At 42.4% G+C, this 72089-nt stretch overlaps 2 protein-coding genes and 6 non-coding genes across 8 annotated transcripts; all 8 read left to right on the top strand.

Annotated features, from left to right (window-relative positions):
* The first annotated feature begins 30128 nt into the window (after positions 1-30128).
* kcnj16a (potassium inwardly rectifying channel subfamily J member 16a) lies at positions 30129-31259 on the top strand. Its single transcript, XM_063003392.1, has one exon. It carries the CDS (start codon positions 30129-30131, stop codon positions 31257-31259), a length of 1131 nt encoding a protein of 376 aa, XP_062859462.1.
* A 13644-nt stretch (positions 31260-44903) lies between these two features.
* Positions 44904-46373, top strand: kcnj2a (potassium inwardly rectifying channel subfamily J member 2a). The gene has a single exon (XM_063003543.1). It carries the CDS (start codon positions 44904-44906, stop codon positions 46185-46187), a length of 1284 nt encoding a protein of 427 aa, XP_062859613.1. The 3' UTR covers positions 46188-46373.
* A 13621-nt stretch (positions 46374-59994) lies between these two features.
* trnac-gca (transfer RNA cysteine (anticodon GCA)) lies at positions 59995-60066 on the top strand. Its single transcript has one exon. It is a non-coding gene; the product is annotated as a tRNA-Cys (tRNA).
* A 156-nt stretch (positions 60067-60222) lies between these two features.
* trnac-gca (transfer RNA cysteine (anticodon GCA)) lies at positions 60223-60294 on the top strand. The gene has a single exon. It is a non-coding gene; the product is annotated as a tRNA-Cys (tRNA).
* A 142-nt stretch (positions 60295-60436) lies between these two features.
* trnac-gca (transfer RNA cysteine (anticodon GCA)) lies at positions 60437-60508 on the top strand. Its single transcript has one exon. It is a non-coding gene; the product is annotated as a tRNA-Cys (tRNA).
* Positions 60509-60608: 100 nt separating this feature from the next.
* trnac-gca (transfer RNA cysteine (anticodon GCA)) lies at positions 60609-60680 on the top strand. Its single transcript has one exon. It is a non-coding gene; the product is annotated as a tRNA-Cys (tRNA).
* Positions 60681-66298: 5618 nt separating this feature from the next.
* On the top strand, positions 66299-66370 carry trnac-gca (transfer RNA cysteine (anticodon GCA)). Its single transcript has one exon. It is a non-coding gene; the product is annotated as a tRNA-Cys (tRNA).
* Positions 66371-66532: 162 nt separating this feature from the next.
* On the top strand, positions 66533-66604 carry trnac-gca (transfer RNA cysteine (anticodon GCA)). Its single transcript has one exon. It is a non-coding gene; the product is annotated as a tRNA-Cys (tRNA).
* The last annotated feature ends 5485 nt before the right edge of the window (positions 66605-72089 follow it).

Raw genomic sequence — 72089 nt, 5'->3', positions numbered from 1 at the left:
GGAAAGTAAGAACCCTGATTGACCATGTCCAATAAATTTTAATTGCAACAGGTAGACCAGGTAGAGTCAAATTGAGTTCCTGACCTCTCGGTGTGCAATGTGCAATCCTAAGCACTGTTCATAATGTGGTAAAGCACCATCTGACAGATGAATCTGGGCTTGCCAGATATTACATGAATGCAACCTTCCCAAAGGTCAGGGTAAAATTGTGTAGAAAAGAAGCCACGCCTATTGCTAACAGGTGTATAACATTAAACATATAAAATAAATAATGTGCTATCAACTATTACGTTTTTGATTTGAAGTTTGGTGTGGAGAAACTACAGAACCTCACAGAGCTTTGACCTCAACCCTACTGGACATGCTATAATGAATTGAATTGTCCAGGCCCTCATTATGAACATCACTGGCTGACGTTTAAATGCTGCTTTGGCTAAATGGGCACAAATTCACCCAGACATTTACATTTATGGCATTTAGCAGACGCATTTATCCAAAGTGACTTACAGTACAGTTACAGTATACCGTCTGAGCAATTGAGGGTTAAGGGCCTTGCTCAAGGGCCCAACAGTGGCAACCTGGCAGTGGTGGGGCATGAACCGGTGACATTCTGATTACTAGTCCAGTACCTTAATCACTAGGCTACGACTTGCCCAGACAGACACTAAAATTGAGTAGAAAGCCTTCCTAGAAATGTGGGATGGAACTTCATATAATTATCCATGGTTTTGGAATGAACTGTCTAACAAATATATGGTTAGGTGTCCACTTACTTTTGGCCAGGTTTGGTGTTGCTGACCAGTACAAACCCCTGGCCTGATGCCTGCTCTGTTTTCTCTAGGGCCACTGGGGGACGCGGGGTAAAGTATGCTTGCCGGTGGGGCTTCTGTACGAACGTGATTGGCTAATGTCCAAGGATGGATGACTGAAATAGCCTGGCCATTGGTAGGTGCACTTGTCACTGCACTGTAAGTGCTGGTCACAAGCCCGGATAAAAATAGAATGGTTGCATCAGGAACATACCAGATATGCTGATATTTCTGTGTGTTTTGTTATGGTGTGTTTCACTACAAATGCTAATTAATACTTAGTACAACAAGGACTGAGAGATTCTACCATGAAACAATAAGCAGCCCTGACTGGAATGTTTTATTCCAGGACAATCACAGTACTTTAAATGACCATTAAAACATGTCTAGACATGCCCAGACAGTTCATACAGACACATATATCCAACTTACATCCTAAACAGAAAGTCTGTCAGCAGATGCATGTGTTAAACCTGAGACATCTGCTTTTATGTCCTGAATTAAAACCGTTTAGAGCGAGATGTCTTAACTTTATTTGGATTAACAACAAGCCGTTAAAACAGAACAGGTCGAAATGACATGCCAGTCTGCAGGCCTATTAATATGAAAAGAATGATTTTTATGATTAATTTTTTATATGGCTGCTGACTGCAGACGTTAAGCATTCACAGCTCAGCACCGTCTGAGCCAAGACGTTTAAAAAACAGCTAAGAACGGAAAATAGAGAGGAAATAAAATACACGCGTTTAATAACTATAAACTCAGAACGTTTGTTAATCGACTATGCTTTTACTGATGACATAATGACATAATCAATGTTATTACTTTATAACTGTAGAACAATCTAATTGTGGTACCGCAATTACCCACAAACAATGCATCACCTGGATTCTTCACTGGATTCTTCACTGACTTGCTGTAGCTGCTCAAATTTAAATTCAATACAATCATGTCCCAGACCAGTCCTGATCCACCTTAGCTCACCGGTAGGCACTGACTACAGAAACACACAGTGACTTAAAGAACGCACAAACTGAACTAGAAGGACAGTTTATCAATCTATAAGACAATGACCTGAAGCAAACAGAGCTAAAACAGCACAAGTCTCTGAATGGTGCAGTAACTCCCCAGACCCTGTTACTCCAACATCTGTGGAGAGAAATAAGGATGGCAGTTTACAGATGTTTGCCAACCAGTCTAATAGGACTTGAAAGGATTTGCCATGCAAAATGGGATAAACTGCCTGAATCTATAGATAGATAGATAGATAGATAGATAGATAGATAGATAGATAGATAGATAGATAGACAGATAGACAGATAGACAGATAGATAGATAGACTGTGTATATATATATATATATATATATAGATAGATAGATAGATAGATAGATAGATAGATAGATAGATAGATAGATAGATAGATAGATAGATAGATAGATAGATAGATAGATAGATAGATAGATAGACTGTGTATATATATAGACAGATAGACAGATAGATAGATAGATAGATAGATAGATAGATAGATAGATAGATAGATAGATAGATAGATAGATAGATAGATAGATAGATAGATAGATAGATAGATAGACTGTGTATATATATAGATAGATAGATAGATAGATAGATAGATAGATAGATAGATAGATAGATAGATAGATAGATAGATAGATAGATAGATAGATAGACTGTGTATATATATAGACAGATAGACAGATAGATAGATAGATAGATAGATAGATAGATAGATAGATAGATAGATAGATAGATAGATAGATAGATAGATAGATAGATAGATAGATAGATAGATAGATAGACTGTGTATATAGATAGATAGATAGATAGACAGACAGACAGACAGACAGACAGACAGACAGACAGACAGACAGACAGACAGACAGATAGATAGACTGTGTATATAGATAGATAGATAGATAGATAGATAGATAGATAGATAGATAGATAGATAGATAGATAGATAGATAGATAGATAGATAGATAGATAGATAGATAGATAGACAGACTGTAACTGTAGTAGACATCTTTTGGTTTATATACAGTAAATCAAATCTACGTGTCATGAAAGCATGTGTAAAGGCCGGACATTTTTTCCTTTTTTTTTCAATCCCACATGTGGAAACCATGCAAATTAAGGGGTATGGAAGATAAATTGGAGCCTAATCATGCTCATATGGAAGATTTTTTCTTTTCCATGACAGACAGCATTCAAAATCCCATAAGTTGGTCTCAAGTCCAGAGAGATACTAAATTTGAGGAGCTATTTCTGTGAACCGCATACCTAACTTTTATTTTTGGTCCACGATCAGACAAAGTCAAAAAGATAACACACTCGGTGCAAAGAACACGCCCAATCAGATCTCACTCGTGTTTCCGAGGTGTTTTTTGCCCCTGTGTTAATAAACCGTCAGCACACATCAGATCATCGCGTGCCTTAAAGTGGGGAAAAAAAAGCTGCTCGCACACATCACAGAAAGCGTTAACAGCAACAGGGTGTTCTTGTGAGCACATTAAACCTGAATTGGGCTTTATAAAAAAAGACTGATTTATCCGATCAATGCGGGGTTTCAAAATAATTATTGTGCGAGCAAGGACTGACGGACAATTAAATGATATAATATGTGGGAAAGTGTGAGTGTGTGAGTGTGTGCGGGAAAATATCATGGAAAATATTAGCAGGATGGAAAATATTACAGGTAGTTGGATTCTTTGTGATACTGTAATAATATAATGTTTTCTGTCTTTGTAATGACAAAAACGTCCAGAACTAAATATATAGACTTCTTCTGATCCCACCTCCTTGCATGCCACACACACACACACACACACACACACACACACACGGTTTGGTTTAATGAGCTGGTTTGGCTGCTGTTGTGTTGTGAAATGAACAAAGAGGCACTTTTATGACTTAATTTGAACTTACAAACTGAGGAATAAAAAAGCTTTTTGATTCACACAAGTTTAAGGACTGAGAAAATGAATGAGAGACTCTATACACTAGATGGACAAAAGTATTGGGACACACCTCTAAATCGCTTAATTATTGCCACAGGTCTGCTGTTATACACTAATCACCTCCTTGTTTCTACACACACTGTTCATTTTATCAGCTCCACTTACCATATAGGAGCACTTTGTAGTTCTACAATTACTGACTGTAGTCCATCTGTTTCTCTGCATGCTTTGTTAGCCCCCTTTCATGCTGTTCTTCAATGGTCAGGACCCCTGCAGGACCACCACAGAGCAGGTATTATTTAGGTGGTGGATCATTCTCAGCACTGCAGTGACACTGACATGGTGCTGGTGTGTTAGTGTGTGTTGTGCTGGTATGAGTGGATTTTAAATACCGTGTCCACTCACTGTCCGTTCTATTAGACACTCCTACCTAGTTGGTCCACCTTGTAGATGTAAAGTCAGAGACGATCGCTCATCTATTGCTGCTGTTTGAGTTTGGTCATCTTTGAGATCTTTGAGAGCACTGTTGGCTGGATGTTTTAGGTTGGTGGACTATTCTCAGTCCAGCATGGACACGTTACAGAGCGACGCACAGTTGTAATCAATCAATCAAGCAGTTGAGGGTTGAGGACGTTCCTCAAGAGCCAAACAGTTAAAAGCTGGCAGAGTAACCAGTAACCACCAGTGACCATCCAATTACTAGTCAAGTATCTGAATTCCTGACATGTGTCTTTAACGTGTATGTAAACACCTTGATCTTGTGTCTGTTCTGATAGGGTGTTGGAAGACTCATGCGTGTTGGAAGCCCAACACCTGACTAAGATGAGTGTGACAAAGGAAAAGGAAAGCAAGAGTGTGTGGAGGTAATCACCTTCAGCTGCTGGTTTTAGCTGGGGGGTGGATGGGGGATAGATCTCTAACCACATCAGAAATTATCCATAAAATTTACAGCTCAGAAAAGCCATGTGTGTGGCTCTTCACACCCCGCACTGCAACCCTCTCTGCCTCCTTCAGCTAACTCTCTCATCCGGATGGAAAGACCGGCTCCCAGCGTAGCAGGAAAGAATCTTTTATAAGCAGCTTGCTGAACGTATCGTTTCTGTGAAATATAGGCAGCATAAATCATATAAAAATCAGGACGTATGCCTGGACCGTGGACGTATGCTTTTTCAGCCCTGTTCTCCGACTAGTCAATTTTTTTTTTACCCAAAATAGCAAAAAACATCAATCACCGTAATGATGTAGAACGACTTAGGGATGAATTAATAAAGACGGGTGGGATATATATGGATCACATACATCTTGAGTCAATTGATAAAACATACCGGCGAGAGGAAGTATGACGCAGAATTTCCACTCGAGTTTGAGACTGGTGCACATCTGAAACACATAATCGCAGACCGGTCGGTCTGTATGTCGAGTTATAAAAATGTGCTTGTGCGCTACTGTAGGTGATTGGCAGCACTTGGAGGACTCGGTGAACCTGAAGTACTAGTGAGAAGTAGAATGGGGTGTTTCTATTTTTTTGTCCATGTAGTCCATGCCTTTTGAACGGACTCTACTTGACTTAAAGACTTTTAAATACATGTGAAGTGCAGCGGCAAGCAAATGTACCACTTTTATCAAAAAGCTACTTTATTTATTGATTTATTTCCCAGTTTGCATGAAGGAATACGATTCCAGACCCCCCCTAAAGTGGACCATACCATGGGACTGAGGGGTCAGCCTCAGCCCCTCAATCCCACCCATAATTTGAACCATGCAATTAATCATGCAAAATGTATACACTCACTCACTTTCTTAACCGCTTATCCAATCAGGGTCGCGGCGGGGTGCTGGAGCCTATCCCAGCTTTTCAATGGGCGCAAGGCACACAGTAACACCCTGGACGGAGCGCCAATCCATCGCAGGGCAGACACACACACATACACATACATTCATCTATAGGGCAATTCAGTGTCTCCAGTTAACCTGACTGCATGTTTTTGGACTGTATGAGGAAACCGGAGTTCCCGGAGGAAACCCACGCAGACACGGGGAGAACATGCAAACTGCACACAGAACGAACCCGGACCGCCACCTATTTTAGGGATCCAGTCAGATAGTAAGGAGGACCAGTGTGTGTGTGTGTGTGTGTGTGTGTTTTCCTGCTGTCCAGGTTGTAATGGTGCCACCTCCCGTGAAGATCAGCAGTGTGGCTCGGTTACAGAATCATGTCTTCCTGCCTTGCTTGCCTTCGTTGTCACTGCTGGACTGAGAATAGTCCACCAACCAAAAATATCCAGCCAACAGCGCCACGTGGGCAGCGTCCTGTGACCACTGATGAAGATCTAGAAGATGACCAACTCAAACAGCAGCAATAGATGAGCGATCGTCTCTGACTTTACATCTACAGGGTGGACCAACTAGGTAGGAGTGTCTAATAGAGGGGATAGTGAGTGGACACGGTGTTTATAAACTCCAGCAGCGCTGCTGTGTCTGATCCACTCATACTAGCACAACACACACTAACACACCACCACCATGTCAGTGTCACTTCAGTGCTGAGAATGATCCACCACCTAAATAATACCTGCTCTGTGGTGGTCCTGTGGGGGTCCTGACCATTGAAGAACAGCATGGAAGGGGGCTAACAAAGCATGCAGAGAAACAGATGGACTACAGTCAGTAATTGTAGAACTACAAAGTGCTCCTATATGGTAAGTGGACATAAAAACAAGAGTGAATGAAAGAGAGAGAAAACAGAGAGAAGTTTGCCAGACAGCTTGGTGAGTTTTGGCTGAGCTTGACATGCTCGACATGTCTATCACTGTGTGTGTGTGTGTGTGTGTGTGTATTTGAGTCTCCCACTGCCCCAGTTCATCCGAGGACAGATTCTCATGGAATCAGACACCAGGCGAAATCCACATCCAGAACAGTTGAATAAAGCGAACACACACGCGGCCGCGGCCGCGGCCTCCGGAGCCGCCGTACGCAGGCCCGTCATCCCGCCAGCTTTTTATAAGCGAACGGCTTTTAACTTTTGTGGGTCTCCGGGCCGAGCAGATAACATCTGAGGGTCCGTCGCGAGACAAGAACAAACGCGTGGAAAAAAAACAATGGTGGTCGGAAACATTCGCATGGTTTCTTTCGTCTTCTATTCTGGTTTCATCTTAAAAAAAATACTGCAGTAGATTTTCCAAAGCTAAGTTTTAGTGTGTGTGTGTGTGTGTTTGTGCTTCTGATGAAACTTGATGAAAGCTAAAAGATTCAGTGGGTTTATTTTAAGGACCTGAGCCTTCATGAAAACAGCATGAGAAGCGTAAATATACAGTAAATCTAGAAAGTAATCAGACCCCCTGAGTTTTGCATTGTACTGTATCGTGGGATTGATTCTAAATGGATATAAGTCAAATTAAATCAAGTTGAAGTTAATTTGTCATAATTTGTATAACTGGCAGTGGCCTGTCTAGCTTGCAGGAGAAGCTCCTTCTCATCCTTTTTGTCTTGGCCTTCAAGAAAATAGTCCATTATTTCATATGGACTGCAGGTCAGGGAGCTCGGTCCAGATGATGCGCTTAGCTGAATGCACCACCCCAATGCTCGGTGCTGTTTCCAACCAGACTGTGACATTTCAAGTGCCTTATGAAGATGTTCTCGTGTTTGGCTGCAATTAAAACGATAAAGTCTTCATAGCTCGATGCTACAACCACCATGTTTCATTTTCGTCTTTTTCCTGATGTCAGAGATGACTGGTCATCCAACAGGTTTTCTCATCTCTACAGAGAACTTCTGGGTTTTAAACCATTGGGTTCAACACCTAGAGGTTTGAAGGCTAGTTGAAAATGATTGAGACCACCATGGTCCTGTGGTCACTCCATCTTTAGATAATGTTGTTTACCCTTGTCCTGGTCTGTGCCTTGCCTTATTTTAATCATGGTGATCCAGTGACGTGTTCTTGTACATCATGGCTTGTTTTTGTCCTAAAATCCATTATACATTGTTGACCCTTATTTAAACTGAACTCAAACTAAGAAACTAGAACTAGAAGGTCTTTCTAAGATGCTTTTAGTGTCCCTGGAAAGTTTAGGCACCCTTAGAAACCTGGAAATGCCTTCTTCTGCTTCTTTCAATTATTAGCAGTCTCCATGTTCCTCCATAGCTGGTGCTGCCACCACCGTGTTTCCTTTTGGTCCGATCAAACCAGAGAAGCTTCTTTCTCATGCTGCCAACAGGTTGGCTGTCCGACAGGTTTTCCTATCTCTACACATACCTTTTAGAGCTCTTGGTTTAAAGTGCTCTTGGTTTTTAAACAGTTGGGTTCAGCACCTGGAGGTTTGAAGGCTATTTGAAAATGATTGAGACCACCGTGGTCCTATGAACACTCCATCTTTGGATATTGTTGTATATCCTTGTCCTGATCTGTGCCTTCATGGTGATCCAGAAACATGTTTGTGGGCCTCATGGTTTTGTCCTAAAAATGCATTATGCATTGCCGACCCTTATTTAAACTGAAACTGAGAATCTAAGTGTCCCTAGAAAGTTTAGGCACCCTTAGAAACCTGGAAATAAAGCTTCAAACGTTGCCATGGTGATGGTGGACGCTGGCGCATTTGGCTGCCGCTACCGTTACCGTATTTTACCGTATTTTATTGTATTTTTATCGTTTTTCGTTTTCATCTTTTTACACACCTTGTGGATCTATTTCTTTTATGTTACTTTTGATACTTTTATTTGTGCTTTTGATACTTTTTGTTCTTTCTACTGTACATCGCGTCTGCGGCCGGTGGTGAACGGTGGATGAGTTTTCCTGGGATCGGCACGATGTTGAACTATTCCGTTGACCAGCTGAGGAAGTTCAACAACTGCACTACTCCATCGTGTATTTCAGTCATCAAACAGCTTGGACTCCTTCGCCGGCCTCGTTATATTCACAGGGGCTCCCGGAGAAAGCTTGTTTATCTTCGAAACGGTAACGCTATTCCATCCTTCTGGTCAGCCGTGCGCACTGTCGCTCCGCAAACACGTCATCAGAGCGCTGCTGCCTTGCACACCAGTAGCGGTGTAGTCTCCATGACAACGCTGTCCACGGAGTGGGATGGGAAACGCGGAGTGGACTTAGCAAATCTCCGTTCTCTTCCTCGTTCCTCACAGCCAACTACACAACAATACCACTTGAAAATGGCATTGCTTAATGTTCGTTCACTCAACACAAAAAGTACTGTACTTAGTGAATTTATATCTGACAGTGAACTAGACTTTTTCTGTCTCACTGAAACTTGGCATAAACCCTTGGATTATTTTACGTTAAATCAGACCACGCCAATGGGATACTCGTATATTGATGAACCTCGTATGGAAGGGCGAGGTGGTGGTGTTGCTGCAGTCTATAGGGATGATATTAAAATAACCACTTTGTCTTTTCCTGCTGCTCTTTCTTTTGAACACCTGGCTTTCAAGTTGTCAGGGCCTACTCCTCTGGTCACTGCTGTAGTTTATCGTCCGCCAAAGCCAAACGCTTCCTTTCTCTCTGATTTTTCAGATTTTTTAACCCAGCTTAGTGCCCTCTCATCCTCTGTACTGCTTATGGGTGATTTTAACATCCATATTGATGACAACAACTGTAAATTTGCCAGGGAATTTTTGGAATTGTTACAGTGTTTTAATTTCACACAACATATACATTTTCCAACTCATAAAAAAGGTCATACTCTTGACCTTGTCTGCTCTACTGGTGTCCTAGTTCATCAGCCGTCCAGCCATGACCTTACTGTCTCTGATCATTTGACAATCATCATGGACATTGAGGTCACTAGGCCCATCACTAGAGCTAAACGTAAAATATCCTTCAGGAATCTTCAATATATCTCTCCCTCTGCTTTCTCAGATTCTCTTGTTAAAAAGATGTCTGTCTGTCCTGTACTGTCTAGTAATTCATCTGACCTTGTCGATTACTATAATGACATACTCGCCTCATGTCTTGATGAGCTGGCTCCTTTGAGAACCAAATTTGTTTCATTTAGTCATTCCGCACCATGGTACACAATTGAGCTTCACCAAATGAAATCCCGTAAACGCCAGCTTGAAAGACTTTATAAGAAAACCGGTCTAACAGTACATTATCAGATTTATTCTGATTATCTTCAACATTACAAAGACGCTCTTACGGCAGCCCGATCCACTTACTATTCCGAACTCATACATGCTGGATCAACAAATCCTAAGACTCTCTTTTCCACAATAAATAAACTTCTCAAACCAGTTGACAATACTACCAATTCCTTTACAGTTGACAAGTGTAACTCTTACCTCTCATTTTTTCAAACAAAAGTTGAGAATATCCACAATTTTCTGACAGTTTCCCCTGTCATCTCTGTTTCTCCGCCTATCTCATCTCAATTTATTACTCAGCCTCTGTCTCAGTTCTCACCTGTGTCTCTTTTGGACCTATCTGAGATCTTAACAGGGATGCGAAGCTCCACTTGTGTTTTGGATCCTGCTCCATCCAAACTTGTTAAGGGTTGTTTTCCAGTTATCTCATCACTTATCACAGAGATAATCAATTACTCTCTTAGTTCTGGCTCAGTCCCTCAATCACTCAAATTGGCTGCTGTTACTCCCATACTTAAAAAACCTGGACTTGACTCTAACATTATGAGTAACTTTCGGCCCATTTCCAATCTTCCATTTCTGTCGAAAATACTGGAACGTGTTGTTGCCTCACAGCTCAAAGATCACCTAAATTCCAATAATCTATTTGAATCATTTCAGTCTGGTTTCCGCCCCCAGCACAGCACTGAGTCAGCCCTCCTCAAAGTCACAAATGACCTTCTTCTTTCCTCAGACTCTGGACAAATTAATATTCTCGTCCTCCTTGATCTTACTGCAGCTTTTGACACCATTAATCACTCCATTCTTCTGTCCCGCCTTGAATCCTCTGTCAACATCACTGGTACTGCCCTTTTGTGGTTAAGGTCATATCTCATAAACAGACAACAGTTTGTTAATATCAACAATTGTAGTTCTGCCATTGCTCCACTGTCCCAAGGCGTTCCCCAAGGCTCAGTGTTAGGTCCCCTTTTGTTTATTCTTTATATGCTCCCCCTTGGTGACATCATACGTCGGCATGGTTTACATTTCCACTGCTATGCTGATGATATTCAGCTTTACATCTCCTCCAAATCCATTAATACTGAACTTCACTCCACTCTGACAAATTGCATCACTGAAATGAAATTGTGGATGAAAGCTAATTTCCTCAAATTAAACTGTGAAAAATCAGATATGATCATCGTAGGTCCTACAACCCTGGCAAAAACCACAAAAAATTTTCAAATTACCATTGATAATGACACTTTGTCTCCGTCTTCTAACATCCGAAATCTTGGTGTAATTTTTGATAGCAACCTCTCTTTTGACCGCCATGTAAATCACATCACCAAAACTGCTTTCTTTCATCTAAAAAACATAGCACGTCTACGTCCATCACTCTCCTTTTCTGCCGCCGAAACCTTGATTCATGCTTTTATTACATCCAGAATTGATTATTGCAATAGCATCCTTTATGGTACATCTAACAAAATCCTAAAAAAACTTCAGTATATCCAGAATTCAGCTGCTCGCCTCCTTACTCATACTCGCTCCCGTGATCATATTACACCTGTTCTACAAAAACTTCATTGGCTTCCCGTTGCTCAACGCATTCAATTCAAAATTCTTCTATTCACTCACAAAGCTCTCCATAATCAGGCCCCATCCTACCTCACCGACCTGCTCCATCAGCACATTCCCTCCCGTAGCCTTCGCTCTTCTGAGGCTAACCTACTGTCCATACCCTCTAGGACCAAGCACCGGACCTGGGGTGACAGGGCCTTTTCCATAGCTGCTCCATCTTTATGGAATGCTCTCCCCAAACACCTACGAGATTGTCCTGACCTGTCCAAATTCAAGTCACTTCTCAAAACTCATCTATTCAGAGTGGCATTTAACTTGTAACAACACAAAATAAATGCTTTTATTTTTGCTATTCTTTTTAATAGTTTTTATACTTAGATCACGACAGAAATGTGAAGTCCTAGATCCTAAAACTTGTAAAGTTTTCAGTTTCCTGATTGCATGTAAATCTGTCCTGTTTCTGTCTAATTTTAAGAAATTGTTCTATATTTGTTGTTCTCTCTCATAATTTAGCTAATTTTTAATGAACTGTCTTATGCTGCTCTCTTTGTTTTTATCTTAATTATTCTTGATGTTGATGTACTATTTTGATTTTGTACTATGATTTGTATGGTGTATGTACGTATTTGTTTTGATTATTTGTCTTATGTAAAGCGTCTTTGAGTATCTTGAAAAGCGCTATATAAATAAAATGTATTATTATTATTATTATTAAATAATATAAAGCTTATTCGACAGGTTACCGCCTATGTGGTGTTTGGCCTATCCTGTCCACATGTGTATGGGTTTTATCAGGGAAACGTCACCCTACTTCCACCATGGAAATAACACACTGCTGGGTGGGTTCATCTGAGTTTAATTTTGTAACATGTGAATGAGTAAAACGTGTATTTATGTGGTTTCCTGTGTTAGACTGGCACCTGTGTACACTATTTATTGACATATTTCTTCATTCATAGACTCCTGTAGTAACCAGAGGAAAAGCATTGACACACGAGAACCCGCCAAACTCCTGACAGCCAGTGTGAACAGAACGAAAGCGTAACCGTGTCTTTAAATCACCGACACCGATCAGTATAAAGTAAAGCAGGGAAAATCTGACACGGGCGCAAACATCATCACAGCGCAGCTGAAACTTCTCTCAGCGCGTTCCCTCCGTCCCCTCTGATCTATACTGGTTGTTTGGGTAAAGACCTCGTGCGAGTTTCACGGCTCATCAGGCAGTCCAAACAACGCGACGCTTAGCGCCGCCGCCTGCTAGCGCTCGTGTTAATCAGCGCGCTCGGGCGCTCGGCGGCGCAAAATGAAAACAGGGCTGTCAGACATTCTTGCTAAAAATGATTTCCCAACTAAAAACAGGAGGGGAAAAGGGCGAGCGAGAGGAAAGAGAGAGAAAGAGAGAGAGAGAGAGAGAATAAAAACTTCCTGTCAGAACAGTCATGCAAAACTGTAATATAATGCATTCCAACCGAATTCCTTCGAACTACAAGGAGCCCTAAAATTCAGATTCAAGAATCCGGAGAGGCCGGTCCAAGGCTAGTAAACGTCCAGCTACTCAGACACTAAAACAAATAGTTTTTATAGTAAATCTGTACACTGTGTAACCCACTGGGATTGTGTCAGTTTATGCAATTAAAAAACGGAAAAATGAAATAACACGCTCTTAAATAAATTAAAGACCAGGTCTGTTTTACTTTCCGTTTAACTGTGGTCAGGTTATAGATCTCTGGAAAAAACGCGGGTCGGCCAAGAAAATACATCCAGCTGGATGAGCGGATTGTAGATCAGCTGGCGCTAATGTAGCTTAATCAGTTTATCATTTACAGTCAAGTCTGTGCTATTAATGAGCTTAACCCTTGTGTTGAACCCTGGGTAAAAAATAACCCAACAATATGATTATCAGCAGATAAGCCGATCAGCCATAAGCTCCACTTACCAGATACAATTACTGACTGTAGTCCATCTGTTTCTCTACATACTTTTTTAGCCTGCTTTCACTCTGTTCTTCAATGCTCAGGACCCCCACAGGTGGTGGCGGTGTGTTAGTGTGTGTTGTGCTGGTATGAGTGGATCAGACACAGCAGCACTGATGGATTAAGAATAGTCCACCAACCAAAAATATCCAGCCAACAGCGCCCCGTGGGCAGCGTCCTGTGACCACTGATGAAGGTCTAGAAGATGACCGACTCAAACAGCAGCAATAGATGAGCGATCGTCTCTGACTTTACATCTACAAGGTGGACCGACTAGGTAGGAGTGTCTAATAGAGTGGACAGTGAGTGGACACGGTTTTTAAAAAAATTCAGCACAACACACACTAACACACCACCACCATGTCAGTGCTGAGAATGATCCACCACCCAAATAATACCTGCTCTGTGGTGGTCCTGTGGGGGTCCTGACCATTGAAGAAGACCTGGAACAGCTGGATAAAGTACCTCTGGATGTTAAATCTTGCTTTACATTCATCAGGAAGGGACATTATCTAGTGGTGGGATGCCCACCCTGGATACTGGTCACCAGATGCAAACACATCCTGGCATCCAAGGCATCAGTTCATCACAAGGCAACATAGAAAAGTGGGTCTTAAAGGGAACACCCAAAGCTTGACTGGGTGTGGCTGTGGAATGTTTTTATTTCAGTTACACTATTTCATCTGATCAGTGTCACATCCCAGAGCCCTGTCATGAGCGTGCTTATGAAGTAAAGCCACAGATTTACCACAGTTACTGAATTACACAGAGTGCGCACGCACACCAAAGCTTGCTTTTACTGTCAGAACGTTTGTTTTGCTACAGAATCGGGACAGAATGAATGCACGTAATGACACGTTATGAATGCACATTTACAGTCGCAGTCAAGAGGTGTTGGAACATGGATCACACAAGTCACAGAGTCACAAGATACAAGATACTATATTGCCAAAGTATTCGCTCGTCTGCCTTCAGACGCATATGAACCTGAGTGACTCCCATTCCTAATCCATAGGGTTTAATATGGTGTCTGCCCACGCTTTGCAGCTATAACAGCTTCAACTCTTCTGGGAAGGCTTTCCACAAGGTTTAGGAGTGTGTTTATGGGAACTTTTTGACCGTTCTTCCAGAAGCGCATTTGTGAGGTCAGACACTGATGTCGGACGAGAAGGCCTGGCTCGCAGTCTCCGCTCCAATTCATCCCAAAGGTGTTCTATCAGATTGAGGTCAGGACTCTTCCACACCAAACTGGCTCATCCACGTCTTTATGGACCTTGCTTTGTGCACTGGTGCGCAGTCATGTTGGAACAGGACGGGTCCATCCCCAAACTGTTTCCACAAAGTTGGGAGCATGAAATTGTCCAAAATCTCTTGGTATGCTGAAGCATTGAGAGTTCCTTTCACTGGAACTAAGGGGCCTAGCCCAACTCCTGGAAAACAACCCCGCACCGTAATCCATCCTCCACCACACTTTACACTCGGCACAATGCGGTCAGACGAGTACCGTTCTCCTGACAACCGCCAAACCCGGACTCGTCCATCGGATCGCCAGATGGAGAAGCGTGATTCGTCACTCCAGAGAACACATCTCAACTGCTCTAGAGTCCAGTGGCGGCGTGCTTTACACCACTGCGTCCGACGCTTTGCATTGCGCTCGGTGATGTAAGGCTTGGATGCAGCTGCTCGGCCATGGAAACCCATTCCATGAAGCTCTACACACTGTTCTTGTGCTAATCTGAAGGCCACATGAAGTTTGGAGGTCTGTAGTGATTGACCGCTGACCCCGCTCTGTCATTTTACGTGGCTACCACTACGTGGCTGAGCTGCTGTCGTTTCCAATCGCTTCCACTTTGTTATAATAGCACTGACAGTCGACTGTGGAATATTTAGTAGTGAGGAAATTTCACGACTGGACTTGTTGCACAGGTGGCATCACGGTACCACGCTGGAATTCACTGAGCTCCTGAGAGCGCCCCATTCTTTCACTAATGTTTGTAGAAGCAGTCTGCATGCCTAGGTGCTTGGTTTTATACACCTGTGGCCATGGAAGTGATCGGAACACCTGAATTCAATGATCTGGATGGGTGAGTGAATACTTTTGGCAATATTGTGTACATGTGAACCTGAGAAACAAGAACTCGACGTAGGGGTTTCGTGACACCCACATGCACAGAGCTATTCAAAGCCTGACAATAATCATTAACCTGCTTGAACTGGCATCATTAACTTTTTTGTAGTCGCTCTTTGGGATTCCAGGGCATAAATAAACCTGTCCCGAGCCTTTTCTTCTTTTAATGGTTTACATGTGAGAACTGTTAATGACCCTCTTCAAGCACAGCCCCGGCGCTTTGTGTACGTACGGTAGGCAGGGTGGCCGGCACAGAGAGCCCCGCGCAGACCAGCTCGTCTTCCGTTTGTGTGGATTTGTTTGTGTGCTTGCTCCGAGGCAAAATGTTAACGGAGGAACTGTTTCGAGCAATTAGACGCAAAGTGCCCGAACCATGTCAGGACACAGGACTAATCACGCACGAACATTAGCACACGTGTCAAAACGGAGGCTGAAAACGATGTTCAGTACTGAGAATCAGCTAAAGATGTGAAGATAACAGGACTACAGGAGGTTCAGTAAAGCTCAGACACAGGGTGAGAAGAAAGTGCCACACTGTCCATTTTATCAGCTCCACTTACAATATAGAAGCACTTTGTAGTTCTACAATTACTGACTGTAGTCCATCTGTTTCTCTGCATGCTTTGTTAGCCCCCTTTCATGCTGTTCTTCAATGGTCAGGACCCCCAAAGGACCACTACAGAGCAGGTATTATTTAGGTGGTGGATCATTCTCAGCACTGCAGTGACACTGACATGGTGATGGTGTGTCAGTGTGTGTTGTGCTGGTATGAGTTTTTTAATACCGTGTCCACTTACTGTCCACTCCTACCTAGTTGATTCACCTTGTAGATGTAAAGTCAGAGACGATCGCTCATCTATTGCTGCTGTTTGAGTCGGTCATCTTCTAGACCTTCATCAGTGGTCACAGGACGCTGCCCACGTGGCACTGTTGGCTGGATGTTTTTGGTTGGTGGACTATTCTCAGTCCAGCAGTGAAACTCCAGCAGTGCTGCTGTGTCTTATCCACTCATACTGAAGTGCTCTGAATGATCCACTAAATAATCTAAATAATACCTGCTCTGTGGGGGTCCTGTGGGGGTCCTGACCATTGAAGAACAGCATGAAATGAGCTAACAAAGCATGTAGAGAAACAGATGGACTACAGTCAGTAATTGTGGAACTACAAAGTGCTTCTATATGGTAAGTGGAGCTGATAAAATGAACAATGTGGACTATGGACTGAATCTCCACCTTCTTCATCCATTCTTCTGCTAGAGAACAGTTCAACATTCCACCACAAACCATACAAGTCTTGTGTGAGAGGAATAAATCATTCCAGGAGGAATTCAAGCTGTTCTGTGGCAAACATATATTATTAGCATTATTAGATCAATATTTTATGTCCAGCCCTTGTATGTTTTTAAAAGATCTAGCCCTTCTCCAAGTGACTTCACTGCAAATACTTAGCACAGCGTTCGACAATAAGTCTTGACAATAAGTATTCTTAACCTTTCTTGCCTTCCCTGCATGTTTTGCTTGATTATTGATGCGTGCTGACATTCAAGGGTCATTATCTCTGGCGCCGGGATCCACTCGTCACATTTCCTCAACAATCTGAACTCTCGGTGTTTATGAGTAAAGTGAAGTTTGTTTCCTGACTGACAGACAAAACCGCTTCAATGGCTGAAATCCGAGCCTGAGCTGTTTCACCGATTGTTAAGCATGAGAGAGAAACGGAGGCATAAACAAGCTCTCAGGTGACTGCTGGCCCGGGACATAAAGAATAGGAACACATTTTTTTTTAATCGGCTCATGTACGATCATGTTCTTTGTTAAACGACTGGCACGGAGGTTAATGTGAAGGCCTGCGCTCTCGGAGATGTGATCATGCCTCCTGTATGCCACCAGGTTGAAAGAAGGTTGGAAAAGGATCCATTTAGAGCGGACGAACCACCTGGTATGTCTTTCGTGTATGTTGCGGCGGTGGGGGACAGTGAATGGAAGCAGGGATTGAACATTAAACCTTGGTCCTCCGTAGTCTCAGTATCTATGTTGCGCAGTGCCCACTGTACCAGCTGCACCACTGTGCCACCACACTGTGTCCTTTTTCTTTCTGACTATTTACCAGAGTGTCACTCGAGTGGCATAGCGGATTAATACAGAGGTTAGCTTACCAGTGCTTGCCAGTCAGTATCTATGTTGCTGCGCAGCACCCAGCTGCGCCACTGTGCCACCCCAGTGAAAGACCATGTGACTATTTACCAGAATGTCACTCGGGTGGCACAGAGGTCTAATAATAATAATAATAATACATCACATTTATATAGCGCTTTTCAATAACCCAAAGACGCTTACAAAGAACAATTGGTAAGACAAGGAACAAGTAAACAATGACAAACAGGAATACAATAATACAAAGTAAAACAACATATAAGGGGGGGGGGGGGGGGGGGGGGGGTTCACTGCGGCAGGTTATAAGCAGAACGGAAAATGTGTGTTTTAAGGTTGACTTTAAATGAGGTTAGTGAGTTTGATTGTTGAATATGAGGAGGAAGGGAGTTCCAAAGGCGTGGTGCAAGTCTGAATGCTCGATCACCAAAGCTATGGAGATTAGAGGAAGGAACGGTAAGCAGACCAGCAGTAGAGGAACGGAGAGCACGCATAGGCTTGTAGATGCAGATGAGGTCAGAAAGATAGGACGGGGCAAGATTATTGAGGGCTTTATATGTGAGTAGAAGGATCTTAAACTGGATACGATATTTTATTGGAAGCCAGTGGAGGTTTTGGAGAACCGGTGTGATATGGTGATGGGACCGAGTGTAAGTGAGGAGGCGGGCAGCTGAGTTCTGAACCATCTGGAGTTTTTGAATCAGAGAAGAACTGATGCCTGCAAGAAGGGAGTTGCAGTAATCTAAACGACTAGAGATGAAGGCATGGATTAGTGCTTCAGCAGCAGTCTGGGAAAGACATGGGCGGATTTTAGCTATATTGCGCAGGTGGAAGAAAGAGGTATATAATACGTCAGCCTACCACTGCCAGGAGGTCCAGCTCTTGAGTTTGAATGTCAGCAGTGCTACCAACCTGACACACACCTGGCAACCATAGGACACAAATGGGCATGTCAAAGGGAGGGCATCGGCACGTGTAACTCTCCAAAGCTAATTGTCACTGCTGGCAGGTGACAAGAAGTGGACGGTGTCTGCGAGTCTGTTAAAGGAACATGTCCTAGATATATCCTGGTCAGGGTCACTGTGTGTCTGATATGTTGGGCAAACACCCAGGACAGGTTGCCAGTCCATTACAGTGCAGGTACACAATTTAAGTAGCTCCTGTTAGCCTGACTGCATTGGACTTTTGACTGGTGGGAGGAAACCCAAGCAGATACAGGGAGAACATGCAAACTCCACACTGAAAGGACTCAAAAGGCCCAATGCCTGCTTGTCGTTCAGTGCTCAATAATGGTCACTACAGGTGGTCACTTCTCCTCACCAACTCATCTAAGCAGCATATATTGGTAAACTAGGAGTCTTAGGCGCTTAATATCAAGGGCTGGTGTCAGTCATGGAAGAATTGGTCCCTCTTGGTTCCTCTGTGGCCTCTTGCTTGATCTGGAGAGGTCCTGGATCTCTATTGAACTGTCCATGAGTGTACTAGGATCCATTGTATTTACAGTAGCCAATCCACCTATTGGCACTCGTATAGGAGGTAATAGGAATATAGAGGAATGTAAACAGAAAGGGAATTTCTATCTATACAATTTTCTACGACATTACAAAGTCTAAATATTATTTCCATTAAAATATGTAAATGTACCCACAAGGACCTTAAATCTAACCACCCCACACACACACACACACCACACACACACCGACTTCACCCTCTGGGAACATGTAACTCTATTTGTCAGTAAAGGTACAGGTAGGCTGTTCTCTCACACACACTCTAAACCAATCCGTCCTCCTTCGTCAGCCCAGATCAAGTGTCACGTTACTCACAGGTCCTTAAACCACACACTCTGCCAAGGTGAGGGACAGCACAGGTAAGCCAGTTTTACTCCTCGTATGTGTGTGTTTATGTATTCGTATATCACCGTACGAGATTACTCTGGGCTTCTTTAAATCTACACATTCAGCATTAATTTGGTGACGTTCAACATGTCGGATGTCCTTCTTTTTCTGTAATTCTTGTTGCCCACATAAATAGGGGCTGGTTTGACTGAACCTGTTAGGGTAACAGTGCTCACTTAAGGAATATATAATCTTAATGATTAGGGTACTGGACTGGTTATCAGATCTGCCTGGCTGCCACTGAGCAAGGCAAGACACTTAATCCTTAATTTCTTAGACTGTATTCATCCCAACTGTAGGTTACTTTGGAATGAAGTGTCTGCGTAATGCCGTAAATGTAAATGTCCGAACCCAACGGTCCAATCTTATTCACAAAGGGCTACTGTGGCTACATATTTAAACACCAATCAGGCACAAGCATCCCTAAATCCACCTGTTTAAGCTAGCTTTAAGTTAGTTTTGGTCTTTAACCACTTAATCAGTTCTTTCAGTGTTGACAATAAAGCAAGGACTAGATTACCAAGTCCAGCTCCAGCTTTTAAATCCAGCTTTATGAAGCAGAATTTGAAGCAGGGGCTTCATTCTAGTCTGTAGACTGTAGACAGAAGCACTTATATTTCAGCGGCTGTTAAACCTCCAGCACCTGTATATTCCTCCAGGCTGCCCAAGGAGGACGGGGGTCCCTGCTGAGTCTGGTTCATCTGAAGGTTTACTGTTTACTGTATTTTAAGGGAGTTTTTCCTTGACACTGTCGCCCTCGGCTTGCTCAACAGGGGCGTTTGGTCTGTCGGTACTGGAGTCTGTGAAGTTGCTTTGAGAGCGCTATACAAATAAAGTTGAGTTGACTTGACTATATTTGACCCTCTCACTTTGGGTTTCCTATACAACCTTGGCGAGTGACCACTTATCCATGTACTTTTAAATAAGTGCCAAACCAGACGTATAGATGATTATGTGCACCGAGACGTCACCAGCAATACTTGATCTTATTTACTGACTAGAATTTCAGTAAGATTCAGTAACATTTTTTAAGACGGAGCAAAGTCCCAACGCTTCCCTGACATACTGTACATTTTCCAAGTAGGTGTACACAAGCTTTGGACTCTTAATTATACAGTGTATGTAAATTACATTGTACGGACTGGAACTGTAAACTGGAATGAATCTGCCCAGCAATAACAGTCCCAAGCATCAGCCAGTGGCTCATACAGTAAGTGACCCATGGAAATGTGTAAGGTTAAGGTTATGTCGAAAGCAAACAGCATAAAATAAATATTGGATATTTGTGTGAGGATGGACCATTCGGATGGGCTGGAAACTCTTAAAATGAAAATGACCCTAAAATAGCTGACAGTCGGAGCCATAGAAACTTAATCACGCGAGAAAAAAGTGCAGACAGCTGTGCATATGTGCGGGGTACGCGAGCAGATTCTTAAACCCTGAGTGTTTGGGGTCGGGACGTGCGAATGCCGACTTTCCGTTTCATAATAAACTAAAAACTGTGAGGATTAAAGACGGGACTGTTATTTCTAATCATTCACATCATTGGTCAAAAGTATTTGGACAGTATTTTTGAATTCATGTGTTTGAGGCTCGGCAGTTGCTAACAGGGGTGGATACATTAATTGTGCCCCCTGCGTACAAAGCAAGCTCTATAAAGACATAAACAAAAGAAACTGACCTTAATTCAGCTGATCAGCTTTGGAATGAATACAAGCCATACAAATGCTCTTTTTATACAGTATATATATATATATATTGTTTATGCATTTTCTCCCTTTTTTGCCCGTCCAGTTGCCCGATTGTGTCATGCTTCCTCTCCACCAATGCCGATCCCCGCTCTGACTGAGGAGAATGAAGCTAACCCATGCCCCCTCCGACACGTGGGCAGCAGCCGTATGCATCTTGTCACCTACACTTTGACGAGTGCATTGCAGCTCAGCGTTGTGCATGAAGAGACACACCCTGAGAGCACTCTTTTCTCATCTCGTCATAATTGCACCAGTCATGAGAGAGAGAGACCGCATCCGGCTTAGTCCCGCCCATATCTGAACAACAGGCCAATCGTTGTTCATGTGGCCGCTCAGCCTCAGCCGGCAGGCAGAGCCGAGACTCGATACGATGTATTCGGGATCCCAGCTCTGGTTCCAGCGTGTGTTTTTACTGCTGCGCCACCTGAGCGGCCATACAAATGCTGTTTTGACTGAATGAGCACAAGTTCCCACAGACATACTTCTTCCAGTCTTGTGAGAAGGCTTTTCAGAAGAGTGGATGTTCCTACAGCTGAAAAGGTAACACAGGGGTCACTTTATTTTAATATCATTTGTTTTTCAAATGGAATGTCCGGCAGGCTGGGCGGCTATATGAACAACGTTTGGCTGTTGTTCATACAGGGTTAGGGTAATAATGCTGATCAGGGTGTGTCTCTCCGTACACAAAGCTGATCCACATATGAACTCGCCTCATGCAGGTGAAAACATGTAGTCGGGTACTGCGCACGTGTCGGAGGGGGCGTGTGTCAGTTCGCTCTGCTCAATCGGGGCGGGGGTCAGCACCAGTAGAGAAGAAGCTTTAAAAAATTGAATGTCCAACAAGCTCATGGTCAGGTGTCCAAATACTTTTGTCCATATGGTGTATTTAACAGTAATCCTCTAGCGAGACAGATTTTGTCAATTAAGACAAATTTGAACTCTGAATCATGATTTGAATTCCTAAGAACGCCACAAACAAGCTCAAGAAAAATGCTCTGAATCATACGGAGATGTTTATCATTGTTTACTACGTTTTTATTCCAGAATTAAAAATGTGGACAACATTGTATAATTGTACACCGATTAACCATAACATTAAAACCACCTTCTTGTTTCTACACTCACTGTCCATTTTATCAGCTCCACTTACCATATACAAGCACTTTGTAGTTCTACAATTACTGACTGTAGTCCATCTGTTTCTCTACATGCTTTGTTAGCCCTCTTTCACCCTGTTCTTCAATGATCAGGACCCTTACAGGACCACTACAGAGCAGGTATTATTTAGGTGGTGGATCATTCTCAGCACTGCACTGACACTGACATGGTGGTGGTGTGTTAGTGTGTGTTGTGCTGGTATGAGTGGATCAGTTTTTAAACCCCTCACTGTCACTGCTGGACTGGGAATAGTCCACCAACCGAAAACATCCAGCCAACAGCGCCCCGTGGGCAGCATCCTGTGACCACCGATGAAGGTCTAGAAGATGACCAAGTCAAACAGCAGCAATAGATGAGCGATCGTCTCCGACTTTACATCTACAAGGTGGACCGACTAGGTAGGAGTGTCGTATAGAGTGGACAGTGAGTGGACACGGTTTTTAAAAACTCAACACAACACACACTGACACACCACCACCATGTCTGTGTCACTGCAGTGCTGAGAATGATCCACCACCTAAATAAAACCTAGTCTGTGGTGGTCCTGTGGGGGTCCTGACCATTGAAGAACAGCATGAAAGGGGGCTAACAAAGCATGCAGAGAAACAGATGGACAAAGTGCTTCTATATGGTGAGTGGAGCTGATAAAATGTACAGTGAGTGTAGAAACAAGGAGGTTTTAATGTTATGGTTGATCTGTATGTATATATACAGTATATACTGTTACTATATTACTATGGTAATTAAGAATGCTGTACGTTTTTACCTGCTCAGCCATGTGCCAAAGAACGGCACGATTTATTCTCAGACTGCATGACTTGTTCCTCTCTGAGTCAGCGTTGCACAACCTATTCCTCCTGCTAAACTTAGCTTTTACGTTCCGCTCCACAGAACCCTTTTGATGCAATTGGTCAAACTTTAGCTAAATAATGTACACTTGACTTCCAGAGCACCGAAACAGTCAAGGTCGGAGCGGGTAAGCCGGGACCCGGGGGCGAATCGCGGCATGGTTTTGCGTTAGTGAACCCTGAACGGTTGGAAGAATGTTATTTGCGTAAAATGGGCATGTAATGGACTTGTAAGTGCCCGGAGCATTACAGGAAACATAACGGCAGCACTGGAGCACAGAATGTTGCCATATGACCCAGATGACCAACCTGCTCCATCCGGCTTCCCAAGAGCAGGAGAGTAGAGAGGAATCAAACTGTGAAGGCTGGTGAATGAAGAAATGGGTGTAGGTGGTGCATTCATGGTTCAGATATTACCTGGTATGGAAATTATGCTATGTCTAAAAAAAGAAAAAGGTGGCATTTTCGGCATTTAGCAGCCGCTTGTATCCAAAACGACCTACAGCACTGTGGCAGCATATTGTCTAAGCAATTGAGGGTTAAGGGTCTTGCTCAAGGGCCCAACAGTGGCAAACTGGCCTTCGATTACTAGTCCAGTACCACTACCCTACAACTGCCCTAAGATATCCATATAAACCCATATAAGGCATAGTTGGGTTAAATTGAACATTTACATTTATGGCCCAAAAGTGATCTGACAGCAGTAGGGCTTGAACCTAGTGGATCAACTAGGTAGGAGTGTGTAACGGAGTGGACAGTGAGTAGACACGGTATTTAAAAACTCAACACAACACACACTAGCACACCACCACCATGTCAGTGTCAGTGCAGTGCTGAGAATGATCCACCACCTAAATAATACCTGCTCTGTGGTGGTCCTGTGGGGGTCCTGACCATTAAAGAACAGAGTGAAAGCAGGTTCAAAGGGTATGTAGAGAAACAGATGGACTACAGTCAGTAATTGTAAAACGACAAGAAGGTGGGCAGTAGGGCTTGAACCAGGGACCTTCTGATTACTAGTCAAGTACCTTAACCAATAAGGTAAATTTGTTTAGTTTAATTACTGTACGATGTGGTTAGGATCGTCTCTGTCCGATATTATTATAATACTGTAGCAAGGTGGCTCGGTGGGTAGGTCCTGGGTTCGATTCCCAGTTGAAGGGGTCTGGATCCTTTCTGTGTGGAGTTTGCAAGTTTTCCCATGTTTCTACACTCACTGTCCATGTTATCATCTCCACTTACCATATAGGAGCACTTTGTAGTTCTACAATTACTGACTGTAGTCCATCTGTTTCTCTACATACTTTGTTAGCCCCCTTTCATGCTGTTCTTCAATGGTCAGGACCTCCACAGGACCACTACAGAGCAGGTATTATTTAGGTGGTGGATCATTCTCGGCACTGCAGTGACACTGACATGGTGGTGGTGTGTTAGTGTGTGTTGTGCTGGTATGAGTGCTGGAGTTTTTAAATACCGTGTCCACTCACTGTCCACTCTATTAGACCCTCCTACCTAGTCGGTCTACCTTGTAGGTGTAAAGTCAGAGACGATCGCTCATCTATTGCTGATGTTTGAGTCGGTCATCTTCTAGACCTTCATCAGTGGTCACAGGACGCTGAACACAGGGCGCTGTTGGCTGGATGTTTTTGGTTGGTGGACTATTCTCAGTCCAGCAGTGACAGTGAGGTGTTTAAAAACTTTGATATAAACATATACTGTATATATATATATTCTTGATGCAGTGCCGTCTGAGGGATGGAAGATCACGGACGTTCAGATTAAGCTTGCGCCCTTGGCTTTACGCACTAAAATTCCTCCCGATTCCTTGAATCTTTTAATGATATTCTGCACTGTAGAGGGAGAAATATGCAAATCACTTCCAATCTTTCTTTGAGGTTCATCATTTTTAAACATTTTGATCATTTTCTCACGCATTTGTTGACAAACTGGAGATCCTCTGATCATCTTTGCTTATCAGAGACTATCAGCCTTTCCTGGATGCTGCTTTTGTACCAAACCTTGATTACAATCACCTGTTCACATCACATTATTATTTAGTTTTTTCACCTCATTACTAGCCCTAAATTGCCTCCGGTCCAACTTTTTTGGAATGTGTTGCAGACCTGAAATGCATTTTGTAGATATTTGTATATTAATAAATGAAATATCCTGTCTGACATCAAATAAACGTCAAAGTAAATGTAAGGAACGCTGAGTTTTTATTTCATTAGCTTTTTCTGATTTGGGGTTATAACTTCGACCTCCTAAAATAACTTTATCATATGGAAAGTAAAAAAAAAAAAAAGCTAGCCACGCTATGCCATGCAACAGCTAAGAATGCAGCGACCTGCCAATATCCCGGCGCTCTGCCGCACAGAGGTCTGTATTTCTAGGCAACTGATCTATTATGATAAACTGCATCGACGACGAGCTAAAGAGGAAAGCAGGGCGGGAGGGAGGGAGGGGTGCAGATGGTAAACATTCCCAGATTGATCCTAAAATAGACCTGGAATAGGAGGAACGAGCACCGGTCAAGTGAAAGACGGGCAGGAATACGACATAACACATGAATTAGATTACAACAGGAACCCGCGACGGAAAAATGTCTGAACTCTCCATCCCGTCCAGACCAGCGCCACTACACACACATAGCACAGGATGCACGGGGGAACCGCACGCTCGCTCGCTCTGATCCGTCTGGATCCACTTCAAGGTATCCGAACTGTTCCGGGCTGAAAAAAAAATACGAATGAATCAGACCCACAGCAACCCTGATCTGGTAGAACAGTCAAGAAATGAATGAATGGATGTGTTATGTGTAGGGATGTAATGATGCCCCACAAGACAGTTAAAAATCGGTGCACATGTGCCAAGATTCGAATCGGTAATTCATGTAAAATGAATCGATATTCACTTTAAACAGCAGAGGGCGCTGGCACTGTTCACCTCGCCTAGTTGACATCACTACAGGGTTGCCAGGTTCAGCATTCATTCATTCATTCATTTTCTTATCCGCTTATCCAATTAGGGTCGTGGGGGGGTGGGGGGGGGAGTGCTGCAGCCTATCCCAGCTTTTCAATGGGCGCAAGGCACACAGTAACACCCTGGACGAGACGCCAGTCCATCGCAGGGCAGACACACATACACACATACACACACACCCATTCACTTAAAGGGCAATTCAGTGTCTCCAATTCACCTCACTTGCATGTCTTGAATGTCTTGAAATGAATGACTGAATGAATCTGGCAACCCTGAAGTGATGTCAACCAGGTGAGGTGAATAGCGCCAGCGCCCTCTGCTGTTTAAAGTGAATATCAATTCATTATACATGAATTAAAGATTTGAGTCGCAGCACATGTGCACCAATTTTTACTGTGGGAGGAAACCGGAGCACCCGGAGGAGCACCCGGAGGAGCACCCAGAGGAAACCCACATGCAAACTCCACACAGAAAGGACCCGGACCGCCCCGCCTGGGGCTCGAACCCAGGACCTTCTTGCTGTGAGGCGACAGTGCTACCCACTTAGCCACCATGCCGCCCCATGTATAATGAATCGATATTCACTTTAAACAGCAGAGAGCACTGGCGCTATTCACCTCGCCTGGTTGACGTCACAGGGTTGCCAGGTTCGACATTTTCTAGCCAAGTGAGGATATTTTCTTTATTATTATTTATTTATTTATTTAATGTGGGATTTATTTTAAAATTTCATTTCAGTTTTTTTACACAAAAAGGGAAACGTGCAGCATTGTTTTGCATAGTCTGTACTTCAGAAATAAAAGGGCATTCATTATTTAGATAAATAAAAGATTTTATTATATTTTTCTAAGAGAAATAATAAAAGGAAACTTTGTCATAATTTGTCTTCAGTTTCATTTTGTTTAAAAAAATCAGGAAAAAATCGTATCGTGAACCCAGTATCGTGAATCGCATCGCATCGAGGGGACAGTGTATCGTTACATCCCTAATTATGTGTTTAAAATGTTGGATGTTTAAACCCGGTTCTCACGCCGTTGTTACGGATGAGAGGACGTCTTCGTGCATCAGAATATCAGAATATGCTTTTGTGTGTGGTGATGAAGGTAGATGTGTGCTTGTGCATGAAAGCAAACATAAACACGGCATTTTTTTGCAGAGGAAAGTCCAACAAAGTCCACATTGTAACTACTGACCCTTCACTAAAAGTGTAGAAATGTCAACAAGCTGTAACTTCAAGCTACGATCATTTACATTTAGAATGTGGAGCAGTATGACCACTCAGAAGTGAAGTGAATGACACTGATCATCTCTTCATCACGGCACCTGTTAGTGGGAGGGGTATGTTAGGCAGCAAGTGAACATTTTATCCTCAAAGTTGATGTTAGAAGCAGGAAAAATTATCAAGCGTGAGGATTTGAGCGAGTTTTACGAGGGCCAAATTGTGATGGCTAGACGACTGGGTCAGAGCATCTCCAAAACTGCAGCTCTTGTGGGCTGTTCCCAGTCTGCAGTGGTCAGTATCTATCAAAAGTGGTCCAAACCGCCGACAGGGTCATGGGCGGCCAAGACTCATTGATGCACGTGAGGAGCGAAGGCTGGCCCGTGTGGTCCGATCCAACAGACGAGCTTCTGTAGCTCAAACTGCTGAAGAATTTAATGCTGGTTCTGATAGAAAGGTGTCAGAATACACAATGCATCGCAGACCAGTCAGGGTGCCCATGCTGACCCCTGTCTATCGCCAAAAGCGCAAACAATGGGCACATGAGCATCGTTGTGCTGGTATGAGTGGATCAGACACAGCTGCGCTGCTGGAGTTTTTAAAAACCGTGTCCACTCACTGTCCACTCTATACGACACTCCTACCTAGTCGGTCCACCTTGTAGACGTAAAGTCAGAGACGATCGCTCATCTATTGCTGCTGTTTGAGTCGGTCATCTTCTAGACCTTCATCAGTGGTCACAGGGCGCTGCCCACGGGGCGTTGTTGGCTGGATGTTTTGGGTTGGTGGACTATTCTCAGTCCAGCAGTGACAGTGAGGTGTTTAAAAACTCCAGCAGTGCTGCTGTGTCTGATCCACTCATACCAGCACAACACACACTAACACACCACCACCATGTCAGTGTCACTGCAGTGCTGAGAATGATCCACCACCTAAATAATACCTGCTCTGTTGTGGTCCTGTGGGGGTCCTGACCATTGAAGAACAGCATAAAAGGGGGTAACAAAGTATGCCGAGAAACAGATGGACTACAGTCAGTAATTGTAGAACTACAAAGTGCTTCTATATGGTCAGTGGAGCTGATAAAATGGACAGTGAGTGTAGAAACAAGGAGGTGGTTTTAATGTTATGGCTGATCAGTGTATATATATATATATATATATATATATTTAGACACCTGACCCGGGACTTGTTGGATGTCACATTTCAAATGCAAATGGTTTTAATACAGAGTGACCTCAATGTGACCCTTTCAGCTGAGAAGGCTTCTCACACGTTTATGTCTGTGGGAATTTGTGCCCATTTAGTCAAAAGAGGATTTGTATGACTGGGCACTAATGCTGGTCAAGAAGAGGTTCAGTGGGGCTGAGGTCAGGGCTCTGTGCATTGTAGGCCAATGAGGTCTCTTTAAACAGAGCTTTTCTTTATGTCTTTATAGAGCTTGCTTCGTGCACAGGGGCCCAGTCATGCTGGAACAGGAAAGGTCCCTCCCTAAACTGTTGCTGCAAAGTTGGGAGGATAGAATTTCCTTTATATGATTGGTTTATTACACCTGTAAGCAATTGTTGTGTCTAAAACACGTTTTAACCAGTAGGTTCTTGAGTTAAGTGTCAGATGGTGGAATCGCTGTACTGTAACACACTGCTACCCTGTCCAGACTGTATTCCCGCTCTGCAGGTCGTGTTTCTGGGTTGGGCTTCTGACCTACAAAGTCCCTGATCTGAACAAAGTGCGAATAACGAGACAATGTGGGTAATGTGGGTGAGATCTACAGATATAAATGCTCTTATGCTGGGTGTCTGGGCGGGTCCTGGGTGTCTGGGCGGATCCTGGGTGTCTGGGCGGGTGCTGGGTGTCTGGGCGGGTGCTGGGTGTCTGGGTGGCAAGAAGCAAGAAGGTCCTGAGTTTGATCCCCAGGTGGGGCAGTCCGGGTCCTTTCTGTGCGGAGTTTGCATGTTCTCCCAGTGTCTGCATGGGTTTCCTCCGGGTGCTCTGGTTTCCTCCCACAGTCCAAAAACATGAAGTCAGCTTAATTTTTTATTGGAGACACTGAATTGCCCTATAGGTGAATGGATGTGTACGTGTGTGTGTGTGTGTGTGTGTGTATGTATGTATGTGTGTCTGCCCTGCGATGGACTGGCGCCCCGTCCAGGGTGTTTCTGTGTGCCTTGCACCCATTGAAAAGCTGGGACAGGCACCAGCAACCCCCCCCCCCTCCCCGCGACCCTAATTGGATAGGTGGTTAAGAATGTGAGTGAGTGAGCGTTTAATGTTGTAAATTGTACATCTGGACAGTGGTCAGCATTGGACAGTGGTAGCCTAGTGGGGTTAGGGTTAGCTCTGCCACGGAGCCAGCGTTGGGCCCTTGAGCAAGTCTCTTAACCCACTCAGCACCAGGGGCATCGTACACTGACTGACGCTTACAATATATAAGATTATCCAATCTGGAGCAGTTACATGTGAAAGCCAGGACTGTACGGCTACAGGGTCACTGACCTTCTACCTTTTTTAAAAGGTCATCCTGTTACCATCACTAAACCTGACTTGAATCTTGTTATGTTGCCCTGTTTTAGAGCATCAAAATGAATTCGGGCATCGTGCGCTACTCCAACGTCCAGCACGACGACGGCTGCTGCACCAAGAAGAGACGCTTCATGCGCAAGGACGGCAGCTGCAGCACGGCGTTCCGTCGCGTCCCCGGAGAGTGGCTTCCGTACATGGCGGACATCTTCACCACCCTGGTGGAAATCCGCTGGAGGGTGATGCTCTTGGCGTTCGCGCTGTCCTACATCCTTTCCTGGCTCTTCTTCGGGACCCTGTTCTGGATAATAGCGCTGGCGCACAGCGACACGACGGAACCGAGCAACGAGCCGTGCGTGTACGAGGTACGAAGCTTCACGGCGGCGTTCCTGTTCTCGCTCGAGACGCAGACCACCATCGGGTACGGGGCGCGAGGCATGTCTGAGAGCTGCACGATCGCCATCGTGGTCGTTACCATCCAGGACATCATCAGCGTCCTCATCGACACCGTCGTGATCGGGATCATCGTCGCCAAGATGGCATCCGCGAGGAAGAGAGCGCAGACCGTCGGGTTCAGCAACAGCGCCGTGATCAACGTCCGTAACGGTCATCTGTGCCTGTCCTGGCGGGTGGGAGACTTCCGTCGAAACCACATGGTGGAAGGAACCACACACGCCCAGCTGGTCAGACACGCCGTCCATTCCACCGGCAAGGCCGACATGACCTATCATGACCTCGAGATCCAAAACAGCCACGTAATTCTGGCCACTCCGGTCACCGTCATCCACCGGATCACCCCCAGCAGCCCTCTGTACAGGACCAGCCCACGGGAGCTGAGAAAAGAGAGCTTCGACCTGCTGGTGTCTTTTACCTACACGGACGACTGCAGCGGGATCCTTCACCAGTCCCGGACCTCCTACACTCCCGGGGAAATCCTGTGGGGTCAGTGCTTTCAGGACATGCTCCGAATTTCCCAGAAGTCTTACAGCGTAGATTATGCCCTCTTTCACCAAACGGTTAAAGTACCGATGTTAGAAATGAGCGCAGAGGATTACGAGCGAGACAAGCACTGTCCGAACCATGAACACAGCACACAAGCGACCGGTCCTCCCACAGGGGCGCCAAACCCGGGCGCAGTTATAGATCAGAAATGTACAATAATCAGGAATATTATTCACGAGGAACAGTTGTAGCACAGATTTCCGAGGACTTTAAAGCAGCGCTCCCTAACCTTTTTTGCACCACGGACCAGTTTCGTATAAGCTATAATTTCACGGACTGGCAAGGGTGGAGGGATTTAATATAGAATAATTATAGAACGGAAAATCAGCCTAAATCCTGAGCTTTTTTGCTGCAACGAGATGCTGCTCCCACCTAGTGGTGATTGGAGATAATAACACCCGAAGAGTATTGGAAATGTAATTGGTCTTGTGCTCTTGTAGATCTCTAATTATTTATTCTTTTTGTTCGGCCCGGTAATAAATTACCCATGGACCGGTACTGGTCCACGGCCCGGTGGTTGGTTACATTTAAGAGGTCATGTAGGGAACTGTAGGGTTGTTAATAGAAATAGTAGTAAAATATAATAATAATAATAATAATAATAATAATAATAATAATAATAATAATAATATTAATATCAGTAATAATAAAAATAATGATATAAATAGTAGAAAAAACTATAATAAAAATAATAATAATAATATCTGTAATAGTAAAAAATAATAATAGTAATAATAACAATAATATAAATAGTAGTAAAATAATAATAATAATAAAAATAATATCAGTAATAATAATAATAAAAATAATAATAACAATATAATTAGTAGTAAAATAGTAAAAATAATAATAAAAATAATAATATAAATAGTAGAAAAATAATAATAATAATATCAGTAATAGTAATACTACTAATAATTTAAAAAATATTTTAGTAATAATGTTTCTGTTTTTAATTAGAAATGAATTAGATCTCTAATTTTTTTTTTTTTTTGTGCGGCCCGGTAAGAAATGACCCATGGACCAGTACCGGTCCGCGGCCCGGTGGTGCTCCAAAGCATTTAGGTTACATTTAAGAGGTCATGTAGGGAACTGAGGGTGCTGACATTAGTACTAACACTTGAAGCTGTGTACTGTATAGTGTAGCTATTAAACCTACTATAAACATATCACCAGGGTGTTAGCTACGTTCACGTGCACACAATATACTCTGACCTAGCACTTTTCATGATCACCTAGCTTTTAATTACATGTTAATTACTTTCCATGTTATGTACGCTGCTCAAGTCCACCTATACGCTCCTAAAAATGTATTTATTTGGAAGGCAGATCATTCTTAGCATGATAAACTCATGGTGGTGTGAGGGACACTGGGAGAAAAGAATAATGCTGAGTTCACATTAACATTCCTGGCATTCATTAAAATGCAATAATAGGCGTAATTTCCTCGTAGTGTAGCCATACCTTCTATGTTTTTTTTAAATGTTTTAAATAACAACAGAATAAAGCATGGTGTATACTAGAAAACTATTTAGCCCCAGACGGATGTTTTCCATAGAAAAGAAATATTAATAGTGCAGAATTGAACCATTGAAGATGATAACCACTCATTATTCTGTCTTCATAAAGAACCAAAGCTCTGTTTGTGTCTACGCCTCAGTTAGTTGATGCATCATTATTACAAGGTAAGTTCCAATGAAATATTTGGTGCTTAATTAATAGATAACAGGGGGTCACAGGTTATGGTGGTGGGAGCTTCTTCACCTGAACAGCTGAATCAGACTCATGTGAATCATGTGCACCTTTAATGTTATTAAGTCTTGCTTCCACTTTAAATAATACATAACTAGTAAGTTATAATTCTACCCAAGTGTATTAATGACTAATTTATGCCAGCCAGTGAACTGTAACATTTGTAAAACATGTAGTCATTATTTAAACTTTTAATCAAATGATCGGCCTTGTAATTATAAACCTATAAACATAAATTATGAACCTTGTCTGGTGGTCAGGTGTGTACATACGTCTTCTCTGTTCACTGTGTCCACACATCAGCTCTCATCTTCCATTTACCGTATATTCACCATCATTCACCATCTCTTCTGCCGTCACTGTTAAAGCAACATCACAATAGTTTATACATTTCTTTTTTATAATAATAATAATAATAATAATATTAATAATAGAAATAGTAGTAAAATAATGATATCAATAGTAGAAAAATTAATAATAATAATATCAGTAATAGTAATAATAATAACAATAATATTAATAGAAGTAAAATAGTAATAAAAATAATAGTAGCAGTAATAATATTAATATCAGTAAAAATAATAATAATAACAATAATATAAATAGTAGTAAAATAGTAATAATAATAATAAAAATATTAGTAGCAGTATTAATATTAATATCAGTAATAATAATAATAATAATAATAATAACAATAATATAAATAGTAGTAAAATAGTAATAATAATAATAAAAATATTAGTAGCAGTATTAATATTCATATCAGTAATAATAATAATAATAATAATAATAATAACAATAATATAAATAGTAGTAAAATAGTAATAATAGTAATAAAAATAATAGTAGTAGTAATAATATTAATATCAGTAATAATAATAATAACAATAATAATATCATTAGTAAAAAAAAAAATAATAATATCAGTAATAGTAATAATAATAATAATTTAAAAAAATATGTTAGTAATAATATTTCTATTTCTATTTTATAATGATATTATATGCTCTTTTCTTTAATATTTACATATATAGTCCCTGGGTACGTGAAAGGCACTATATTAATTGAACTTATTATTATTATTATTATTATTATTATTATTATTATTATTGATAGTAGTATAATAATAATAATAATAACTGTAATAACAATAGTAATAATAATAACAATTATAATATTATTGTTAAAAACTACAATAATTATTATAATATTAATAACAATGATAATATTAACTGTATTTATAATAACAATAATTCACCTATTCTCAGTGTATTACATAAAACATGATGTTCAAATAAGAACAGTGTATTACTAAGATGACTAGCCGATTATTAGAAATTATCAGAAATTATTCAGAGCCCATATACTTCTATTAGAGAAATATATGATGACAATGACAATATGATGACACACATGATGACAAAGTGAGGACAGTATTCAGACCCTTTGCTGTGGCACTCCAAATTGTACACGAGTGCATCCATTGCATTTCTTTGTAGTCGCCTGGCTGGCCGATAGCACCACTGGGATTCGAACACAGATCTCTCTAACAAAATAGGCGTCTGCACCACAATATAGATCTAATTTTGTCATATAAATGAGCCCAATACATACATACTTTGGTTTTATTTGTTTGGATTATTTTCCATACAATAATAACCGACTGACCCAGGCAAGCACCCACACACACACACACTCACACTCATAAACACACACACACACTGCTCACAAATCTGACTCTGAGCTATTCCTGACAGCTGGCAGCACCGTCTTCACGTAGACTGGATAGCAGATGTTTTCGGGTATCTTCTGCGAACGGTTTCTCTTCAATTGACCGTGGCTTCGAGAGGACATCGGGAAACACTAAAACCTCCAGGCCTCCACCTTGTGGTTAGTAACGGCTCTCGTCCAAGCGTCGACTCAAATCGACCTGAAAGGCAAACACCGGCTCCGAAGGCAGGCGGCTATAAATAGGAGCTTTTATTTATAGAGCGAACGAGAAATTAGCTAAAAATAAGCTCTTCGGAAACGGCTTCACAAACACGGCCCAGCACGGCTCATTTCATTATGATTAGTAAGCAGTGTGACCGGGAGCTGGTCGGGCCTGCGGAGCGTACGAGTCGGCGCGTACTGGGTCATCGGGAAGTGATTGAAACCTGGACATTTAAGCCAGGCAAATGGATTGGCGCCCTGTCTCGGGGGATTCCAGGAAAACTGGACCCACCGTGACCCTGACCGGGACAAGCGGTGTTAAAAAAATGACCCATATACGGTATAATGATTCTGATTCATTACGTATCTATTAATTTACAATCCATCCAATTTACACAGCCATCGTCAATACTCTATTGTAATATAATAGAGTATACAAGCAAAACAACTCGACCCTGATTAGGGTCTAGGTGGGTCCAATACCCACTCAGAATTGAATTAAACAGGATTGAATTAAACATTAACCCCTACTAACCCCTTTACCTACACACGTACACCTAGGGGCAATTTTGGATCAATCCCAGGTGCTGCCCAAGAGCAGGGTGTGAACCCAGCTCAATAATACCCACCACATCTACACCCCGTGGCCTAAATATGTATAGTCTGCATACTTTTTTATTAATTAAATAATTAAATAATTACTTAAATCCGTAGTAATAGCTTCATTCTCATTGGAGTGCCTGTGGATCTGAAGCTTTTAGCAGAGACCCTGACCATAGGGCAGAAACAACCCCCGGACAGGGTGGCACCCCATCCCAGACACCACTCATTCATTCACCTACTCATTCACACTTCAGGGTAATTTAGAGTTGCAGAGTTGCAAGTCCACCTAGTGGCATGTTTAAGCAAGTAGGGAAATAAAGGTCTATACAGTGGGAGAAAGGAGACCATGCCAAACTCCACACAGACTGTGCGTGTGACTTTGGCTTAGGTTGTAAAAGGGCTAAACACAACTGCTACATCCTGGTAAGGGTCGCAGTGCATCCAGCATCATCTATTCAGAACAAACCTTGCAGTATGTCCACGTAAAAGAATAAATAAATGCTATATTTATACATATTTACTATACTATAAATGCCCAGTTCTGCTGGTGTAACCGGACCCACTGCGACCCTGACCAGGATAAAACAGTCGTAGAAGATGAATAATAATAATAAAAAAAAAATCTAATATTTACATAATTAAAATTTAAATTAATGTATTTACAATCTGGGTGGGTGTTTCCTGCCTTTCGCAAAGGAGAACATGCTAAACTTCTTACATACGACAATATCTGGAGAATATCTGCTCTGCCTATGGCAAAACGTCCCAACCAACTCTACAGTCTAACCCACCACCATGCCAACCAACCAACTCCATTCACCCCTAAGTCTACTGCCACTTTTTTTTAGTAACAGCTTTGTACTGATCAGGGTTGCGGTGGGTCTGGAGCCTATGCAAGAAACACAAAACACAGGGCAGGAATGCAACCTGAATGGAGCATTTGGATCACCCTGGACAGGGTGGCGGTCATATTTATTCAGTCACTCATTCACTTATAAAGGCAATTTAGAGACGCAAATCCACCTATTGGCATGGTTTGAAAATTAAAGGAAAGCAAAGTACCTCTAGGAAAGCCACACAGATTTAAAGAGAACATACCAAAGGTTAAATTAACAGTGACAGTACTGTGACAGTATATTGTCTAAGCAGTTGAGGGTCAAGGGGCTTGCTCAAGGGCCCAACAGTGGCAACCTGGCAGTGGTGGGGCTTGAACCAGCGACCTTTTGATTACTAGTCCAGTACCTTCTCATTATGCATATTTATTTCACAATTTATTCCGGTCAGGGTCACAGTGGATCCAGAGCTTCCTGAAAACGTGGCCACAAGTCATAAATACAACTTTTGACAGGATGCCAATCAATCGCTGGGCACTACTACTAACTAAAGCACACCTCTTAGCAATTCAGAACAGCCAATCCACCTACTGGAACGTTTTGGGAGGTATGAGGAAACCGGAGTACCAAAAAGTAAACCGTATTACTCTATAAGGTCTTATGCAAAAGTTTACACACCCCTGTTTGGGGCTAAATTTTGCACAAAACGCGCACATTTTCTTGCGTTTGTTTGCCAACATTGGAGTAAACTTCTAAATATGGTACAACATTGCTGCAAAAACATTCACAGATGCGATCCAAGCACTGTGATCTGTGTCTGACTGTCGGGACGGTTCCTCTATTTAAGCGCATCGTGTTGTGTTGTGACGTCACTACTCGCGCCCTCCGATTGGCTGGTTCCAATCCAAACGGGGCGGAGTCAAGAACCGGCGCGTTTGGTCCATTTCATTCGGATTAGTAGGCTGCGGACGAGGGGGCGTGGTTATCTGGAGCGGCGTGTCAAAGCCGTTCTGATTGGTCGGTTGGGAATCAGGGGCGGAGCTGTAGTTTGTTGTCTATTTAAAGGCTTTTAGGAGCCCGTACTGAAGTACACATGAGTGTGAGAGTGAATCAGGAGCTGTGAATACATGAGCACGTCTATTATTTATTCTGTTTATTAATATTAATGATAATAATAATAATAATAAGGAAAAGAGTTTATATATGAAGATACGAGTGAAAGGAAAAGCTGATTTTGGATTTACCTGCTGAAACGTCATTTTATTCACATTACAAATGATTATCAGGTAAGACTGAATGAATATATTAACATAAAATAGTTTATTAATAAAACTATCAGCACTGTTTTGTCTTTTAGTTTACTTTTAGTAATGAGTATATGTGTAATATACAGTAAAATGTCTAATGACTAAAATAACATTATTGTGTACATTATTATTTACAATAATGCTTTACTATCATAACCATATATAGTAATATATAATTTATAGTATATACATAGTTTATATACTAAATATAATTTATAATAACGTATAATGAATATTAAGGGGGGAGTTAGTTCTATTTTAACAGATAATAGCATTTAATAGTATTTTACTATACACAGAGAATGATATATAATGATATATATATATATATATATATATATATATATATATATATATATATATATATATATATATATATATATATATATATATATATTACTGCCCTAATAACATGTGATGGTTTTGAATTTGCCTTTAATAATGAGGATGAAAGTTAGATGAGAGGTTCAGATAAATTAAACATAGATTAGATAAGAGGTTAGTGTAGATAAGTTAGTACATATAACACTGATCAGCCATAACATTAAATCCACCTCCTTGTTTCTACACTCACTGTCCATTTTATCAGCTTCACTTACCATATAGAAGCACTTTGTAGTTCTACAATTACTGACTGTATGACTGTAGTCCATCTGTTTCTCTACATACTTTTTTAACCTGCTTTCACCCTGCTCTTCAATGGTCAGGACCCCCACAGGACCTTCACAGAGCAGGTATTATATAGGTGGTGGATCATGGTGGTGGTGTGTTAGTGTGAGGTGGTTTTAATGTTATCGTCTGTGACAATACAATGCACGTTTTAATAAATAAATGCCACATGCATGGCATGAGTGGGGTACATTTGTGCCTATTTAATCTGCATACATTGCATTCCATTTAAACGTTAAGCTGATGAGCTTTACACTCATGTATAAACTATTTCACAGCTCAAATTGTTAGACATTCATTCATCCGCTTTATCCTGGTTGTTGTGGGTTTGATTCATTGGGAAAAAGGCAGGAAAACACTGGATGGTCCATCACAGGGCAGGCACACACACACACACTCACACTTGGGGCAATTTCAAGCAGCTCCAGTTGGCATGACTGCATGCATGTCTTTGGATTTGTAAGAGGAAACCGGATCACCCAGCAGAAACACACTTGTAAACTGGCTGGGGGCGAGAGTGTTACCCACTGCGACACTGTGCAGCCCAGTTATTAGACATGCAATAACTTTTACTGTTGACAGTGAAATAGTCACGTAACCATTCCTAATCTCAAATGAAACATCATTCCACAGTCCTGAAAATATGCTCGGTGTGTTCAGCGCTGCACCTGCTGGAGCTCGTCTGGCATTTCCGACTTCTCTGTGAGTGTTTGTGAAATCCGAACTTTATACATTTCATCCCAGGAATTAAGCCTGAAGTTCACATTAACCGACTGCAGTGAGTTGTCAGGAACAAAGAGGTGCAGTAAGATAGAGTAAATGCTCAGTTTAGACAGCGTTGGAGCAGTTTGGGAGGAGCACACTTGTCGTGCACAGCCGGTACACAGTGACACACGGACACTGTCACTGGACACTGTTTACATCCATTTGTTCTGTGCTGAACGGTCACAAGGATGTACTGTCCTAATAACATGATGGTTTTGAAGTCGGGTTGAAGTAATGAGAGGTTAGAATGAAAGTTAGGATGGATGAAAGACAGTATAGATGAGAGGTTAGGATAAATTAAGCTTAGGTTAGATAAGAGGTTAGTGTAGATAAGTTAGTATAGATGAGAGGTTAGGATAAATAGAACTTGGGATATATTAGAGGTTAGTGTGGATAAGTTAGGATGTATAAGAGGTTGGGCTAAATAAAACTTAGGGAAGATGAGAGGTTAGTGTGGATAAGAACTTTAGTGTAGATGAGGTTAGAATAAATAAAATGTAGGATAGATAAGAGGTTAGTGTAGATAAGTTAGTATGGATGAGAGATTAGGATGGATAAGAATTTAGGACAGATGAAAGTGAGTATAGATGAGGTGTTAGTGAAGATGAGAAGTTAGTATAGATCAGAGGTTAGTGTAGATAAGAAGTATAGATGAGAGGTTGAGACACATGAGAGGTTAGGACAGAAATTATGGATAGATAAAAGGTTGGGATGGATCAAGGTTGGGACAGATGAGAGGTTAGGGTGGGTAAAACTTAGGAGAGATGAGAGGTTAGTGTAGATAAGAAGTTAGTATAGATGAGAGATTGGGATGCATGAGGTTATGACAGATAAAAGTTTGGATGAATAAAAGTTGGGACGCATGAGAAGTTAGAACAGATGAGAGGTTAGGACAGATGAAAGGTTTGGACAGGTGACAGTATGGATAGATAAGAGGTTGGGATGGATTAAGGTTAGGACAGATGAGAGGTTAGGATGAATAAAACTTGAGAGAGATGGGTGAGAATAGGACAGATGAAGAGGTAAGGACAGATGAGACTTTAGGATGGGTAAAGCTTGGGAGAACTGGGTGAGAATAGGACAGATGAGAGGTTGGGATGGATAAAACCTGGGAGATGGGTGAGGATGGGATGGATGAAGAGGTAAGGACAGGAGAGGGTTTGGTTCATTAGGTGTATAGTGCAGTGATAGCACAGAGTCCTGGAAATAAGCAGTCGCACCAGTTGCAGCTTTAAATGTTAAAAATGTTAAATGATTATGCAGTCACTTTATATGGAAAACTAGTTTTTGTAGCATTTTCCACTCTGTGTGTGTGTGTGTGTGTGTGTGTGCGCGCTCCCCGCTATTAGAATAAACATTTCTCTTAGACATAAACATAGTCATATTACCTTTAATTTACTGAAAGTGCAGCCTGCCTCGCCAGGCATTTGTACGTTCAGCCAATAGAACATGATGTGACATTTCCAAGCAGCGGATTTCTGCTAATGTCAGATCATTCTGAAATAGAATAGTATCTTAAAAATAAATAAAAAGATTCCATCTATGCTGCTATATAGTCCTTGAGGCTGTTGTTTTTAAGACAGAACAGTTTCTAATGGTTTTAATTAAATTGTGTTTTATTTATATAGAGCTTTTAAAAGGTAACAGTGATGACCGACTACTTTTAATATTAGAAAAAAATGCTTTGAGAATTCATTTAAATTAGTGAATCAACCTGGAGGTAGAAAATGATGGTCATGATGGACCTTTACAACCAACTGAGGGGTGGCACGGTGGCAAAGTGGGTAGCAGTGTCGCCTCACAGCAAGAAGCTCCTGGGTATGAACCCCAGGTGGGGCGGTCCGGGTCCTTTCTGTCTGAAGTTTGCCTGTTGTCCACATGGGTTTCCTCCGGGTGCTCCAGTTTTTCTTCCCACAGTCCAAAGACATGCAAGTGAGGTGAATTGGAGACACTGAATTGTCCAAGACTGTGTTTGATATAACCTTGTGTAATGAGTAACTACCATTTCTGTCATGAATGTAACCAAAGTGTAAAACATGACGTTAAAATCCTAATAAACGAACAAACAAACAAACAAACAATTGATTAATGGAATAGAATTCAATGTATAGAATAAAATGCACTTTTTCTAGATGACGAATTAATAACATCAGACTAAAGGCTTTAATGAATGATGCTGTAGCTTAGCAGCTCTCACAGGCTTCATATGGCTGAAGATGAGAGGATCAGGTCCCTGTGGACCAGCTCTCAGGTCCCATCTGTCTCACTGCACTTCATTGCACTGTTGAGTAAGAAAGAACTCGCTGGTTGTTTTGCCTTGTGGTGCAGCCTAAGCAACAGGTTGAAGTTAAATTGGCGCTTCCAGTCGTGCCACCCTTTCCTTTGACACCTGTTTGTTTGTTTATTAGGATTTTAACGTCATGTTTTACACTTTGGTTACATTCATGACAGGAACGGTAAGTCATGGACAATTTAGTGTCTCCAATTCACCTCACTTACACATCTTTGGACTGTGGGAGGAAACCGGAGCTCCCGGAGGAAACCCACTTGGACATGGGGAGAACACCTTTGACCCCTGTAAGGTTCTACATAGATTAAACTCCTTGTTCTTGATCATATAGAGGCTTCCAGAATACAGTCACAACTTGCCTTGATGAAACCACATTCGAGATTCACTACACGGACAAAAGTATCGACACACCCCTTCTAATTTGGATTCATGTGTTTCAGCCACAATTGCAAATAGGTGTAATAAATCAGTTATATGAAGGAAATGATGTGCTTCCGTGTACTTTCCGTTCCTGTTCCAGCATGACTGCTCCCCTGTGCACAAAGTACGGTCTATAAAGACGTGAAGATAAGCTCTGAATGGCTTGGAATGAACTAGAACATCAAATGAGCCTTCATTGACCAATATATATACAAATGCTCTTAGCCTTGTGAGAAGCCTTCTTAAAAGACTGGCCATTGTCACATAGAGGTCACCAAATAGTGCATGGTCAGCTCTACAAATACTTTTGGCCATAACTTTCCCTAGACAACTTTTGGCCTGAATGAAACGCCACATAACAACATGCATGCTACTGAGCTTTTTAGTTGAAAGAAGGACAATCGGAACCATTCATGTTTGAAGAACTTGCTTGTGGAGGCACCTTACAGGGTTTTGGTGGTAAGATATTCCAGGAAAAGTCTAAGACTTGCTTCCTGAGGCTTATTATGAGGCTTATTATTAAATCTAAGAGTAATTATTGTTTATTTCATTTTGTTTTCATCAACCGATTCATTCTGGTCAATGTTGCAATTGGCCTGGATCTTCTGGAAGCACTGGAACACCCCGGGCATGTTATTTTTGGCCCGAATGGGACGCCACATTAGCATTATTTACCATCCTGGGCTCTGTGGTTCTCACAGGATGGCAGTTTTCATTTCATACCATTCCGACACCCTGTTTCCCAGTTGTTTTCATAGTCGTCAGGTGGCCTAATATTAAGGAGTTATGATTGCTTACGTTTGGCCCGAACGACTGCTAACATTTCAGTCCCGTCTATCCCACAGTACATTTCCCCTCACCGTGACTTAGATTTATTTGCCCCAACCCGCCCACATTCGTCCCAGATCTGGCCGGCTCTTCGTGATCTATTTTAGTGTGCGGTTGGAAACATTTTCAGCGCTCCGCTACTGGTCCCAGCGGTGTGTACCAGCGCACTGGTAAAATACATAGTCCTGCAAAACATTTTCCATCCTCCCCTGACTGTGATTAGCAAGGTATGTGAAAATGGGCATTAATAATGCACCAGCGAGCCGTAAGCCTGCTGGAGCGTGGAGCTAGCAGGGTGACAAATACACTGGTGGGGCATTAACGAGTGCTGCAAGCTAGAGCTGGAAAGCAGTGTGGTATATCAGGAAAATACAGATTCTGATCCATTCTGCTGATAAAAACAGACCTGACAACAATTGAGCAAAAGTACACTAAATGACCAAAAAGATTAGGACAACCTTCTTAATTTTGGACGTTAAGTGTTGAAGCCGCTATATAGATCAAATCATATTAAATGAAGTATATGCTTTAGACTTTGGGACTGTTTGGGAAACGCCCCTTTCCTGTATGGGCTTGACTGTGCCTCTCTGTACACAACACATAAATCCATAAGTCCTGGAAAAGTTTGTTCTGGAAAACTCTAGTCTACACAGACCTTGACTGCAACCCCAGTGAACACTGGGGTGAGTCGGAATGTCAGTGCATCCCAGGCCTTCTCATCCAGCTCAGAAATGGGTGCAAATTCCCACAGACACACATCACTGTCGGAGCGTCCACATTAATGTAATCCTGATCGAACTGCCAGTCCCTGCTGCTGAGAAATCACCTACACAATGCTGCCACCATATTTTAAAGTGAAACTGGAATTGTGTTTGTGTTATATGACTGATTTGGCTCATTAGGGTGCTGGAATATTGATCGGAAGGATGCAGGTTCAAGCCCTATGGCTTCCAAGCTGCCCTAATGGACCCGTCATTGGTGTGCATTGTATTATGTTACAGCTATTAAGCCACTTTTCATCTTACACCAATCAGACTACAGAAACTTAGTTTTGATGGGTCGTCCTGACCTAGGCGAGGGTGTGTAGTTTCCCATTTGCTGTACATATGATTGACCGACTTGTCCCATCTCTTTTTGTCCAGATGATTCCAGTGCTCATTTGTTTTGTGGACTGTCCATACTATACTGATAGATCTTAGAAAGAGCCGGGCTGATCTACAAATGTTCTACTGTGTGTCCATTTATAAATATGATGAATGTACATACAGACAAATATATTATGGCCAAAGTATGTGGACACCGCTGCTTATTACTGTTGTATAAGACACATTATAGGTGTTAATTTCGTAGATGACGGTTTGATGACGTTGGTTTCATGTTTTAGCATAGCGAGACCAATAAGACATGACTAGTTTGTTTTGGAGGAGTGTTTTGGACTGAATGAGCTCAAATTCTTACAGTAAGTGTGTGATGGTGGGACTCTATATTAATGATGTCCAACAAGCTCATGGTCAGGCGTCTACATACTTTCGGCCATACAGTAAAGCTGAGGGTTTTTTGAGGCACATTTCCCAAGGGATTAGTTACTGGCTCCATAACATGAGCGTATTTGTGTGTGTGTGTGTGTGTATCATAAATAAACACCCCACGATCTGTGTTAGTCCCGACAGATGACTTAGGTTCAAGGGTCAGGTGGCGCAGCAGTAAAAACACATGCTGGAACACCAGAGCTGGGATCTCGAATACATCGTATTGGGGTGGGATTAAGCCGGATAGGGTCTCTCTCATAACTAATGCAATTACGACCTCTGCTGGCCAATCGATGGCGCGTGCACAGAGACGGGAAAAGAGTGCGCTGATCAGGGTGTGTCTCTCCGTACACAGTGCTGATCCGCACTGCACTCGTCAAAGCGTAGGTGACAAAATGCATACGGCTGCTGCCAGCATGTCGGAGGGGGTGTGGGTTAGCTTCGTTCTCCTCAATCAGAGCGGGGTCGGCATTGGTGGAGAGGAAGCGTGACGTAATCAGGCGCTAAATAGGGGGGAAAAAAACAATAAATGATTGAATCATCAAATCAAATCAACCACGTTTAACCCGAGACCCACAGACAGATTCATTCCCAGATGAAGAATCAATAGGTCTGTCTGAACTTGCTCCTCAAACCACAGAACTAACCGTCTGCTCCGTTTCTTGTTTCGACCAGGACGCGCCACTGAGGAAGAGGAGGGAGCCGATGTGGGCGGAGTGATCAGCGCACCGTCGATCCGAAGGTCTGACCGGACCTGAGCGCAGAGGCGCTCTTGAACAGCCCCCCCCCCCATTTTCTGCTTGTGTTGGTCCCCGCGATCGTTTCGAAACTGTTTCTCCAACGCTTCTTCCAAAAACTTAGACTGTTTTCCAAAGCAGAAGCAGCACAGCCCTCCCAGACTGAGGTGATGGGAAGCGTGCGGGCTAACCGCTACAGCATCGTGTCATCAGAGGAGGACGGGATGAAGCTGGCCACGATGGCGGTGTCGAACGGCTACGGGAACGGGAAGAGCAAGGTGCACACCCGGCACCAGCCCCAGAGTAGGTTCGTCAAGAAGGACGGGCACTGCAACGTCCACTTCGTCAACGTCAGCGAGAAAGGTCAGCGCTACCTCGCCGACCTTTTCACCACCTGCGTGGACATTCGCTGGCGCTGGATGCTGGTCATTTTCTGCCTGGCGTTCTTGCTCTCGTGGCTCTTCTTCGGGTGCATCTTCTGGCTGATGGCCATCTTTCACGGAGATCTGGACGGCAACGCTCCGAAATGCGTCTCGCACGTGAGCACCTTCACCGGAGCCTTCCTGTTCTCCATCGAGACGCAGACCACGATAGGATACGGCAACCGTTACGTCACGGAGGAGTGTCCCATCGCCGTGTTCATGGTGGTCCTCCAGAGCATCGTGGGCTGCATCATCGACGCTTTTATAATCGGAGCGGTGATGGCCAAGATGGCCAAGCCCAAAAAGAGGAACGAGACTTTGGTGTTCAGCCACAATGCGACGGTGGCCATGAGGGACAACAAGCTGTGTCTGATGTGGAGGGTCGGCAACCTGCGCAAGAGCCACCTGGTCGAGGCTCACGTCCGGGCTCAGCTTCTTAGGTCTCGTACCACGGCGGAGGGAGAGTTTATCCCTCTGGACCAAATGGACATCGACGTCGGGTTTGACAGCGGCATCGACCGCATCTTCCTCGTCTCTCCGATAACCATCGTCCATGAGATCGACGAGGACAGTCCGTTTTACGACATGAGCAAGCCGGAGCTGGACAACTCGGAGTTCGAGATCGTGGTCATCCTGGAGGGCATGGTGGAAGCCACGGCGATGACCACTCAGTGCCGTAGCTCGTACCTGGCCAGCGAGATTCTCTGGGGCCACCGGTTCGAGCCCGTCCTCTTCGAGGAGAAGAACTACTACAAAGTAGACTACTCGCGCTTCCACAAGACCTACGAGGTCCCCAGCACTCCGCTGTGCAGCGCCAGGGACCTGGCGGAGAAAAAATACATCCTCTCCAGCCCCAGCTCGTTCTGTTACGAGAACGAGGTGGCGCTTCCGAACAAAGAGGAGAAAGAGGAAGGAGACGGGGGCGGACCGGTGCCCACCAACACACACACTGATACCGGCTCGGACTCCGACCACAATCAGGCCGGCGTGCCCACGGAGCCGCGGCCTTTGAGGCGAGAATCAGAAATCTGACTGACCGGATAGACCTAACAAACAGGCACATGGACTAAAACCAAGGTCCCCAGGGGATCCTGACTTAAGCTGACGGTACAGCTGCGAGTAGAGGTTTATAGACAAGCGCGTTCGGGCGAATTTCTATCTTTTATAAAATACATAAACAATCTAACGGCATTGCACTGTAAAACGAGTGCACATACAAGGGAAGGGTGACTATCGTTTCCACCGTGGGTCTCAATCTGTGGCACGAGGGCAACTTAAGACCCGCGATGATGTTCTTTGGGTCTGTTATTTCAATACATTCGTGACTAGTTGTTTTTTTTAATGTAGCCCGGCTGACAGAAAGGTTGAGAACCACTTTTACAGTGGCGAGGATGTAACTGCTATGAAAACTTGAAAACAACAGGCATGTCTTCTTTGCATTTGTCCAGACTGATTAGAAGTACCCGAGCCAAAAATATCAATTAATTAATGGCACGTTTATGTTACGGACACACAGAATCAATTTATATTTAAATACCTGCAGTATTAGGGATATTTTATTGTTTGGTTGGTTGGGTGTTCAGACGGGACCTGGGTTAAACAAAACTGTTAAAAAAGAAAATCATAGAAAATTTGTGTCATGGCTTCTTAATTCTCATTATGTAAGTTTATTGATGACAGCTGACATGGCACTCTTGGCATTAAGAACTACATTCGACCTTGGTCTTTTTCTTCTATAGTCTGGAATAATAGCCAACCTGTCACACTGTGCTGAGTGGAAATGTATCCAGAAGCTCAGATGCGTTCGGGCGTCTACATACATTAACATTTCCATTTTCGGCAACTTACAGTACTGTGACAGTATACTGTCTAAGCAACTGAGGGTTAAGGGCCTTGCTCAAGGGCCCAATGGTGGCAACCTGGCAGTGGTTGGGCCTGAACCAGCAACCTTTTGATTACAGGTCCAGTACCTTGTCCACTAGGCTACAACTGCCCTATACTTACAGTATACAGTTTAAGCAATTGCGGGTTAAGTGGCAGTGGTGGGGTTTGAACCAACAAGCCTATGATTACCAATCCAGTTCCTTAACCACAAGACTACAACTGACACACAGACGTGATTGGTTACGTCTGAGACTGGCGTCCTGTGGCGACGTGTTGGGACAGAAAACCACACCCACTGTGACCCTGACCTGAATTAAGCAATGATACAAGATGAAAATGATGATGATGAAGCGCTATTTATATGGACACAGAGAAGTCATCAGCTGTAGTCGATTATAATTAAGAGAATTAAGAGGCCTTGTTAATTAACAAAGCTTAATAATATTAGATAGACTTATTAATTGATTTATTTTAGAAGTTCAAGACTAGTAATCGAAAGGTCACTGGTTCAAGCCCCACCGATCTCAGGTTGTCACTGTTGGGCCCTTAAGCAAGGCCCTTAACCCTTAATTGCTTAGACTGTATACTGTCCCAGTACTGTATAACCAAGGAGTAGATACGACCCGAACAAGATTATTTTAATACAGTTTTATTGTTACGCAGGGCAGTTAGGGCAGTTGTGCCTAGTGGTTAAAGTACTGGACTAGAAATCAGAAGATTGCTGGTTCAAGCCCCATCACTGACAGGTTGCCACTGTTGGGTCCTTAAGCAAGGCTCTTAACCCTCAATTGATTAAACTGTATACTGTAAGTATAGGGCTGTTGTAGCCTAGTGGACAAGGTACTGGACCTGTAATCAAAAGGTTGCTGGTTCAAGCCTTACCACTGCCAGATTGTCACTGTTGGGCCCTTGAGCAAGGCCCTTAACCCTCAATTGCTTAGATAGTATACTGTCACAGTGCTGTAAGTCGCTTCGGATAAAAAGCATCTGCTAAATGCCGAAAGTGTAAATATACTGTATATGTTACTCAAGTATTTAGACTCACAGCAGACCATTAAAGGGTTTAAATCAATCTGGCAACTTGGTCAACCTGGTCCTGTGTGTGACTTAATGTAGGTGTGTGACCTGTGACCACAATCTAAACACTTTAATCACTATTAATGTAGCAGGTGGGTCGCTCTGTGCTGGTCATACAGGAGGCACACGGGGCACGCGAGGCTGGGGAAAACGCAGAGAACATGCCTGTTTACGGCGGTAAATCCCACAGGGTCGACACGGTGTCAAAGCCTGACACAGCAGTCATCCCGTCCACTGGGGGAAGCGAAAGTGCGAACGCGCCAATGCGCTAATGAATGTTTATTTTTCCATACATGCTGCTATGTTGCATATTCAAATAGGGTTTTGGAGACTGAAGCCAATGAGTATTTGAGACAATCTATATCTTATATTATATAAAAAATTGAGTTCTTTAGATCCTTTAGAAGTCAGATATATTTCGCGATGCGGATAGATTTAATACGCATTTTTTTAAACACGCCTCCAGATATTTTCATATTCAAAGCCAAATATTTTTATGTTAGAGAATCGGTGGATAATCAGGCTACCGGGTAGCCTAGTGAAGACTCTCAGCCTTCCGTGTTCAGTGTTATTAATATTATATTTTAGTAAAATATAAGTGTTGAGGTTGCTTCAAACCTCTAGATTAGAGTCCAAAATGTACAACTGCACTGGATTGTAGCCTGAAGATCAGAGCTGAACATCTAATCCTACACTTTAACCTCACATGGGGTCTGTTCCAAAACCTAGTGAGCTACCTACTGCCTACCTAGGAGGAATCTAATAAGACATTGAACTCATAGGGCAGATTATATAGACACACTACTTAGACAGCGATTACGGCGATTACGTCAACACAGTTAGCCTCAGGCCATTCAAACCGATGGGCTGAGGCGGCACAACCCGCTAGCATGCCAGCTACCGTCTTCCTTCGTGTACCAAAAATGGTGAAATTGTCCCTTGACGAGCCCGAATTTGCAAATAAATCACACTTGTACACTCACTCACTTTCTTAACCGGCTATCCAATTAGGGTCGCGCTTTTCAATGGGCGCAAGGCACACAGTAACACCCTGGACGAGGTGCCAGTCCATCGCAGGGCAGAGACACACACACACACACACACACACACACACACGTACACATCCATTCACCTATAGGGCAATTCAGTGTCTCCAATGAACCTGACTGCATGTTTTTGGGCTCCTGGAGTAAACCCACGCAGACATGGGGAGAACATGCAAACTCCTCACAGTAAGGACCCAGACCGCCCCGCCTGGGGATCAAACCCAGGACCTTCTTGCTGTGAGGCGACAGTGCTGCCCACTTAGCCACCGTGCCGCCCACACTCGTACACCTTTATACAGATTTAAAATCAATGAGAATTTATTAACATAACATAAGGTCCGAGAACAGTTGTGCTGCACTGAATGCTGGGATTGCCTTCACATCAGACGCTCCCTCATTATTCGGTCAGATTATAATTTCAAATAAAGGCACCTCAGTAGGCAGCATGTTAATGCATCTAAGAATTCGGACAGCCTTCTGTTCCGGTGTGCTCATAGGATGATGTAAAATTTGCTATACACAGAGATCACTAGGTTTTCGGACAGACCCCATGTTTCCATTAATTAAAACCAGTACGTTCTGTACATTAACCTGTTCCAAATTCTCATTACAACGTTTCAAGTAAAGCAAATTCTCTCAGAACGAGCAGCACACATGGCATATTGAATCAATATGGATCTGTAATAGGTTTCTATGTTTTCTGTTGAAAAATGAATACCTGGTGAGTAGCCAAAATCAGACGGCTGAAATATAACCACCCCCTGTTTAAGGCTTTGCGACGACGTCTCTCCTGGTTTGTAAATATCCCAGTACTTTTTGCAGTCTCTGTTTTATTTTTTGTATCAGTCTTCCTTGTACTGCAAAAAACAATGGAATGTACAGATTGTTTATATATGATTAATATTATTGAAGTTATTATTATTGTTGTAATTATTGTACATGCTATTTTATTTCTTTTTTTTTTCAATAAAATACGAACGAAGGATTAAACCTGGCTGTGATCTGATGTGTGTGTGTGTGAAGATTCGCTCAGATTAAGTCTAAATAACTATACACTGATCAGATATAACATTAAAACCACCTCCTTGTTTCTACACTCACTGTCCATTTTATCAGCTCCACTTACCATATAGAAGCACTTTGTAGTTCTACAATTACTGACTGTAGTCCATCTGTTTCTCTACATGCTTTGTTAGCCCCCTTTCATGCTGTTCTTTAATGATCAGGACTCTCACAGGACCACCACAGAGCAGGTATTATTTAGGTGGTGGATCGTTCTCAGCACTGCAGTGACACTGACATGGTGGTGGTGTGTTAGTGTGTGTTGTGCTGGTATGAGTGGATCAGACACAGCAGTGCTGCTGGAGTTTGGCAGCGTCAGGGGGCAGCGTCCTGTGACCACTGATGAAGGTCTAGAAGATGACCAACTCAAACAGCAGCAATAGATGAGCGATCGTCTCTGACTTTACATCTACAAGGTGGCCAACTAGGTAGGAGTGTCTAGGAGTGGCCAGTGAGTGGACACGGTATTTAAAAACTCCAGCAGCGCTGCTGTGTCTGATTCACTCATACCAGCACAACACACACTAACACACCACCACCATGTCAGTGTCACTGCAGTACCTGCTCTGTGGTGGTCCTGTGGGGGTCCTGACCATTGAAGAACAGGGTGAAGGCAGGTTATAAAGCATGCAGAGAAACAGATGGACTACAGTCAGTAATTATAGAACTACCAAGTGCTAAAACAGACAGTGAGTGTAGAAACAAGGAGGTGGTTTTAATGGTATGACTGATCAGTGTATATGATAAATAAAGACCTTGTACTGAATGTTTTACTCTTAGTACAGTTTTCTTTCTACTATCAAATACATGATGAGGAAATTTGATCAATCTGGCCTCTCCTGGGTTCTTCACCACTGTCCCCTGTGCCTGGAAAAAGCAACTGGATAGACGGCGGTTACTCGCTCATAGTACCGTACATGGCCTCTTTAAAACCCGGTCGTGCATTCCTGACCGGTGTTCTGCGTAATCCATCGTCACTGTTTCAAGGTGAGAACTTCCAGAACCTTCACCACAGGAAATGGGTGTCGTTCTGAACGGTACGGGGTGAGAGTGGCTCTGCTCGTCCCCCACCAGGTCAGGTCAGGCAGTGAGAAGTGTTTTGGAAAAGTGATGGAGTTACTGTACGATGGAAAAATCCTCATCCGCTGGACGGCGAGATGGACAATAATGTCAACTTAAGGGCTCTGCGCTTCTGAAGCTGTGGAAAAATGAGAGAATGTGTGTATGTGTGTGTGTGTGTGTGAGAGAGAGAGAGAGTGAGAGAGAGAGAGAGAGAGAGAGAGACAGAGAGATGGTGAGAGAGCTCTTCTGTTTGCAAATAGTCATTACAAAGTCCATTAATTAGAAAGATGGACAGGAAAAGGTGGAGAAAGAAAGAGAGAGCGAGAGAGAGAAAGAAAGCCAGACTATATTTAGCCTGTCACTATATGGCCAAAATACATGGACACCCCTCCGAATTATTGAGTCCAGCCACACCCATTGTGAGGGAGAGAGATGGATAGATGGATGGATGGATGGATTGATGGATGGATGGATTGAACATATGGGTGGATGCATAAGTATGTGGATGGACTGGTGAATGGATAGGTCAGTGGATGGATGGATGCATGGACGCCTGAATGGGTGGATGGATGAATGGGTGACTGTTTGGGTGGTTGGATGGATAGATGGATGGATTGATTGAACATATGGGTGGATGCATAAGTATGGATGGATGGGTTAGTGGGTGACTGTACAGGTGGATACATGAATTGGTTAATGGGTGGGTGAATGTAAGTTTGGATGGATGGATGAATGGATGGATGGCCAAAAAGACAAATTAATGGATTGGGTGAACGTATGGGTGGATGCATACGTATGTGGATGGACTGGTGAATGGATAGGTCAGTGGATGGATGGATGGATGGATGGACGGATGGATGGACAAACAGACAGGTTGGTGGGTGAATGAATGGGTGGATAGATGAATAGGTGAATGTATAGGTGGACGGATGGATTGATGGATTGATAGATTGATAGATAGGTTAATGGGTGGGTGAATGCATGTATGGATGGATGGATGGATGGATGGGTGAGTGGGTGAGTGTATTGGTGGGTGAATGTATGAATGGATCGGTGACTATATGGATGGATGGATGGATACAACATCTCAGCTGCTCAATGGTCCCATATGCATTACAGATTTGTAATAGAAGACAGATCTGGACTGCAGGCAGGCCAGTCAAGCGAAGCCACACTGTTGTGATAGGTGCAGAATGAGTCCTGGTATCATCTAACTCTGAAATAACCATGGACTCTACAGGAAAAGACGTCGAGTTAATGGCAGGGCACCAATGGTACCCTCACACTGCTGTACCCCCCATACCATCATATATGTTGGCAGGTAGATAGATGAATGGATGGATAGATGGATGTCCAGCCATCATATATTCTCCCCTCTGTCCACCCACTCCTTAGTCCTTCCAGATGAGCGGATTTCAGAGCCGGTTAAAGATATTTAAAGAACCTGCAGTAGTGGGAAGCTCCACCTCGGTTCGCTCACACTTCTGCACTGGTGGGAAAATTCAGAATCAAACGTCACGCTTTTCCGCTCACACCATTTAATAATTCGATTTATTTATTGAATTACTAATCTGTGTGGTGACCAGGAAAAGCCTGCTGAGGTTGTACTTCCTGTCAGAAAGGAAGAGGTCACATTGTTATGAGCTTTATGGAGATTAGTGTGTGGTGAGTTTATGTGCTACTGTTCTAGCCTAACCCCACCCAGAACCCAGTGTAGATCAGAGCCAAGCATTCAAGCATGTAGCAGCATTAGAATCAAGCTTTTGAGTAAACGATTACAAATGTCTTAAATATCGTTTATAATCTGATCATCTCATTTGTCCTCGATGACTCCTGAATGTTTCTCAAGCGCAACCCGGCGCTCAAGCTCCCCGAGCAGCTGTGATCTGAGGTCAGGGCGAACAATACAGACCTGAGGAGCTTCCTTCACCAAAACAAGCACAAAACAATTCAGTCTGTAAACCTGAACCCAAGCCTGGGAAAAGCTCCGTCTCACACTGGGAGTCCTGCGGTGGGACCTGTGATCTTTGAATGTTGTGTCTGGTCATGTGAAGTGGTTTCCTGATTCACACAGATCGTGCTGCACCTCACATCTCTGCTGGAGGGATCCAATCTCCCGTCTACAACAGCGCACAAACGTACGGGATATTATATACGTTTATTTTCTCTAAAGCTGGTTGTAGGCTTTGCATTTTTATGCATTTCAGTATTTAGCAGACACTTTTATCCAAAGCAACTTACAGCACTGTGAAAGTATATTGTCTGAGCAATTGTGGGTTAAGGGTCTTGCTCAAGGGCCCAACAGTGGCAACCTGGCAGTAGTGGGGCTTATAACCAGTGACCTTTTGATTACTAGTCCAGTACCTTAACCACTAGGCTACAACTGCCTAGTGGTTTCTGGGTGTCTCTGGGTGTGGGACTGTCTGGCGCCCAGGTGGCGCAGCGGGATATTCCACCAGCACACCAGCGCCGAGATTCTAAACTCATCGATTCGAAACTCGGCGTTGCCACCGGTCGACTGGGCGCCATCTAGCGAGCATAATTGGCAGTGCCTGCAGCAGACACTAACTGGCTACTGTGTCTGCTAGGGCGGGATGTGCAGAATGCATGGGTGAAAAAAAAAAGGACTGCGGACGGGTCGTGAGCAGGAAATAAACCCTTAGCGAATGCGATCAGGGATCCCCAGCAGCGGAAGACAAATTGACTACGTGAAATTGGGAAAAAATGCATAAATAAATAGACAAAAGAAGGCATGTCTAAATTCTTAGAAATATTAAAATGCTGCCTACTTAGGTGTCTTGATTCTAAGCGATTATCTGATTGAATAACGAGGCAGCGTCCTTCAATGAAGGTGTACAAGTGTCACACGGAGGGAGACGTTAGCTGACATGCTAGCAGGTTGTGCTGCCTCAGCCCATTGGTTTGAATGACCCAAGACTAACTGTGTTAGCCTTATAAGCTAAAACTGCGGTCACGTAATCACCGTAATCACGGTCGTAATAAAGTCGTGCGTCTAAATAATCTGCCTTATAAGTTCATTGTCTTATTAGAATCCTCTCTACTGAGGCATTTCTGCCTCCAACCGTCTGCTGGATCGTCTTAGGTCATACTCACATCTGCACAGTTTCACAGCATTGACGTACCATACGTGAGCATAAATATTAAGCTCTGACATTAATCCATGATATAGCAGGACTTCATGTAAGTCTAGACCATCGGTGGATGATTTTTATACATGAAGGTCCAAAATCAACCTCAAAAAAGGTGTAAAATTGCTAAATACAAACCTTACCTTGTATATTACATGGGAATATACCATTTCATGGTTCGTGGCACGATTTTCATGGCCGTTAATTAAGTAAGACCTTAATTATAACCTTTTTACCCATCTTTACCAAGGGTGCCTATGATTCTGAAGAGGACTGTATGACTGATTGCTGCACAATTTCTGTCCACTGTAATGTAGCCTAACCAGGGACCAACCAGTCCTCAAGCAACTGTTACTAACTGAAGTTGTAATTTTACTCTCTGCTAAAAGTCAACTCAACAACACTCAACATCATCTGACCCAGAAGCTTCCAGAACTGTTGGAAAAATGGCAGCATGCTCGTTCATAATGAGCTCTTAAGTTCTTTAGTAATCTCTTGCTAAGGTCAATGAGATGCTGATGGGGGATAAGGAGGTATTTTTCCATCCCTCAGGTCTACTGTCAGAAATAACCGCATACCAAGGCATCGGGCAGCTGTGCCGTTACAGATGGAACAACTCTCAAACCTTTCGTTCAGTTCTATTCTATTCACGTTAGGTTTGGAAATATTCGCTTAGATATATTCTGAAGTAGTTGAAGGTCAGAGGTGGCGCGTTTTTGTAGTTCCACCACAAGTGGAACTGGTGTGGTCTTTCAGTCCATGATGTCCAGTTTCTAAATGTCAGGTCCAGAATTGACATACCTAGTAACGTCACATTGTCCATCTATCTGACCAAAGTACTGTACATTCTACAAGTCAAACAGTTTAAACTGATAAATACTGTACATCCATTATTCATTTTTAATTAACAACCAGTGATTAGTGATATCTAAAAATACCTGGCATATAAAATAGTAATTAAGCATATACATAGCGGCTCCCTGATGCCCGCAAGTCAGATAAAATCTCCCGGAATCTAGAATGAGCGGCCAAGAGTGACACACACACACACACACACACACAAATGCGCACGCAGGCGACACAGACTTTTTCCCCAATCGCGTATTAAATCCGTTATCTGATATACAATCTAGCGCACTGTGTAGGAAACATAAATCAATTGTCTATTATACTGTCTAGTGCACTATGTAGGGAACCTAAATCATAAGTCTATTATCTAGTACACTATCTAGTGCACTAAGTAAGGAACATAAATTCTTTTCTAATATACAATCTAGTGCACTATGTAGGGAACATAAATCTATTATCTTTCACACTATCTAGTGCACTATGTAGTACACATTAATGTGTTTGTGACGCGAACAGTTAGCTTAGTAGCTCAGTTAGCAGCTCCTAAAAGTTCTGTCATCACCCATATCCTTTAATGTGTCCGAGAGGTTTTTTAGCTTTTTTTGGGCGTCGGGGTCGAGGTCCGGGTCCGGGGGTGGTACCTCCGCAACTTGGGATGTCTGTATTATGGCCATCTTATAAAACTCTAACTTCCAAACAAAGATTATATGAGAACAACTTTATTAAGTGCCATTTAGAGAAGCAAAGATCATTTAATGACGTACCATTTTGTAGCAGAGTCACTGAGCAGTGCATTTATTGGCGTTTACTGACATTAGCAAGCTTGTGGTTAATACGCTGGACGATTCAGGGATGAAAGCATCTGCTATATAAACGAATTCACCAAATGAAGCACAAACCACGTTGCTCTGCTCCTTCCTTCCATTGTACTCTGTTTCATTTTCTCAGAAAGGGTTCAAGTGAGACGCTAAACCAGCAAAACATGCAGAAAGAATTTCATGTCCAACGAATCGCTCGCTAGATTACGCTGCGGCCGAGCGTTCTCCGAAGCCGCGAGCTGGAAAATTCCATAAATAGCGCAGGAAATGATATTAGCATTCGTACCATTCTTCTTCATTTAGATCCGATATTGATAGAATTAGTGCTGGAAAAAGGAAATCATCGAGTTCTGATGGTGCGCTGCGCCTTCGTAAACCTACATTAGCCTGGGATCAGATCACACGAGCACACGGTCTGGGGCCGCCTGACCTCCGGTAACGTACCGCCAACACACAGCGAGGCCATTAAACAAACAGGACATGAGCAACGGCAGCACCATCATTATAATAACAATAATGAAGCTCCGGCTAAGCTTATTGTGCTAATTCGATCTGCCACCCACGAGCCTTATTTTAGCCCGCGACTCGATAGCAAGCGCCCGTGAATCGTGCTCCTTTACTACTGCACATACGTCTGACACACACTCGTGTTTTCATTCAGCCCATAAACAAAAACAATGACACCGCCGTTCCCGCAATAACAACATGTGGTCAGGTTAGCCCGGGGAATGTGTTTGTGTGTGGCGAGGATCGGACGGGCCCGGGAGTCGACCGCGGGATTGCGCAACTGCATTGTTATGTCTGCTTCGACGCGAAAACCGACGGCCGCCGGGCCGTACAGTTTGCTAGCGGTTTTCCCCACAGGAAATAGAAAGTTATGTAGCAAGTAACAACTTTAATTCCTTCCATGCTAGTCATTCATAACTTGGGTTGATTGCTTTAGACACAGAACGCGGGTTACTGCCGGGTTACTTTGGCGCTATTTACATTTACATTTGTGGCATTTAGCAGACGCTTTAATCCAGTTAGAGCAATTGAGGGTTAAGGGCCTTGCTCAGGGGCCCAACAGTGGCAACTTGGCAGCATCGGATGCAGTCAGATGATCGCTCAGAATTAAGGCACCTCAGTAGGCAGCATTTTTTTTTCTCCCGATTTAGCGCATCCAATTTGTCTTCCGCTGCTGACAGACTCCAGATTTGCATCCAAGGAGAGCACGCCACTGCCCACGCCTTCTTTACACATGTGCCGCACGGGCGTCTCCTCTGCCAATCAGGGTCCTTACACAGCGTATGAAGGAACACCCACCCACCGCTGCGCCACCTGGGCGCCAGTAGGCAGCATTTTAAGGTATCTAAGAATTCAGACAGCCTCCTTCTCTAACTACAATATAATGAAGGTCGCCTCACAGCAAGAAGGTCCTGGGTTCCATCCCCAAGAGGGGCGGTCCGGGTCCTTTCTGTGTGGAGTTTGCATGTTCTTCCTCCGGGAGCTCCGATTTCCTCCCACAGTCCAAAAACATGCAGTCAGGTTAATTGGAGAAACTGAATTACCCTGTAGGTAAATGGGTGTGTGTATGTGTATGTGTGTGTGTGTGTCTGCCCTGCCCTGTTATTGTGTGCCTTGCGCCCATTGAAAAGCTGGGATAGGCTCTAGCACCCCCACTGTGGACCCACTGACTCTCAGACCAGGTTGTAGTCCTGCCTTGTGTCTAACATGTCCAGGCGTCATGACCCTAATCCTGAAAATAAACAAATGACAAAATGTTTACGTGGCCTGGTGTCGGATTACCGGCCAGTAAAGCCGGTCTGGGTCGGGATTGCGGGACGTATAACGGGGCGGCCGGGCTGTGGATACCCGTAAGCCGCGGGCTTATCCGAGAGGGTGCGATTGCTGTGTCAGTGAGTGGAGCTGTGAAGGTCAGGTATGAATAATAGGAAGAGCTTTCCGTCCGTCCGCTGGAGCCGAGCAGGCTTTCGATTGAGAGATAAAATCAGGATGTGTTTAGCTTGTTCGGTGGCGGGCGTCGCTGCCAGAGCTAATCTAATCCTCGAGCGGTTATTCATCGGTTATATAAGAAATACAAAGCGAACGACAGACAGTGAGAAATAATGTGGGTGAAAACAAAAGCTGAACAGACTACATGCCAATCGAGTTCAGTCACAAACGCAACCGAGCACCAATGATGTCAAACCTGCGTCCAGCAGAGCGGCCGAATTCTTTCATGAATAACCTAGCGGTGTGGCCGGCCTCGTCTCACACATATTTCTAACACATACGAGAGGGTTTTTTTTTCATTACATGCCTCATTACTCACAGACTAAATAAAGAATCAAATCAATGATGGACTGGCATGAGTCCGGCATTTTAAAAATCACAATCAGGGAGGATTTTAGCAAAATAGTTAGGACATTAAGTTTAAAATATGGACAAGTGAACAGTCTACACACACTATTGATGTTCACTATATGGCAAAAACATCCTATTAAACATCTACATTAAACATCCATCAGTGTGGAGCTGCACCCACATTAGGATGGTTGTAGCCTGGTGGTTAAGGTACTGAACTAGTAATCGAAATGTCACTGGTCCAAGCCCCACCACTGCCAGGTTGCCACCGGTGGGCCCTTAAGCAAGGCCCTCAACCCTCAATTTCTCAGACAGTATACTGTCACAGTACTGTAAGTCCCTTTGGTTAAAAGCATAGGCTAAATGCCGAAAATGTAAACATACACTATATGGTCAAAACATCCTTTTTAACATCTACATTGTACATCCTATTAATGTAGAGCTGTACACACCCGCACCACACACACACATACACACACTTTCAATATACACTATATGGCCAAAAGTATGCAGACAACTGTCCATGAGCATCCTATGAATGTCAAGTTACACCCCTACCCACCACCACCACCACACACACACTTTTAATGTCCACTATAAGGTCAAAACATCCTATTAAACATTTACAGTAAACATCCTATTAGTGTGGAGTTACATCCCCGACAACCCAAAATCCCCCCCCCCCAACCCCCCATACACATACACACTTTCAATGTACACTATATGGTCAAAAGAATCCAGACAACTGTCTATGAACATCCTAGGAATGTCGAGTTACACCCCCCACACACTTTGCAGCTATAACAGACTCGGCTAAGAGCTACAAAGCCACAACAAGCAGTTCCAAGCTTAGTAAATGTGCAACTAAAATAAATAAATAAATAAAGTTTACTAGGTGCCACAATTTTCCCCCACAATATCAGATTAAGCTGTAAAAATTGAGTGACAATGCAACTCCATAGAAAAACAATAGCTAATCGGTTTCACTGCATATCATGTGAAAGCAGCCTTACTGTTGTTTAGTAAGAAAGTCCATCTTGTTTCAGTTAGAGATTTAATAGTGACTTAGCATTTTATCTGTGTGATATTTTATCGAACTAGCTCTCCATAAACACACCAGTAACAATTATACTTTCAAACTAAGCCTCCTAACTTACTACTATTTGTATTCTAGTACATAATATAGATGTATAAACGTATACAATGTAAATAAAATGCAATACCTGCAGACTTGTGAAGTGGAGGCTTCCTCTATTTTGGATCTACTTGCTGCAATACTGATGTCAAAGTCACTCAGAGGTCAACAGTTCACACGTCACTGTTAAACTAACCTCACATTTTTAAATAATATAAACATTTCATGATTATTCCAATTGCTAAATGATTTCTGATTGTGATTTTTAAAATGGCTGATTTAAATATGACAAGATTTAAGGTTTGTTTGTTGTATTAGCAAATTAATTGGCTCCAGAAGCGGTGTACGATGGTTCACCCTGGCTTCAAAACTGTGCCATGACTTGTCATGATTTTCCTTCTTTGAGTGAATGGGGGTATAGCTCAGTGGTAGAGCATTTGACTGCAGATCAAGAGGTCCCTGGTTCAATTCCGGGTGCCCCCTCAGCTGGTTTTACAGGGACAGGTAGTCTAGTGGGTAGAACTGTATCCCAGCCCAGCTCTGCTATGCAGCCACTTAACTATCTTGGTTCCTGAAGCACTGTACAATAGTTGACCCCAGCTTCAAAAACATGCCATGATCTTCTTCTCTTTTGGAAGTGGGGGTATAGCTCAGTGGCAGAGCATTTGACTGCAGATCAAGAGGTCCCTGGTTCAAATCCGGGTGCCCCCTTGGTGCATTTTACGGGTATAGTGGTATCCTAGTGGGTAGAGCTGAATCCCAGCTCTGCTATGCATCCACTGTTGGACCCTTAACTATCTTGGTTTCAGAAGCACTGTACAATGGTTGACCCTAGCTTCATAAATCAGCCAGTGGGGGTATAGCTCAGTGGTAGAGCATTTGACTGCAGATCAAGAGGTCCCTGGTTCGAATCCGGGGGACCCCTTGATGTATTTTACAGGTACAGTGGTAGTCCAGTGTTTTACCCCCCAGCTTCAAAAACATGCCATGACATACCATGATTTTCTTTTTATTTGTGTAGATGTGGGGGTATAGCTCAGTGGTAGAGCATTTGACTGCAGATCAAGAGGTCCTTGGTTCAAATCCGGGTGCCCCCTCAACCCATTTTACAGGGACAGTGGTATCCTAGTGGGTAGAGCTTCGGGCTATCAATCAAAGGTTTGAGAGTTTGAAGCCCAGCTCTGCCATGCAGTCACTGTTGGTCCCTTAACCTCCTTGGCTCCAGACACATCGTTCAATGGTTAACCCATAGCTTTGAAACAGAGTTAGTCAAGTCAAGTCAAGTCAACTTTATTTATATAGCGCTTTTTACAATATACATTGTCTCAAAGCAACTTTACAAAATCCAGGACCAACAGATACAAAAACCCCTGTTGAGCAAGCCGAGGGCGACTGTGGCAAGGAAAAACTCCCTGAAAATTACAGGAAGAAACCTTGAGAGGAACCAGACTCAGCAGGGCCCATCCTTCTTGGGTGGTCTGGAGGATACTTTAAATAAATACACGATTTACACAAATCATACAAACACAGAATTGAATGATCTAAAAGTCATACAGTGGTAATAAATAGATAAATAAACAATTAAATAATAATAGAGTTGTTATCCGCTCTAGTCTTCAATAAAGTCTGTAGTGATTTCTTGTCGTTGCAATTACTCCAGACCCGTCACATCTGACAGGAGCAGCATCGTTGTCCCGGCAGTCTCGACTTTAATCCTTAACCTCGGCGGGTAAACAGGTTTCCATCAGAATGCCCTCGGGGTAAAACAACAGAGAATGTAGTTAATAATGTACAATGCTAGTTGACAAACAGTTTTACAGAGAGTTTTAGACTCCGGCAGCCCTAATTATTACAGCATAACTAAAAGGGAGAGCGAGCAGGTAACAAGGTCATGAAGGCTTTCACAGGACATCAGCGCCCACCTCTCCTACCCAAACCAGAGTGATCGGACAAGAGAGGCAGAACGACAGCGACCCAACATCCCTGATCACCACAAGTTTCTATGACCAAGAACCCCCAAGCTCTGCTCCTTTGTCTATATTAATCAAAAGCCTGAGAAAATAAATATGTTTTCAGTTTAGACTTAAACATTGAGACTGTGTCCGAATACCGAACAGAGGCAGGAAGATTATTCCAAAGTTGTGGAGCTTTGTAAGAAAACGCTCTTCCACCAGCTTTGGTCTTTTTAATTTTAGGAACTATAAGTAACCCTGCATCTTGTGAACGAAGTGGACGTGCTGGGTTGTAGTAATTAATAAGCTCACTCAGATACTGTGGAGCCAGACCATGTAGCGCTTTATAGGTTAGTAAAAGTATTTTGTAATCAATGCGAAATTTAACTGGCAGCCAGTGTAGAGATGATAGAACAGGAGTGATATGATCAAATTTTTTAGTTCTAGTTAGCACTCGAGCTGCTGCATTTTGAACTAACTGGAGTTTGTTTAAGGATCTACCAGAGCATCCAGTTAGAAGAGCATTACAATAATCTAACCGAGAAGTTATAAACGCATGGATCAGTTTTTCGGCGTCATTAACAGATAGTATATTTCTTATTTTAGAGATATTACGCAAATGATAGAAAGCAACTCTAGTAATATTATTAATGTGTGTATCAAAGGAGAGATCTGAATCTATTGTGACACCTAAGTTTTTTACATCTGGGCTGGGAGTAACAGAGAACGTGTTTAAGTTTAGCACCAGGTTAGACAACTTGTCTCTTGCAGCTTTAGAGCCAACAAGTAAAACCTCAGTTTTATCTGAATTAAGTAAAAGAAAATTACACGACATCCAGTTTTTTATGTCGTTTACACAATCTTCTATCTTACTGATTGTGTCAGTATCATTTGGTTTGGCTGATATATACAGCTGTGTGTCATCTGCATAGCAGTGAAAGTTTATGCCATGTTTATGAATAATTTCACCTAGTGGAAGCATATAGCGTGTAAATAATAGCGGTCCAAGTACCGACCCCTGTGGAACACCACACTTTACTTTTGTAGTTTCTGAGCATTTATTATTTACATAAACGAATTGAGAGCGGTCAGTCAAATATGATTGAAACCAAGAGAGTGCGAGTCCTTTAACACCTACTGTATTTTCTAGCCTCTCCAGTAAAATGTTATGATCGACCGTATCAAACGCTGCACTAAGATCTAATAGAACAAGAAAAGAGACACATCCATTATCAGAAGACATTAACAACTCGTTAACTACTCTAATTAATGCGGTTTCGGTACTATGGTTGGGTCTAAATCCTGATTGAAATTATTCATGAATACAATTTTCATTCAAATAAGAACATAGCTGTTTGGAAACGACTTTTTCTAATATCTTTGAGACAAAAGGAAGGTTTGAAATTGGCCTATAATTAGATAAAACATGTGGATCAAGATTAGGTTTTTTAATCAGGGGTTTAATAACAGCACTTTTAAACAATTTAGGTACATACCCAAGGCTAAGGGATGCATTGATTAATGTAAGCAGGGGCTCTACAATAGCTGGGAGTAAATCTTTAAGTAAACGAGTTGGAACAGGATCGAGTATACACGATGATGACTTCGATGATTTAATCAACACAGTTAGTTCATTTTGGGAGATTGGATTAAAGGAATTTAGTTGGATTAACTCGTTACTATTATCACCAATGCTGCTCGGAGTGAGTCCATACTTAACATTGGCAAGTGACACACTCTGACTCTGAAGTCGTATTTTTTCTATCTTGTCATTAAAGAATTTTAAAAAATCATCACTGGTACAGTCAGGCGGTATATTAGATTCAGTTTCATTAACGTTTTTAGTTAATTTGGACACTGTCTCAAAAAGGAATCTAGGATTGTTTTTATTTTTCTCTATTAGGGATGAATAATATACAGATTTAGCTTTTATAAGTGCATGTTTATACTCAGTTAGAGCATCTTTCCAAGCAATCTTATACACCTCCAGTGTAGTGTGACGCCACTTACGTTCTAATTTCCGTGCTGCTTGTTTAAGTGCGCATGTGTGGTCATTGTACCATGGAGCAAGTTTTTTCTCCCTAATCAGTTTAGTTTTGAGTGGGGCTACGTTATCTAAGGTTGTGCGCAGTACGGTTTCTAGGTTTTGAGTTGCCTGATCTAGTTCTTTAGGTTCTGATGCTGATATATTTGGTAATTCTGGTAGGCAGTTTATGAACGCTGCTGCAGTTGCAGATGTAATAGTGCGCTTACATTTAAAACGATTTGGTTGCTGTATATTATTGGACAGGGACACTTCATATATTAGTAGGGAGTGATCAGAGATTAAGTCATTCTGTGGTATAATTTCCAGGTTGTCTATGTTTATACCATAAGTAAGTATTAAATCTAAGGTATGTTTACAGCGGTGAGTGGGTCCTGTTACATTTTGGGTGATGCCTAAGGATTCTAAAATAGAATCAAACGCAATTTTGAGTGGATTACACTTATCCTCATAATGAATATTAAAGTCACCAACAATTAAAGCTTTCTTAGTTGATAAAACTAATTTAGAAAGAAAATCGGCAAATTCGTTAAGAAATTCTGAGTAAGGACCAGGGGGTCGATAAACAGTAACCAGTTTAAACATACTATTTTTATCAGATGAACATTTATTGGTTATGTCAGAGATAAGAACTTCAAACGAGTTTGTTATGGGAGTTGATTTTACAGTAAGACCTATGTCTTTATCATAAATTGCGGCTATTCCTCCACCACGACCGCTAAGACGTGGCTTATGTTCATAACTGTAACCCGGAGGAGATGCTTCATTTAAACCTAGATACTCATCAGGTCTAGCCCAGGTCTCGGTTAAACACAGGGCACTAAGACAATTATCTGTAATTATTTCATTTACAATTACTGTTTTGCATGCAAGTGACCTGATGTTTAGAAGTCCTAACTTTAGTTTAACTTTACTAGGGTTTTCATGATGCTCATTTAGATTAATTTTAATTAAGTTATTATGACATACTTTTTGATTTTGTTTTGGCTTACACCTGCCACGGTAAACAGACACAGTCTCAATGGTTTGTGACCTAAGGATTCCGGGTGACGTCCGATGGCGACTCGCAGACAGTCGGTTAGGCCTGTTAGTCTGCTGCCTGGTCTTGGCTCTGGATAGTCATTAACACTAACACTAGACACTAGATTAACACTAGATTAACACTATCTGCCGCTACACTAACGCGGTGGTAAAGCCTGTCACCTATGCTGCAAGAAATGCGAGCAGCACCCTCCCACGTGGGGTGGACACCATCCCGCTTCAAAAGACCAGGCCTTCCCTCAAAGGTGGACCAGTTATCTACAAAATCGATGCAGTTTTCTGAGCACCATTTAGACATCCAGCGGTTCAGCGACAACAACCTGCTGTAGGTTTCGCCACTGGGTCGAATCGGTAAGGGGCCAGAGCACACTACTGCCTCAGACATCGACCTAGCTAACTCACACACCTCTTTAACATTACTCTTAGTAACCTCAGACTGCCGTAAACGAACATCATTAGTGCCGACGTGGATAACAATCTTCGAAAATCTACGATTAGCATTAGCCAGCACTTTCAGATTTGCTCTGATGTCAGGCGCCCTGGCCCCCGGAATACAAGTGACTATGGTTGCTGGTGTCTCTATGGGGGTTGCAATACGCACGTGTCGGAGCTGAGAATCTCCTATAACCAGAGCACTTACATTAACAGGCTTCTCAGCGGGTGGCTCACTGAGTGGGGAAAACCTGTTGGACACGTGCAACTGAGATGGTCGGTGCTTTTCCCTACGACTATGTCGCCGAGACGTCACCCAGTCGCCCCGCTGTGAGGGCTCTAATGCCGGAGTCTGGGGTTCTGTACCTGAACTGCTGGCATTCGGGGCTGCTACAGCTGAATCTAAGTCCTCACTAGTAGTAGTCTGTTCTAACGCCCGAATGCGCCCTTCTAACACTGAGATCTTCTCCGTTAGACTAACCACTAATCTACACTTATCACATGTAAAGTTATCACTAAACACGGAGAAGGAATAACTGAACATATTACACTCGGAACATGGATACAAAGCTCCTGCTGGGGCCATAGTAACAAAGAAATATACTTAGCTTTACAAGATGAGTTGGAGATGATGTTTATGTTGGATTCACCGGCGCTTCTGCTGGTAGTCACAGAAGAACGGCTTTAATTCCGGATGAAACAGGCGATGATGAGCTGGAATACAAAAACCACCAAGCAAAGCAACACAAATGCGCTTCGTTCGGACAAAAGCGGCTGTAATTCTAAAGGAAAACGGTGTTATGCGCTGGTGTACAAAACAAATAAACGCGCTTCCTACGAACAGAAACGGTTATAACTCCCCACAAAACAGAGGTGTTTTAAGAGCTGAAATACAGAACACAACCAAACACAAACGTGCTTCGTGCGGACCGAAAACGGTTTTAATTCTGGATAATTATGATGTTTATGCGCTGAAGTACAAAAACAAACAAAACCGGCTTCGTTCGGATGCCGGTAGCAGAAGTTTCCTAGTTTCCAACACAGCACGAATTTACGTTAGTAAACACAAGCGCTTTTTTACGATAAACAAAATAAAACTAAATCAACAACACACGGAAGATTAACGTATAAATTATATGTTTAAAACATACGTATATAAAAAGTTATTTAGCTAAAGGCTACAAACAAACAACTAGGCTAGCGTCTCAGCGTGCGTACCACCGGAAGTGACGTTCCAGGTCACGTGGGGGGTATAGCTCAGTGGTAGAGCATTTGACTGCAGATCAAGAGGTCCCTGGTTCAAATCCAGGTGCCCCCTTAAATCATTTTACAAGGACAGGTAGCCTAGTGGGTAGAGAGTTTGAATCCCAGATCTGCTATGCAGCCACTGTTTGGACCTTGAGCAACTCCCATAACCCTCTCAGCTCCACGGGCGGTATATAACAAGCTGGAAAATGTGACAAAAGCATTTGTCTGTTGTGGGGGTATAGCTCAGTGGTAGAGCATTTGACTGCAGATCAAGAGGTCCCCGGTTCAAATCCGGGTGCCCCCTCAATTTGTTTTACATGGACAGTGGTCTGGGTAGCATGCATGTGTTGGACAGTCTTAGACTGGACCTCTGCTGTTTGTTTATAAGCATGCCCTTATGTGCCCCTTTAACAACCCCCGATTGACCAGCTCTAGTCTGTGTTGTTTACATACGTTCTTGTGTGGGCATGTCAGTGTTTACCACGTCTGTCCGACACTCCAATCCAATCATCTTTCAGCACTCACTGACCTCGCCCAGGACTGGAAATCAAACAGGATTACTCAACGCATTTGATACCATCACAGATCCACTGAGAGTGGTCGCAGAGGCTCAGACAGGTGGGACTCGAGCTAAAAGGATTGCTCGGTTAAGGTCAGGGACGTGCAGGTTTCTCTTGCTGCGAATGCAGTGTTCTGGAAGGACTTTGGGAAATGCACATGTCCTTCCAATGCTGTCGATTGTGTCAACTGAGTGCTGACAGGGCAAAAGGGGTTACAGTCGTCCATTCTGTGCCTCAGATTAGACTAAGACTTTAACATAAAATAGCCCAAAAGAACTAAGTATGAGAAGTCTGGCTCTTTTGAATGGGGCTTTAATTTTGCTCTGATATGCAGTGAAGTCCATTCAAAGATTATTTTGGAAATGAAGCTGAGTGGCACAGAGTTCTAATCAATTAATTTACCAATGCAGAGAGTTTAATGGTCCTACTGACCTAGCCAGGCTCATCTTTACGTAGGAATAACTTCCCACACTTAATATATAGATATATAATGTTTTTATTTTTACATTTCATTTTCTTCAACCGCTTTGACTTGGTCAGGTTGGCACTGGGCACAAGGCAGGGAACAGCATGAACAGGGTGACAATTCATTGCTTAGAATAGAATAGAACAGAATCTTTATAGTCACTATACGCAGGTACAATGAAATTTTTGTATGGCATCTCTCCAATAGAAGTAGCAGCAGCAGTAGAGAAAATAGTAATAAAACAGTAAAAAAATATATAAAATAATAAAAAATAATAAAATAAAGATATAAAATATTTTGATTAATATAAAAATATATAAAAGGAATAAAAATGAAATGAAAATATACAAATATTTTATTAACATAAAAACATAAAAATAAACAATGAAATAAAAATATGAAAATATTTTATTAATTTAAAAATATATAAAAAAAGAAATAAAAATATAACAATATTTTATTAATATAAACATATATAAAAACATAAAATACAAGTGAAATAAAAATATAAAAATATTTTATTAATATAAAAATATATATAAGAAAATAAAATAAAAATATAAAAATATTGTATTAATAAATAAATATATGTAATAAAATAAAATAAAAATATGAAAATATTTTATTAATATAAAAATATATAAAAAATAAAATAAAAATGAAATAAAAATATAAAAATATTTTATTATTATAAAAATGTGTTAAAAAAAAAGAAAATATTTCCTACAAGTGTATGTAAGCTACATACTTTTAACCGTCCAATTTTACTATGTATGTGCCTTTCTTTTCGAAGGACAAGAGCCAATCTATTTCAAAAAGCGACAAATGCAAGTTCAGCCTCTGGATCTCCTTCACTCTGATGATCTGAGGATTTAATCAGGGTCAGATTAGGGGTTTGACTTTTCTATCACCTTTCCAAGAATGTCACAGTATAAATACACGATCAAGCAGCCGCTGTGTTGCTGTGACAAAGAGATGCGCTGATATAAAAATACCCCCCCCGCGATGTATAATTAAAGTCGCTCTTCTGCCCTGATAATAGACGTGTTATTCTCGGGACAGAAACGGGGGCAGCGCTGAGTATTTTACAATGCTAACACTGCTAATATTAGTATAAGATTTATACGGACAGATGGTAGCACTGAATGTCATAATTGGTCAACATGTTTTGTTTTTTTATCACTTGGAATGGGCTCAGGGCTCAGGACTCAGGTTTGATTAACAGAACAGAGATTAAATTTCCAACCTGCAAAAGACTTTAGGGTTTATTAGTAAATAAGACAGTTTCCTTGTCGCACATGAAGCACTTATGATATTAATTTCTTTAATAATGCCATAAAATGTGGTGTTATTCAATAAATCATAACAACAGACGACACTGTGTTTATATCTTTATGATATAATAATAGACAAGCACATTTGACCTCATTACTAGCCATTAATTGCCCCCGTCCAAATTTTTTTGGAATGTTTTGCAGGCCTGAAATGCAGGAACAAATGAGATAAAGTTGACCCAACAAAATGTTCCACCGTTTTCTAATGTCCAGTGTCTACAGGCCAGGTCATCCTTATGGTCGTCCTCCAAATAAAAAGGGTTAGGGTTCTGGTTGCTTAATGGATTTTCACTGCATTTACACCAAATGAATCTTGGAGATCAGGATATCCAATAAATTGTGTCCTTGGTAAGTAGGTTCTAATTGTATTTACTAGAAATACAAATTAAATAAAGCCTTGTTGGTAGGAACCCCCTGTTGGTATCTTTGAACACAAGACCATGTTGACCAGACCTTCATAATACCGTGGCTTTTATTACCTCTATCCAGGATTGTCCTTTCATCCTGGATTTACTGATTAATTCTTCACTTCTTGGAGGTTTAATCCTCTTACACAACGTTTACACAACAATCTCCCCACTTACTTGATTCGCTCATCTAACTGAACACATCTGTGCCAAGAAATAAGTCGTATAGACCCTCCCTAGAGCCAGGCAATGCAAATTAAGTCCCCCACACTTTACCCATAGTACCATCAACCTCATAACTCAATGTTGAAATTATAATGGAAAGTTATAATGGATGTTTGAAAGGTATAGTCCAAAGTCGCCATGAGGTTCTCAGAGCAAAAAAAACTTGCATGTCTCAAGTCTGGAGAATCTGTCGGGTTATTTTAGCCCAAAAAGTCACTGGGAACAAAGACTCATTAGGAAGAAAGCAAACTTAAAACCGCCTTTAAACTCTGTTAACAAATACACCCACCTTGAAGGCGAGGATTAAAGTCACTACACCGTTTGAAGCGGCTGTGTTTCAAATCACAAACTACTGTAATAAAAAGCACGTTTAATTGGTGCACATAAAAACATTCGTTACACACCAAGTCGGCCATAAGAACCAGTTTGGGACGCACTGGTATCTATAAACGACACCCACATGAGTACAAATCACAAGAATCAAGTGAGGAGAACAAAGCAGTAAAACAGAATGGAAATTTTGTGTAGGATATAAACCATACAATGTGCTACAATAGAAGAAACGTAAAGTCAATAACCGTGCTTTGAAGGTAATTGCTAAATGTTTTCTACCTCCAAGAGAACTGAATGAAATGGTAAGTGTATTTTTAAACCCTTCACTTACAAGTCTTGGCTCATTCACTGAATTATATATGTAAGGGCTCTTATTGGAATAATTTGAAGCAAACAATCCATAACTATTCAATTTTAGGCGCAGTGGACGTCATAACTAAATACTTGCATGCCGGGGTCACTCTACCACCAGGTCACATTTGATTGATTTCCCAGAACTTGCTGGTTAGATAAACTTTCCAGTAGCGCTGTGACTGAGATACTTTTTATAATGAGGTATTTCGTCAGAATGAAGACATCGTGTCTTGCACAATGCTGAAAAATGTATTTTACATCAGCATCAGCACCAGCACTCCATCCTAGATCGCTCTCGTAAGCTGGGTGAAGTCTTGCAGTATGTTTGATTCTTGTCATTTTGCACTCTGGACTACATACCTGTTGATTCTGGTTTAAAAATCACACAAACACCCACCTTGTGAACTGTTTCAAACAGCCTGGACTCTCCTGAGTCTGCGCTGTTACAGCTACATAGTCCTTTGCTACTGTGGAAACTTGCCACACTGGAGTTCAGACTGCAGAGTCACGCTGGAGGTCTCTCGAGTGACACCAAGAGTGAGAGAGACGAGAGAGAGTTCTAGATAATGATGATGAATGTGCTTGGCAAATGATTTTAACGTAGTGCTAAGCTCACAAGGATACTCGCATGTTGCACCAATACGAGCCTCGGTTCTGGAAAAGTTGGGACAGCATGTAAAATGCACACAGTACAAAGAACAATGCTTTATTTCACCAAATCCAATTCAAACCTAGTCCTTTTAAGCTAGGATGGGTTCAGACCTGCTACTTTGCCATGGATGCATCAGCAAATAATCAAACAATTTAAGAAAAACGTTCTTTAATGAGCAATTGAAAGAAATTTCAGGTGTTTTACTTATATACTACATTGCATAATATCTATAAATAATTTAGGGAATCCAAAGCAATATCTGTGTGCACATGGCCAGGCTAAAACGCACTACTTAATAGGTGTGACCGTCAATCCCTTCAACCGATCATTAGAAATACTACTACAGAATAATTTTCTTTTCCCAGCCTGTTGCACTTCATTCTGGTTTCTGATGCAATTTTTATATATATTTATTTAATATTTAACTATAACTACACCTCAAACTAGGAAAAACTAGGAATAGTTTTGGAGTAGACACACTTTTCTTCCTAAAATCATATATATTGTTTATGGTACAGTAGTTTTAGGACATGAAGAGTCAAACTGCAACAACAATGTAAATAAATAAATAAATAAAACGTATATGGTTTAAATCAATCACCAGGTGGGGCGGTCCAGGTCCTTTCTGTGTGGAGTTTGCATGGTCTTCCCATGTCTGTGTGGAGTTTACTGTGGTTGGACAAGCTCTTGCAAATAAAGGACATTGTGCTTTTGGGCCAAAAACCAATCATCTTCAAATTCAAAAGCCACAGTCTGTCTTGTTATGGGTGTGGTAATGCCCTTAGCATGACCAATTTGCACATCATTAAAGCCAAAAGTGGTCTAATATGTCAGCTTGAGCTAAAAGTCTGAGTCTCGGCAGTGCTGCTGACCTATTGCCTTGATCTGACCCATGGCCATGTCTCAGGAGGAAATGTTTGATTGGGGTTTCTCTTCCACTGCAGTATGCAATCCCTGGGAGTGGTCAAGCACCAACACAAGTGGTGGGGAATTCACATGGTGCATAGCATGACCTTCAGTATGCACCAATTCTGGATGGGAACACTCCACTCATTGGGGAAAAGAAGTGGTCAGCAAACTTCAAAACACTAACGGGTAATGCAGTGCAAAAACAATGGGAAATGCAAGATGCATACCCAGGTATGATTGGTGTACAATGGCTGACCTTACACTCTGACCCCAGCTTCCAAACAAGCTGGGATTGCTTTGCTATTATTAGTTTAACTTTGATTATTTATAATTTCATATGGGACACTAGTGGAACAAACTTTCCTCGCAGCTTGTGTGCGTCACTCCCTTCCTTAGACGGACCAGATTTCGCTTGCATCAACTCACGTTGCACAGCACGCGTCTACCCAGCCTGCCCTCACCCTGCAGTTTCCTGTGCATTCGTCAGCCTGTGTCATCCGCTCATTAAAAGTCAGTTTGAATCTTCTGGAGGTGGTAATGAGTGCTGCT

The sequence above is a fragment of the Trichomycterus rosablanca genome, chromosome 10, assembly GCF_030014385.1.
Source record: "Trichomycterus rosablanca isolate fTriRos1 chromosome 10, fTriRos1.hap1, whole genome shotgun sequence".
Lineage (NCBI taxonomy): Eukaryota > Metazoa > Chordata > Actinopteri > Siluriformes > Trichomycteridae > Trichomycterus > Trichomycterus rosablanca.
Note: the sequence above shows the minus strand (reverse complement) of the source record. Positions and strands in the feature narration are given on the sequence as shown.

Excerpts from the sequence above, each read along its gene's own strand:
- kcnj2a (XM_063003543.1), top strand. The coding sequence starts at position 44,904 with ATGGGAAGCGTGCGGGCTAACCGCTACAGCATCGTGTCATCAGAGGAG.
- kcnj16a (XM_063003392.1), top strand. The coding sequence starts at position 30,129 with ATGAATTCGGGCATCGTGCGCTACTCCAACGTCCAGCACGACGACGGC.